Source organism: Chiloscyllium plagiosum, unplaced genomic scaffold (genome assembly GCF_037043375.1).
Source record: "Chiloscyllium plagiosum isolate Xiang-an unplaced genomic scaffold, Cpla_swu_hap1 HiC_scaffold_27, whole genome shotgun sequence".
Lineage (NCBI taxonomy): Eukaryota > Metazoa > Chordata > Chondrichthyes > Orectolobiformes > Hemiscylliidae > Chiloscyllium > Chiloscyllium plagiosum.
This window is the reverse complement of record NW_028270165.1, coordinates 29024480-29086838: the sequence shown is the minus strand read 5'-3', so window position 1 is coordinate 29086838 and position 62359 is coordinate 29024480. Positions and strand designations below refer to the sequence as shown.

Genomic DNA, 62359 nt, shown 5'->3' with positions numbered 1-62359 from the left:
ACCAGAGATAGCTGTAGGCTATGCCTTCAGTGCTGAGAACAACCACATTGGATATCAAAGCCTGAGAGAGCATAATTTGAGGACCTCAATTCTTTCTGTTGCACAACTTGTCTTTTCAACAAAGGTAACATTAGCCTGGACAATGTGGAATCTGTATGGGTGGAGCCGCAGAACACAAAAATCAATGGGAGTTCTGTACAGACCACTAACCAGTAGTTGTGAGGCTGGGGATGGTATCAAATGAGAAATTAGAGATGTGTGCAGTAAAAGTACAGTAGTTATTATGGGTGACTCCAATTTGCATAGTGATTGGACTAACCAAACTTGTGGCAACATGATGGAGCAGGATTTCATGGAATGAATAAGGAATGCTTTCCTCAATCAACATGTCGAGGAACCAACCAGAGAGCAGCCCAGCCTAAACTGGGGACTGTGAAATGAGAGAGGATTCATTAGCAACCTTCTGGTGTGAAATCCTTTCATGAAAAGTGACCATAATATGGTAGAGTTAGATTAGATCACCTACAAGTGTGGAAACAGGCCCTTTGGCCCAAAAAGTCCACACCAACCCTCCAAAGAGCAACCTACCCAGACCCATTTCCCTCTGACTAATGCACCTAACACTATGGGGCAATCCAGCCTGGCCAACTCACCTGACCTGCACATCTTTGGACCATGGGAAGAAACCAGAGCACCCCTACACAGACGTGCAGAGAATGTGCAAACTCTACACAGACAGTCACCAGAGGCTGGAATTGAACCTTGGACCCTGGTGCTGTAAGGCAGCAGTGCTAACCATTGAGCCACGATGCTGCCCCATTCATTAAGATGGTGAGTGACACAGTTAAATCTGAGACTGGGCTCCTGAACTTAAAGAAAGCTAACTTTGATGGTATGATGCATGCACTGGCCAGGATAAGTTGACCAAGGATACTTAAGGGATTAACGGCAGGTAGACATTCAAAGAGCACATGGATGAATTTCAACATCCATGTCAGGTGCAAGAGTAAAACAGGGAAGGTGGCTCAACCATAGCTAACATGGGAAATCAGGGATATTGTTAAAACCAAAGGGGAGACATTTAAATTGTCGAGAAAAAGCAGCAAACTTAAGGACTGGGAAAAATTTAAATTCGGTAGAGCCGGAGGAAGGGTTTAATTTGGAAGGGGAAAATAGAATATGAGGGTACGTTCGCGTAAAACATAAAAAAAAACTGACTGTAAAAGCTTCTTTCGGTAGGAGAACTGAAAAAGACTGGTGAGGGCAAATGTAGGTCCCTCAGAGAGGCAATCGGGTGAGTTCATAATGAACAACAAAGAGATAAACAAATACTTCGGATATGTCTTCATGAAGGAGGACACAAAAAAAATTCCCAGAAGAATGGTACGATGGCTCAGTGGTTAGCACTGCTTCCTCACAGTGCCAGGGACCCAGGTTCGATTCTAGCCTCACGTGACTGTCTGTGTGGAGTTTGCCCAATGTCTGTATGGGTTTCCTCCCACAGTCACAAAGATGTGCAGGTTAGGGTGAATTGGCTATGCTACATTGCCCACAGTGTTAGGAGTATTAGAGGGGAAATGAGTCTGGATGAGTTACTCTTTGGAGGGTCGATGTGGACTTGTTGGGCCTGTTTCCATACTGTAGCGAATCTAATCTAATTAAATGTTCGGGACAGAGGATCAAGCACAAAGAATGAACTGAAAGAAATCCTTATTCGTCAGGAAATAGTACTGGGGAAGCTGATGGGGTTAAAACCTGATAAGTCCCCAGGGACTGATGCTCTGCATCCGAGCGGCTGGAAGCAAGGACACCACAGACCAGCGGGGGTATGCCAGTGACCAGAGTGGGGATGCAAGCAACTAGCGATTGGAGCAGGGGGTAACAGCCTGGTGCAGGTGCATGTCGGCAGCAGATTAGCGTGGAACTTGGAGGTTCCCTGCACTGGTCTGCTGTGGACAGCTTTTGGAGACAGACTGTATTTGTTTGTCCGTTTGACTTTGTTTCATGTTTCTTCTGACCTATATTCATACTATGTATAGCTGCAACGTAACATGTTATCTCCATTTCTCTATTCTGTGAGAATTGTACCTATCGCGCAATAAACTTTTCACTGTACTAGTTTGAGTACGTGACAATAAAGCTAATGCAATTCGATTTAATTAGGAAAGTAGTCCTAGGTAGTGGTCGCATCGGTGATCATTTTCCAGCACCCTAGAGACTCTGGTAAAGTTCAAATGGAGGGTAGCTAATGTAATCCCACTTTTTAGAAAACAAGGGATTATCGGCCTGATAACCTGACATTGGTTGTGGGGAAAATGATGGGAGTCGGTTATTAAGTATGTAATAACAGAGCTTTGGAAAGCAGTTACAGAAATGTCAGATTCAGCATAGATGCACAAAAAGGAAACCGTGCTTGACAAATCGTCTGGAGTTTTTTGGGGATGTGACCAGTAGAGTCACAGAAGGAGGAGGATGAATTGATAGATGTTGCATATCTGAATTTTCAAATGGCTCAAGACTCCACACGAGCCTGCAGAGCAAAATTAAAGCTCATGGTATCGGAGGGCATGTGGATAGAGAACTGGATGGCAGACAGGAAGCAGATGGCATAAATGGGTCCTTTTCAGAGTGGCAGAGAGTGACAAGTGAGGTACTTCAGAGTTCAGTGCTGGGACCCCAGCTGTTCAGAATGTACATTAACAGTGTGGACAAAGGTATTGAATGCAAAATCTCCAAACTTGCAGATGACACTCGGCTGGGTGGTAGTGTGCGCTGTAGGGAGAATACTAAGACTGCAGGATGACTTGGATAGGTTGGATGAGTCAGCAAATACTTGGCAAATGGAATATAATGTGAATAGATGTGAGATTATCCCACTTTGGTGGCAAAAACAGGAAGGGAGATTATTATTCGAACACTGGCAGTTTAGGAAAAGGTGAGGTGCAACGAGACCTGGGTGTCATGGTGGAAGGTTGGCACGCAGGTTCAACAGGCAGTGAGGAACGCTAATGGCATGCAGGCCTTCGCAGTGAGAGGATTGAAGGAGAAGAGTAGAGATGTCTTGCTGTAGTCATACAGGGTCTTGACTATTGTGCACCGTTTTGGTCTCCTAGATGGAGGAAGAACATTCTTGCTATTGAGGGAGTCCAGACTGATTCCCAGGATGGCAGGTCTGACCGATGAAGAAACGCTGATCAACTGGGCTTGTGCTCACTGGAACTTAGAAGAATGAGGGGGGGGATCTCATAGAAACGTATAAAACTCTGATTGGACTGGACAGGCTAGATGCAAGAAGAATGTTCCCGCTGTTGGGCAAGTCCAGAACTAGGAGGTCACAGTCTACTAATCAGGAGTAAACCACTCTCAACAGAGATGAGGAAGAATTGCTTCAGTCAGAGTTGTGAACCTGTGGAATTCTCGACCACAGAAAGCTATTGGGACCAGTTTGTTAGATATAATCAAGAGGGAACTGGACATGGTCCTTGCAGCTAAAGGAATCAAAGGGCTTGGAGAGAAGGCAGGAGTGGGATACTGATCTCGCACGATCAACCATGATCTTATTGAATGGTGATGCAGACTGAAAGGGTTGGATGGCCTACTCCGGCACCTATTTTCTATGTAATTGTTATTGATTCATTTTTGTTCATGCAGAAACCATAATCAATGGAAAATTATGGCGGCAGCAAACGAGCCCCTACTTTCTTTTCGGAGGCAAGCACGGGTCCGAACAATCGGAATTAGCGGCTGCTACACTGACAGGGGCGACATTGGCGAGGTAGGCCCAATTGGCACCTCGAGTATCGGCAATATCGTCCTGAGCTGGGCTTGGCACAAGGACATGACGAAACACGAAGAGCGCACGCGAGAGAGAGAGAGCATGAGAGCGCGAACAATTAAAAAGATCAGCGAACATTGGAAGTTGGATGGTCAGCGATTTTGTAGGGTTAGGAGGGTCAGATGCCAGTCTGATGGAAAAGAACACTGAAAGGGCATGAAGGGAGAGAGCAGAGAAATTGGAGAATGATACAGGTTGAAAGTTCAACGAAAAACTTTAGAGGCAGTTTCGTCTGCTGAGCTCTGGAGGATAGGGGAGAGGCAACTCATCAGATGGTCACAATCTTCCTGACAAAGTCCATTAACTCCTCACTTGTGCTTGGTCCTGAGGATGGACGAGTAGGGGAAAGCCCTTCAACAAGGAGCTGGAGTGGACTATTTAGCCCCTGACCCTGCTCCAGCATTCAACACATCACAACCGATCGTTTCTCTCCTGCAGTATTCCCATTCCCCATTATGCCATTCATCTCCAAGAATACAGGCATTTGATTTGTGATTTGAATATCGTCAACGTTTGAGCCTCCGCAGTCCTCTGGGTAGAGGATTCCAAAAGCACCCTCGGATTAAAACTTTACCCTCGCCACTACTCTTAAATGGCCTCTCCCTCACTCTGAGACTCATGTCTCCTGGTTCAAGACTCAACAGCCGAGGGAGAAGTCCTAACTACATCCACCCTGTAAGAATCTTGTTTCAATGAGATTGCCCCCATTCTCCAAAGGTTATGATCACAACTGATGGGAAAACAAATTCGATCTCAGAGTGACACCCTGGCTTGATAGATCATACATTTTATTTTTGCAGTTTAGTTAGGATGGTGGTCGAACACTGAATATATTCACACGACACTGCCAATGTTCTTTCAACTAAACAACACAAGTTTATTACACAAAAGAAAAAAGGCTCTGGACTTATATGACAATATTGAAATACCAGAACATAAACAGCAACTTAAACCATTTTCCCAACAACATTCTTTACAAGTATCACTCCTATCCTTTTACTTAATCATTCATGGGTGAAGGGATGCACTTGGGCAGAACAAACAAGGGAATAAATGTTAAATGGTGGGATCCTGAGAAGCACCAAAAATCAGAGAAAAACCTTAGTGTGCATGTCCATTTGTCTCTTGAGGTCACAGAATGGGTAGGTATAAGTTTTTGGAAAGGCATATAGGATACTTGCCTTTAGTAGCATATTGCCTTTATTAAAAGCAGGTAGGTTATGCTGGAACTGTATAAAACAATTACCTTGCTACTGAGCGATCATAATTTTTAGTCAAGTTTAAACATGATATACTTAATTCTAGAATCTCAAATCTAAACAGTGGAAACTTAGAGAACACAGACATCAATAGGCCTCTCCCCATTGTGAACTCACTGATGTACAGAGCTGAGATGGCCGCCTGAAGTCAGACTCGCAGTGAGAGCACCTGAGTAGCATCTCATTGGTGTGTACATTGTTGATGGAGCATTAATTCCTCCGAACTTTTAAAGCACTTCCTGCATTCTGGGCATTTAAAAGGTCGCTCAGAGTGAACACGTTGATGGCGCATCAGATCCCAGGATCTCTTGTAGCACTTTCCACAATCTGTGCAATTAAAAGGTCTCTCCTCAGTGTGAACGCGCTGGTGCGTCATCAAGTGAATTTTCTGAGTGAATCCCTTCCCACATTCAGAGCAGGTGAACGGTCTCTCTCCAGTGTGAGTGCGCTCGTGCGCAGCGAGATGAGATGACCATCTGAACCCAGTCCCACAGTGAGAGCACCTGAATGGTCGATTATCTGTATGAATACGTTGATGTAACTTCAGTTCCCTGGAACTTTTATAATACTTGCCACAATCTGGACATTTGAAAGGTCTCTCCTCAGTGTGATCGCGCTGGTGTGCCTTGAGTTGGGATGACTCAATGAATTCCTTCCCACACACCTTGCAGGTGAATGGCCTCGGCCCAGAATGAACTCGCTGGTGTGTCAACAGGGTGGAGAACCGAACGAATACCTGCCCGCATTCAGAGCAGATAAACGACCTCTCCCCAGTGTGAAGACGCTGGTGTATCGTAAGTTGCGATGATCTCTTGAATCCAGTTCCACAATGAGAGCACATGAATGGTCTCTCGTCAGTGTGGACACGTTGATGCACCATCAGTTCCCTGGAACTTTTAAAGCTCTTCCCGCACTCTGAACATTTAAAAGGTCTCTCATCATTGTGAACACGTTGATGAGACTGCAGATGGCTTGAAGTTTTGAAGCACTTCCTGCAGTTCGGGCATTTATAAGGTCTCTCCTCAATGAGAACCTGCTGGGGTTCCTTGACATGATCTGACTGAGTGAGTTCACTCCCACATTCGGGAGTGGCTGGCCTTTCCTCGCTGTGAATGCGCTCATGTACAGTGAGTTGAGATGACCGCTTGAAGCCAGCCCCACAGTGAGAACAGCTGAACCGCCTCTCCTCAGTATGAACACATTGATGGGACGTCAGATCATTGCAACTTTTAAAGCACTTCCCACAGTCTGTACAATTAAAAGGCCTCTCCTCAGTGTGAACTCGCTGGTGTGTGAGCAGGGTAGATAGCTTAGTGAATCCTTTCTCACACTTGAAGCAGATGAACGGCCTCTCTCCTGTGTGACTACGTTGGTGAATTTTCAGCGCACCGCAGTGACTGAATCCTTTCTCACAGTCTGTGGATTTCCCCAGTTTCTCCCCAGTGGCACTGCATTTGTGGTTCTTAAGGCCGGTCGATTGGTTGAAGCCTTTTCTACATATAGAGCACGTGAACCTCTTCTCCCCACTGTGAATAGTACTTTTTTCTTCCATGTTTAAAATTTGCTGAGATTCAGGTTCTGATAACTTGGGTGACTCCATCGGATCACGATGCGATGTTTGGTTTCAATTTCCAGACTGCAAATTCTTCTCTTCTCATAGCCTGTTAAATTCATTTAAAATAGAAAAGAATGAGAGAGAAAACCACAAAAACAGGTTGTAAAATTGTACTGAGTGATTCTGGCAGGTTTTAGGGTCAGCATTTGGGAAAAACGAGCACAACAGCTACTAGACTGTCAGAGAAGCTCAACCAGGGTTAAATCGATATCTATCTGGAAAGGGAAACCTGCTACCTGGTCTGGGCCTACTCAAGACTGTGGGACCTGTATACAGCAGAGAGAAAAGAGAAACAGCTGCAAACAGAGAGAGGGAGAGAGAAACACGGGAGGAAGGAGAAGGAGGGGGCAAAGGATAAGGATTTTACATACAGTATCTGTAACTTGTCCAGAAATTTGACAGGGTCTCCCAAACACTCAATCTCCAAAGGAATTGGCCTTGCAGATCTAAGTGAAATCTATGCAGATCACTCCACGATTATCCTGACCCCCTCTGACATCCAGTAACGGAGCAAATGACTTTCTTCAACTAAATACTGTATTCGGAGAATGAAAGTCACAGTCTTCGGTCCGTTTGGAGCTCGATTCCCCAGCAGCCAATTCAATCTCTCCCCCGGCAACTGCAAGATGCTGAAACAGACTGTTTGAAATGGTACCCCTGGCCTGCAGCATCCGCACCGAAAGCACCCAGATGTTCAGAATCTCGGTGCCACATTTCACCCCAAACAGAGATCCAACCGACATCTGTACCACCTGGGTAACTCCACCGGTCTCAGCTTCTGAAACTGTCGCCATTCCATTCTTGACCCTAGACCTGTCGATCCCAACGCCTCCCACATTCAGCCTCCCTGCAATTGATTCTGGATTAGTGGTGCTGGAAGAGCACAACAGTTCAGGCAGCATCCAAGGAGCAGCGAAATCGACGTTTCTGCCTGAACTGCTGTGCTCTTCCAGCACCACTGATCCAGAATCTGGTTTCCAGCATCTGCAGTCATTGTTTTTAACCCTACTGCGAATCCTCTTGCAAGGATGTCTGCCTTGAAGAAGTTTTCCTCCTCTCTCTACAAGAATCTCAGGGACTCCCTCTCCCAGTGCAATTCTATGCTACTTTCTCCCCACCCCCTTCTAGCTTATCTCTCCACCCTTCAGGCTCTCTGCCTTTATTCCTGATGAAGGGCTTTTGCCCGAAACGTCGATTTCGCTGCTCCTTGGATGCTGCCTGAACTGTTGTGCTCTTCCAGCATCACTAATCCAGAATCTGGTTTCCAGCATCTGCAGTCAATGTTTTTACCTCCCTGTAATTGAGATCACCCACCCACTGCTGCCAGTCTGCTCACTTACACCGACTCTTGCTGAGTCATCCCGTGACATCACAACATTCCCACACAGGGTGGCCGCGCATGCTCACAACATTCCCACACAGGGTGGCCGCGCATGCTCACAACATTCCCAAACAGGATGACCGCGCATGCGCGCAGCTTAGCCACGCTCCCCGCCCGAGCCCTAAGCCCCGCCCATTCCCTGTTGGCTCGGCCACAATGGCGGACGAGGACCGCTGCCTCTTCCCCGGGAGCAAGCTCCGGAACAGCCAACGCGGGGCCCGCAGCTTCTTATTTGGGGGACTGCGGGCTACACGAGGCGCTTATGTAGCCGCCCCGCTCCTCTCTCCTCACCAAACCACCGTCTCCCGGCTCCACGCCTCCCCTTTCTCCCGCCGACCGCGGCCGCTGGTAGCAGCAGCTCCGAGGGTCCCACAGCTCTGATCGAAGTAACATTGCGCATGCCCCAGATACAATCGACACTGCGCCTGCGTGCCAGCCTCTCGTTGAGTGGACGCGGTCTGTTCAAGCCCGCAAGGCATCTTGGGTAATAGGACAAAGTTTAAAGATCACACAACAGCAGATTACAGTCCAACAGGTTCATTGGAAGCACTAGCTTTAAAAGTGCTGCTCCTTCAGCAGGTGGTTGTGGACAATACCGACACAGAATTTGTAGCCACAATTATGGTCTTATTCTCCACAACCAACTGTATCACATCTCCCTGACACTGGTCTCCTTTGGCTATGAATTCTGTCAGCATAACCTTCACAACCACCTGAAGGAGGAGAGGCGAAAGCTAGTGCTTCCTAATCAGCCTGTTGGATTATAACCTGGTGGTGTGATTTTTAAGTTTGTCCACCCCAGTCCCTCCAAATCTTGGTAACAGGATTGTCATGAGCATTCAGTTAAAGGGTCTTAAAACTAATCATCTTATAAATTTGTTAGAATATTTAAGTTAACATTATCTGCTTCTCCACTATTTCTTAAAGCCTCCCATCAATTTCTCATTGAGATTTAATGCTCTACTATCTTGTGAGAAGAGTTCGAGTTTGTGGAACTTTGCAGTTTCCCTTTCTGACTGGTCCTGAAGGGTTTGCTCTCAGTCCTGCAGCACCACCCCTCCCTCCCCCACCACAACTTGATTGGTTGGAGGGCCAGTCCTCCCGTTCTACCTCCTCTTCGTATTGGGTGATTGATGACAGGTTTCAGCCAAATACTGAGTGAGCGTACACTAGACTGCAGCTGATCACCAGCAGGTAGGCGACTGTGTTCTCCCGTGCCCAACATAAACACAGTTTCGGAATTGGCTTTTGCCCAAAACGTCCATTCTCCTGCTCCTCGGATGCTGCCTGACCTGCTATTCTTTCCCAGCGCCACACTCTCTACTCTAATCTCCAGCATCTGCAGTCCTCACTTTCGCACAGTTTCGGAATTGGCCACAGCCTGTGACCATGGAGGGAAGGATTGTGCCCAAAGATGGATTTGCAGACTTCAGACACATACCCTATAGACCATAAATCCTGTGCCGGGTAGCAGTGGTTTAAAGGGCTCAAGCCAACAAATGGAGGGGCAAATGTTGATTCAAACTGGGATCGTCCGCTCTGAATCTATCCATCACTGACAGGGTGATCCCTTCTGCAAACTCTCTTTGAAGGGCGTGAGGAGGGAAGGATTTCCAGAAACAAAACTCAAGCTAAACATGAATTAGAAGATTAGAATCCCTACAGTTGGCCCTTTGGTCCAACAAGTCCACTCTCACTCTCCGAAGAGTAGCCCACCCAGACCCATTTCCCTCTGACTAATGCACCTAAAACTATGGGCAATTTAGCATGGCCAATTCACCTGACCTGCACATCTTTGGACTGTGGGAGGAAACCAGAGTACACAGAGAAAACCCACACAGACACAGGGAGAATATGCAAACTCCACACAGACAGTCGCCAGAGGTTGGAATTGAACCCGGGTCCCTGGCATTGTGAGGCAACAGTGCTAACCACTGAGCCACCATGCCACCTGATGGTAGAGTCACTCAGCCCTGGATATCATCAACATGGCAATGCGAAAGGAGACATCCTTAATCTCAATGTGGCAAAAGATTTCAAACATGAGCATTGCTGGAAAAATACCAAGCCACCGACATGAGTGTTAGAGCTGACTGACTATAGAAAGAGCTTTAACCATTTTTACAATCTTAAAAGCAACACAGCAGACGGAAACTACTCGTGCTGTCTGCGTGGAAATAATTATCCATCCAAAAGAGTTTCAAGGGCACCCACACATGGGGAAAACTTAGAAATATGAGGATTGAGGTCAAGGTTTCAGATGCCCATCTTAGCTGGGAAAAAGCTGTTTACCTGCACACTCCATCATCCCACATGCTGACACACCAGCAAGCTTACATGGACAAGAGATCCTTTACATGTCCAAACTGCAGGGAGTTCTATAAAAGCTCTGAGGTACTGATGCTTCAGCAACACATTCACTCTGATGAAAGACCCTTTATGTGCTCTCAGTGTGGAACTAGGTTCAAGTGATTATTTGATCTCACTGCACCAGCATGTTCACACTGGGGAGAGGCTGTTCTCCTGTCTGTGGGAAGAGATTTACCACCCAATTCAACCTACACACACATCAGCATCTATACTCTGAACAAACGATACACATGCCCTGAGTGGGCAAAGGGACTCATTAAGTGAAATGATTCATTAATCTTCAGATACATTGGCAAATTCATTACAAGACTATAAGACATAGGAGTGGAAGTAAGGCCATTCGGCCCATCAAGTCCACTCCGCCATTCAATCATGGCTGATGGGCATTTCAACACCACTGACCCGCACTCGCCCTATATCCCTCAATTCCTTGCAAGGTTAAGAATTTATCAATTTCTGCCTTGAAGACATTTAACGTCCCGGCCTCCACTGTGCTCTGTGGCAATGAATTCCACAGGCCCACCACTCTCTGGCTGAAGAAATGTTTCCTCATTTCCGTTCTAAATGGACCCCCTCTAATTCTAAGGCTGTGCCCACGGTCCTAGTCTCCCTGCCTGACGGAAACAATTTCTCAGCATCCACCCTTTCTAAGCCATGCATTATTGTGTAAGTTTCTATTAGATGTCCCCCTCAACCTTCTAAACTCTAATGAATATAATCCCAGGATCCTCAGCTGTTCATCGTATGTTAAGCCGACCATTCCAGGGATCATCCGCGTGAATCTCCGCTGGAAACGCTCCAGTGCCAGTCTGTCCTTCCTCAGGTGTGAGGCCCAAAACTGGACACAGTATTCCAAACAGAGCCAAACTAGAGCTTTATGAGGTCTCAGTAGCACATCGCTGCTTTTACATTCCAACCCTCTTGAGATAACATTACATTTGCTTTCTTAACCACAGACCCAACCTGCAAGACAACCTTTAGAGAATCCTGGACTAGCACTTCCAGATCCCTTTGTACTTTGGCTTTATGAATTTTCTCACCGCTTAGAAAATAGTCTGTTCCTATATTCTTTTTTCCGAAGTGCAGGACCTCGCATTTGCTCACGTTGAATTTCATCAGCCATTTCCTGGACCACTCTCCTAAACTGTCTAAATCTTTCTGCAGCCTCCCCACTTCCTCAGTACTACCTGCCTGTCCACCTAACTTCGTATCATCAGCGAACTTCGCCAGAATGCCCCCAGTCTCTTCATCCAGATCATTAATATATAAAGTGAACAGCTGCAGCCCCAACACTGAACCCTGCGGGACACCACTTTGTCACCGGCTGCCATTCCGAAAAAGAACCTTTTATCCCAACTCTCTGCCTTCTGTCAGACAGCCAATCCTCAATCCATGCCAGTAGCTCACCTTGAACACCGTGGGCCCTCACCTTACTCAGCAGCGGGTTTCCCTGGTCTAACCAACTTGTTACCTCTTCAAAGAATTCTAACAGGTTTGTCAGGAACAACCTCCCCTTACTAAATCCATGCTGACTTGTTCTAATCTGACCCTGCACTTCCAAGAATTTAGAAATCTCATCCTTAACAATGGATTCTAGAATTTCACTTACAACCGAGGTTAGACTAATCGGCCTATAATTTTCCATCTTTTGTTTTGATCCTTTCTTTAACAAGGGGGTTACAACAGCGATTTTCCAATCATCTGGGACTTTCCCTGACTCCAGTGACTTTTGAAAGATTACAACCAATGCCTCCACTATTTCTTCAGCCACCTCCCACAGAACTCTAGGATGTAGCCCATCGAAGCCTGGAGATTTACCAATTTTTAGCTTTTCTAGCACTTTCTCTTTTGTAATGGCTACCATACTTAACTCTGCCCCTTCACTCTCCTTAATTGTTGGGATATTACTCATGTCTTCTAGTGTGAAGACTGACACAAACGTTCTTCAGCTATTTCCTTATCTCCCATCACAAGCCTTCCTGCATCAATTTGGAGTGGCCCAAATTCTATTTTTGCCTCTTGTTTATTTCTTATGTATTGAAAGAAACTTTTATTATCAATTCTAATATTACTGGCTTGCTTACCTTCATATTTGATCCTCTCCTTCCTTATTTCTCTCTTTCTTATCCTCTGTTTGTTTTTGTCGTCTTCCCAATCTTCTGATTTCCCAGTGCTCTTGGCCACTTTATTAGCTCTCTCTTTTTCTGTGATACATTTCCTGACTTCCTTTGTCAGCCATGGCTGTCTAATCCCACCCCCGGATAATCTTTCTTTTCTTTGGGAAGAACCTCTGTTACTGTGTCTTCAATTACACCCAAAAACTCCTGCCATTGTTGCTCTACTGTCTTCTCCACTAAGCATTGCTTCCAGCGACTTTCGTCAGTTCCTCTCTCATACCCCTGTAATTACCCTTATTTAACTGTAACACCATTACATCTGATGTTGCCTTCTCTCTTTCAAACTGCAGACTGAACTCTACCATATTATGGCCGCTGCCTCCTAAGTGTTCCCTTACTTTAAGCTCGTTTATAAAGTCTGGCTCATTACATAGCACTAAGTCCAGAATAGCCTGCTCCATCATAAGCTGTTCCGAAAAGCCATCCTGCAAGACTTGCATGAATTCCCTTTCTTTGGATCCACCGGCAACATTACTCACACAGTCCATTTGCATATTGAAGTCCTCCATGATCACCGTGACTGTGTCTTTCTGACATGCTCTATCTATTTCCTGGTACATCGTGTGGCCCTGGTCCTAGGAGGTCTGCACACAAGTCCCATTGTGATTTTTTTGCCTTCGAGGCTCCTCAACTCCACCCATCTGACCCTCTGTCATTTAGTGCCATAGATTAATTTCATTCTTAACTAACAAGGCAACCCTGCCCCCTCTGCCCACCTCCCTGTCTTTTCGATGTTGTAAATCCTTGGATGTTTAACTGCCAGTCCTGAACCCCCTGCAACCACGTCTCTGTGATGCCTACCACATCATAATCATTCACAATGATTTGTGCCGTTAATTCATCTGCTTTGCTCTGAATACTACGAGCATTCAGGTAAAGCACCTTAATGCTAATTTTCTTATCCTCATGATTTCCATCACCTCTAGTAGTATGTCCTCAGTTATCCTTCCTTTTTGTTTCATTCCTAGACTGCCTTGAACTGAAACCCTGCACACATGCTAACCTGCTGCTTATCTTTCTACCCGATTCCATACTCTCTGTTGCTCTCCCTTTCCCTTCCCACCGACTCACAAGTTTGAAGTCCTAGTGACCACCCTATTGATCCTTTTCACCAGAACGCTGGTTCCAGATCGGTTCAGGTGGAGGCCGTCCCATCGGTACAGATCTCCCCAGTTCCAAAACTGATGCCAATGTCCCATGAAATGGAATCCCTCCTTCCCACACCAATCTCTTAGCCACGTGTTTTCTTCCCTAATTCTCTGTTCCCTATGCCAATTAGCACGTGGCTCAGGCAGTAATCCAGAGATTGTGACCCTCGAGGACCTGTTCTTCGATTTTGTTCCTCGCGCTTGATAATCCCCAAACAAATCCTCCTTCCTAGCCTTGCCGATGTTGTTAGTGCCAACGTGGACCACAACTGGATCCTCTCCCTCCCGCTCCAATATCCTTTCGAGCCGGTCAGAGATGTCCTACATCCTGGCACTGGGCGGGCAACACACCATGAGGGACTCCCGATCCGGCTCACAAAGGATACTATCTGTCCCCTAATTATAGAATCCCCTACAACAACTACTTGTCTGTTTGCTCCCCTGTTGAATGCCTTCTGCACCATGGTCCCGTGGTCAGCTGGCTCATCCTCCCCACAGCCCTTTCCCTCATCCATACGGGGAGCAAGAATCTCATACCTGTTGGACAAGGTCAGGGGCTGAGGCTCCTCCACTCCTGAACTCAGAATCCCCCTACCTGCCTCACTTACAGTCACACCCTGTTGTTCCTGGTTGTGGTGTGAGGGCGTTCACCTGCTCGAACTGAAGGAAGGGATTCACTTGCTTGTTCCACTTGCTGAGTTACCAGCGAGTTCACAAATGACTACGTCAGCTTATTTTTTGTTAATCACAATCCAGACTGAACCATGTTCATTGGGCTCTCCTGCTAGTATTAATGAGGTTCAGCCCAATTTTACTGCCTAATATGCAGATGACAGTCAAACGAAATGTTTTGCTCTTTTTAGATACTGAACACAAGTTCATTACCTTTGGAGGGCTCTCTCCCCCTTCCCTTCCTCCTCCATTGCATGTCCACCAAAGATCACTATGTCAGGAGCTCATGCAGTTCCTTTATCACTAAAATGCAAACCATCAAATCAGCTCCCTCTTCTGCTTCCCTTTCCCTCACTGGGCCAGACTGTCTAAATTTCCTTGTCGGAGCCCTAAGCTTGGACCATTCTTCGGTGTTTCTCTGATCTCCCTTGATGGCCTCTCAGAGCTCACCATATCCACAAGTCTAACATCTGTGAGATCAAAACCACTCACTGAATTTTCAGCGGTCAGTATCCCATGCCGTAAATGGCGAAGTTTCCAGGAACAGTCACTCTCTCCTTTAAACTGCCATCATCACCAGTCTTTAAACAAAATCTGTTCAACTCTTCTTTGCAAACAACTGTCTCATCTCCAACCTCCCTTTTTGTTTCCTTGAGAAATGTTTCGCCTGTAAAATCTATGCACCTCCTTTCCAGAACTCCACGTCTGAATGCATCCAAGCAGTTTTCAGTCCCTGCCGCTGTACCCAAGCGTCTGTTATCAAAAGCACAAATTACATCCTCCGGGACGATTCAGCCAAAAGGCTGGCCACAGCATTACTCCCCCGTTCTGACAAACAGACATGTGGGACTCAAAATATTAGCAGTTTCTCTTTCCACACATGCTGAGTTTCTGCACCACTCTCTGCACTTCTTTCAGATTTCCAGCAGCCACAGTATTTTGCTTTCAATCATTCCAACATCTCGCCAGTGTCATCCAACCAAGTGGGCTGCTCTCTCCTGCTCCCATTCTTCTCTGCCTGATCGTAACACTGGCAATGTCTTCCCTTCCCCCTCAGTTTCCTCTGGTGTCCCTTCTTATTTGTTAACAGAACACAGGATGGACATAGGACAGATGTCAGAGGTAGTTTCTTTACTCAGAGAGTAGTAGGGGCATGGAACTTACTGCCTGCAACAGGATTGGACTCGCCAACTTTACGGGCACTTAAATGGTCATTGGATAAACATCTGGATGAAAATGATATAGTGTAGGATAGATGGGCTTCAGACTGGATTCACAGGGCAGCCCAACATCGAGGGCCGAAGGGCCTGGACTGAGCTGTTATGTTTTATGTTCTAACACAGAACTGCACAGCACAGGAATGGGCTCTTCAGCCCACGATGTTGTGCTGAACATGATGCCAAATTAAACTAATCCCTTCTGCCTGTATTGTCCATCTCCCTCCATTTCTTGCATATTTATGTGCTTATCTAAAAGTTCCTCGAGTTCAGCAGAGATTTAGAACATAGAAAAGTACAGCACGGGGTTCCAAGATGGCAGCGACCCAGCAAGTCTGAGTCTACAGTGCTCCTCCTAAGACTTGGGCAAAGTGGGTCACTCACCCCCAACATACTCACCAAATCATTTAAAATAGCTGTTTAATCTAATTAGTTGTTTAGTATTGAATTTAAACAATTTAATCTTCAGTAAATATGACTAAAGGGAAGGGAGCCCGCAGCTCTCAGCAAGCAGGAACCCCTCCCCCACCCTCTTCAGCTGCAGCAGAGGCGTCCGCAGCCGCCCCGGGGGATTTAGCTACGGTGGCGAGCCTCGTGGAAATCATCTCCAAACTGGATACGAAGATCGACGCTTTTATTGAAGAATCCCGAAGTCAATGGGACTCACTCTCGGCCGCGCTGCAAAAGCACGACCAAGACATTAAGGAAATCGAGCGCCGAGTCGGAGGGGCAGAGCTAAAGGCCGCAACCTCCGAGACTACAGCACAATCGGCCGTGGATCAGGTCCAGACTCTCGAACAGTGAGTCCGGACCTGAGAGAACCACACTGATGACCTCGATAATCGAGGTCGTCGAAAACATATTAATTTGCTGGGCCTTCCCGAACGGGAAGAAGGCGGCCAGCTTACAGCGTTTCTTGAACAGTGGCTGCCACAGCTTTTAAATCTGGAGGCTGGATCAGGCCAGGTAAGGGTGGAATGGGCAATATGCGGGCCTGGCTCGAACCAGCGTCGTCGCCCGGTCCTGTTCCGGCGGGAGACCTAGAAGGAGAGGCAGATACTCCTATAAGCCTCTAGAAATCTTGGAAAAAATCCCCAAGCCATGATCCATAAAGGTTCCAAGATCATGTTATTCCAAGACTTTTCCCTAGCTCTGGTCCGAAAGAGGAAGGCATTCGATGAGGCGAAGAAGTATTTAAGGGACTTAACTATTCAGTACTCCTTACGCTACCCAGCGACGCTACGCTTTAACCATGAAGGAACCGTGTATAACTTCGGATCGCCGGAAAAGGCTAAGGAATTTTTGGACCCTCTTACATAAATTGTAAGAGATAATTTGATGTTGGTTTGCCTTCCCCCCTTTTTCTTTTTTTAACCTTACTGTTTAATATTATCTTGGGGGGTGGGGAGAGAGATTTATTTATTTGTTCTGTACTTAACGATTTTCTCCCCCCCCCCTTGATTTTTTTATTATTCTCTCTCTCTCTCTCTCTCTCTTTCGGCTGGGGGGTCTAGTTAATGTTGGTGGGGGGAGGTGGTTACCTTATTCTATTTTACCTCTGTCTCTAGGAGCGGGGTTGTTTTCCCTTGTTATTTTGTATTATTATATTTAATTATTACTCGTTGAGGTTGTAATTTTATAGTTATATATGTTTATACATGGTATTAACATTACCAAATATATCCAGGTGTTGGTGTGGGTGGGGGTAGGGGTAGGGTGCTCACTGTTAACTCTAGCTCTGTAGTATATTTGAATTCACCTCATCCTATTGAGGAGCGCCTGGGTCAAGGGTGGGGCACTGGTTGGGAGAGGATAGGATGGACCTTTGGAAAGGAAGTGATACCCCCTGGGAACAAGGGGGAAAATCTCCATTTAAATACGTTTTATTTTTTTTTATTTAGAAATAGTTTTTTATTAAACTGTTGTGAGTGTATTAGAGCCTTTATTTTTGTGAATTTTATATGCTCTACGCTCGGGATGTTCTGGATAGGGTTCCCCCTCCCGAGGGGTCTCGGATTTGCCCGGACGATTATGGTTGATCAGTCGGGTAAGTGCTGCATCTGGAATGTCAAGGGGAGTAATTCGCCAGTCAAAAGGAAAAAAATATTATCAAATCTTAAGAAAGAAAGGGTTGATATAGCTCTCCTACAGGAGACACACCTGTTGGATAAAGAACACTTGGAATTGCGACAGGGTGGATTTGATCAGGCCTTTTTTTCTTCTTTTAGCTGAAAAAGCAGGGGAGTTGTTATTCTTATTCGGAAGAATTTCCCTTTCAAAATCCTAAATCAAATAAAAGACGAATCTGGACGATATATTCTGATTAAAGCCCTTATAAATGGAGAGGAATATGGGATTTTAAATTTGTATTGCCTCCTGGCACATCCTTTTAAATTTATAACGGAAGCCTTCTCAAAATTGATGGCTCTTGGTGCCAGTCATACAATTATAGGGGGAGACTGTAATTGTATTATGGATCCAGAAATAGATAGGATTCCCAAGAGTACTGCAGGAGTATCTCCCAGATCGAGACAATTGGTGGATCTGAATAAAGAGTTAGGATTAGTAGATGTATGGAGATGTCTTCATCCACAGGGCAGAGAGTTTTCTTTTTACTCCAATCCACATAAATGTCATACCAGAATTGATATGTGTTTTGCCCCCTTGATTTTTTTAAATTCCATATCATCCTGTAAAATAGGTAGTATAGCAACTTCTGACCACGCTGCTGTATATATGGAAATCAAGGCGAGGAACAATGGGACATCTCCTCGGCATTGGCGTATGGACCCCTTCCTGATGAAAGATAGTAAATTTGTAAAGTACTTCTCTCAAGAATTTAAAACTTTTTTAGAAATTAATTTAGGTACGGCTAGCAACCCATCAATGATGTGGGAGACCATCAAAGCTTACGCGCGAGGTTTGATCATCTCCTACTCAGCGACCCAGAAAAAATTAAAGGGAGAACAACAGCGTCTGCTCGAAGCTCACTTAAAAGCAGCTGAAACAGCATACGCTGATAGACCTTCTATTATCAAATTGTAAAGGATTACGGCTCTTAGGACAGCTCTAAACACTACGCTTACTCAAACGGCTAAGAGGGAAATATTATTTGCAAAACAAAGGTTATATGAATTTGGCGACAAACCAGGTAGATACTTAGCATTTCTTGCAAAAAAAAAGGCCCCTCAAACTATCATGTCTATCAAGGAAAGTACGGGTATTTTGACTCATGATCATAAAATGATTAACGCAATCTTTAGAACATTTTATTCTGATTTATATAAATCACAGGATTGTGAAGACAGGACTAGGGGTATGCAATCATTTTTTAAAAATTTGACCTTTCCGGGCCTAACTCCGGAACAGGTATCGGTCTTAAATGCTCCCCTAACAGTCCAAGAAATACTTGACGCAATCAGGCAACTTCAGAGCGGTAAGAAACCTGGCCCAGATGGTTTTCAAGCTGAATTCTATAAAGAATTTACAGGAATATTGGCTGGTCTACTTATGGACATGTATAACTATGCATATAGTCAGGGCTGTCTCCCGCCTTCACTGAAAGAGGCAAATATCTCTCTTATCCTTAAAAAAGGAAAGGACCCAGAAGATTGCGTGTCATACAGACCAATATCCTTGCTAAATGTAGATTTTAAAATCCTCTCTAAAACGTTAGCATTGAGACTAGAAAGGGTACTGCCACATATTATAAAGGAGGATTAGACGGGGTTTATTAAGGGCCGTGGATCATCCAATAATATTAGAAGGATTTTGAATATGATTCAAGCCTGCCATCAGGGAAAGATACCAGGAGTAGTAGTCTCATTAGACGCGGAAAAGGCATTTGATAGGGTTGAATGGTCATATTTGTTTTACACATTGGAAAGGTTTGGCGTTGGACAGGTGTTTACCAAATGGGTCTCAACACTGTATAGTGATCCCAAAGCAGTTGTGGTTACCAATGGATTAGGTTCGGATAGCTTCATTGTGGGTAGGGGCTGCCGTCAGGGATGTCCTCTCTCGCCATTGTTATTTACGCTAATAATTGAACCACTAGCAGAAGCTATACGAGCTGATCCTAATATAACGGCCCCAAGGATTGGTACAGGTAAACATAAAATTACCCTGTATGCAGATGATGTTCTTCTATTCCTCAGTAATCCTCTGATGTCCGTACCTCGCTTAATCCAAGTTATTAATACATTTAGTGCATTCTCAGGCTATAAAATTAATTTCTCAAAATCGGAGGTTATGCCAATGGGGGGCCTTGCTATGATACCCCACTTAGTGGACGGATCCCACTTTCCCTTTCGTTGGTCCCTGGAGGGTTTCTTATATTTTAGGCATTTTTATTACCCCAGTACTTGGTCAGTTGTATAAGGCTAACTTTGTGCATTTACTGGAAAGGATAAGGCAGGACCTCCAGCGATGGGGAGACCTTCCAATTTCCTGGCTGGGTAGAAGAGCACTAATTAAAATGAATGTCTTGCCCTGTCTCCTATACCCTATGAGAATGCTTCCGGTGATGCTGCCGAGGCTGGCACTACGTAGATTATATGGCTGGTTGGGTTCCTTTATCTGGAATCATAGACGGCCCCTCATTAAGCTGAAGAAGCTACAGTTCCCACAGGGAAGGGGAGGATTGGACTTCCCAGATTTTAGGGAATATCAGTTAAGTTCCCTATTAAGTTACATAGTTGATTACGGGTCAGACAAGACCCAATCAATCTGGCTGGACATCGAGGCTTCTCAAGTAAAATGCCCACTTATTAACCTTTTATTTTCAGACAAGAGGAAAATCATTACGGATTACTGTAAAAACCCTATAGTACAAACACAATTAAGGCTTGGAATAAAATGCGGCAAAATGAGGGCAACTCACATAAAACATCCCCCTATGCGCCGATAGTGGAAGCATGGGGATTTCAACTGGGGTTTACAGATGCCACTTTTAAACTCTGGAGATCCAGGGGTATCTCATGTTTAGGGGACCTATTTAAAGAAGGGGTCCTGATGTCTTTTGAACAGCTGCGTCAGAAATTCGGATTACCTAATGGAGGCCTCTTTCGATACTTCCAAATTCGAGACTATATCCAGAAGAAGACTACGTTATTAGATAGTCTTTATAAATCAGATAGAGAATGTAGAGTGCTACGACCAATGGGGGTATCTTCCGTCAGTACTATTTATCATTTACTACATGATGAAGTATCGGGAGATATGGACAATCTGCTTAAAACATGGGATCAGGATTTGGGACTAGAAATCTATAGAAACGTGGAATGACATTTGGGAAAACGCCAGAAGAATCACCATCTGCAACAGAACCCAGGCTATCCAGCTGAAGATACTTCATAGGGCCCATATAGCACCGGATCGATTGGCAAAATTTAAGGCAGGAGCATCTCCAATGTGTCCCAAATGTAAAATAGAGGTGGGCACTCTTGTACCTTGCCTATGGACCTGTCATAAGATCTGTAGATACTGGACTAAAGTAGCAAGTACCCTGACAGAAATTTTAGGAACGGAAATTAAAGTGGACCCTGTATCTCTCCTTTTGGGCTTTTCGAACTTACCCTCCCTGGATATGTACGGGAAGAGATTATTTTCTATTCTCTCTTTCTGTGCAAGGAAAAATATTTTGGTAAACTGGGTGGCTGAGGGCCCCCCGGACTTTCAAATTGGCACAGGTTAATTATGGAATGTATTCCCCTTGACTTCCTTACAAATATGGTGCACCAAAAGGCCGAATTATTTCATAAAATATGGCAGCCCTTCTTGAATTACATAAATACAGATATTTCGGCTAACCTAACAAGGGCTTTTATTTAATTGAGATTGCGAACCTGGCTAGTCCAGGGCCCCTTGGGAGAGGAATCCCGCATGAATACGGGTTTTGTTACATTTGATGTTAACACATTCCGAGCATGTATCTCACTACCCAATTTCTGTATTATCCGTTGTTTTTTTTTTTCTTTCTCTTAGTTGAATAATGTAAGAGACTTAATTATACACTCTGGTTAGTTGTAGGTTAGATTAGTAGTTAGTTGAGTTTTGTTTTTTTTCTCTCGGTATTTTTCTGTTGTTAAATTTTGGTTATTATTTATTTAAGATTTAATTGTATATCAATGTTCGTACTTGAGAGTTTTGCTTATTTTTATAAACTTGTAAAAATGTTAAATTTCCAATAAAAATATCTATAAAAAAAAAGAAAAGTACAGCACAGAACAGGCCTTTTGGCCCACGATATTGTGCCGAGATTTAATCCGAATGTCAAACATAATAACTTAACCTCCGCTCCCCTCAACTCACTGCTATCCATGTGCATGTCCAGCAGATGCTTAAATGTCCCCAATGACTCTGCTTCCACCACCACCGCTGGCAACGCATTCCATGCATTCACAACTCTCTGCAGAAAGAACCTACCTCTGCGGTCTCCTTTATACCTTCCTCCTAATATCTTCAAACTATGACCCCTCATACCAGTCGATCCTGCCCTGAGGAAAAGTCTCTGGCTATTGACTCCATCCATGCATCTCATTACCTTGTACACCTCTATCAGGTCTCCTCTCTTCCTCCTTCTCTCCAGAGAGAAAAGTCCGAGCTTATTCAACCTTTCTTCATAAGGCAAGCCCTCCAGTCCAGGCAGCAACCTGGTAAAACCTTCTTTGCACCCTCTCCAAAGCCTCCACATCTTTCCTATAGTAGGGTGACCAGAACCGGACACAATATTCCAAGTGTGGTCTCACCAGGGACTTGTAGAGCTGCAGCAAAACCTCGCGGCTCTTAAACTCAATCCCCCTGTTAATGAGAGCCAAAACATGCTTTCTTAACAACCCTATCCACTTGGGTGGCAACTTTGAGAGATCTATGTACTTGCACACCCAGATCCCTCTGTTTCTCCACACTGCCAAGAATCCTGTCTTTAATCCTATATTCAGCATTTGAGTTCGACCTTCCAAAATGCATCAGTTCGCATTTATCAAGGTCGAACTCCATCTGCCATTTCTCAGCCCAGCTCTGCATTTACTCGGACGTTGCTGAGAATGGAGGGTTTAAGTTATAGGGAGAGGCTGGACAGGCTGGGACTATTTTCACTGGAGGTTAAGAGGTGGCCTTATAGAGGCTTCTCAAGTCATGAGGGGCATGGACAAGGCAAATGGCAGATGTCTTCTCCATCAGATGGTGGATTCCGAGACTCGGGGGCAAATTTTCAAGATGAGAGGAGAAAGATTTTTTAAGACAGTGATTTTCTTTTTTACACAGAGTGGTTCGTGTGTGGAATGAACTTGAGAGGAAATGGCGGATGCGGGTGCAGTTACAACATTTAAAAGACGTTTAGAGAAGTACATGAATAAGAAAGGTTTGGAGGGATATAGCCCAAGCAGGCAGGTGGGACTAGTTTAGTTTGGGATTATATTCGGCATGGACCGGCTGGACCGTAGGGTCTGTATCTGTGCTGTATGACTCTTAAATGCCCCGATCGTATCTGCCTCCACCAACACCCAGGCAGCGCATTCCAGACTCCTATTACTGTGTAAAACGTCTTGCCCCTCACATCTCCTTTGAACTTCCCCCTCTCACCATAAATGGATGCCCCTCAGTATTAGGCATGTTATCCACCCACTCAGTAATGAGGGGTTTGGAAACAGTGTCAGCTCTTACATGTTTACTGACAGCTTCCAGCCTGGCCTCAGTGACCCTGGAAGTATCATAACTTTAAGATCACCATCGAGCTAAAGTAAAGGAAAAGGCCCTTTGGCCCATCGTATCTGTGCTGGTCATGAAAAAAAAACACCTAGCTGTTCTCATAATATCATGACAGAAATTCAGAACAGATTATTCTAGTTTCTGTGAAACATTATTTCTCCTTTCATTTCCTCAGATCTATAAATACCCTGTCTCAAACGCATGTCCTCATCTTCCCTCTTGCTCACTGTTCCATTTTCAGGTCTTCTACGAGATTCATTCAGCACAGTAAAGGCCCACTGCACCTACACAACTACCACGGAATGTACGCTCATCCCAATTTCCTGCACTTGTCCCTTACCTTTGAATGTTATGTTATTTGAAGTACTCATCCAAATTGTTTTTTTAATAAGGTTATAAGGTTAGCGCCTCTGCTTCTCAGTGCTTTGCAGGTTCCCACTGCAAGCGGGCATCAGACCGCCCTGCTTTTGACACGGGACTATGCCTACATCAGGAAACTATAAGAATTCATTTTGTGTTTTAAACAGCAGTCGCAGGTTTAAACCCACAGAACTCAGCAGCTGCCGGTCCGCCCACGTGACCGGGAGATAGGAGACAGAGGACAGATCAAATCCACACTAGACCAACACTACCCATGACTCATAGACCAAAACTCCGGAATTAATTAATATGGAAACCCATCTCCGAATCACATCAAGAGACTGACTGAAACACACCCATACCCACCGATACGGAACCATCCTGACACAAAGGAGAAGCATCCACCAGACAGGAACGGATAGACCAATACACACCAACACCCCAAGGGAACAAAGGGGGGTGCTAGCCCCCAGCCCTCAGAGAGAGACAAGCAGATAATACCCGGACCTGTTTACATAAACCAATTAGCACCCTATTGTGCGTGCCCTGCAACTCTCCTGGGACGGTAGGAAACAGTCTATTCGCACCTACTCCAGTGATGATGGGGAACTATCATCCCATTCATCCTCAAATTCCACACATCCTGACAACTAAAAGTATATAATATGTAGCTGCGCGCGGGAACAGGACAGCAGCTGAGATTCAGACCTTGGTTGGTCTCCGCCGGCGTTACTGTAACAATAAACGTTACCGATTGTTGAACCGCACTCTGGGCTCGGACTGATATCATTTCATCCGCGCTAACACCACCATCTGCCGAGTGAAAATGTATTTTCCCAAACCCCCTGGGAATCTCCTGCTCCTTACGGTATCATGATTTCTCCCTCAACCAAGGGAACACCTGCTCTCTATTCACCCTCACCATCTTATATCCCTCAATCGCCCCTCAGAATCCACACACGATCGTACACTTGAAGAATTCTAACCAATTTGTTAGACGTGACCTCCCTCTGACAAAGCCGAACTAAGTCACGCCTTGCCAAGTGGGCTTGAGTTCGCTTCTTCAGAATTTTCTCCAATAATTTTCCTACCACTGACATGAGACTCACCGGTCCATCTCTACCACCCCTTTTAAACAGTGCAACCACATTAACCATCCTCCAGGCCTCTGGCACTTCCCCTGTGGCTAAACAGAAATTAAAAATTTGTATCAGAGCTCCTGCAATTTCCTGCCTCGTCTCTACAGCAGCTTGGGATGCAATTACTCTGGGGACTTGGCAGTTCTTATGACCAACACAGCCTCCAATATCTCCCGATTTCCTATGTCAAACTGCGCAAGTTCCTCACAGTCCTTTTTCCTGAATTCCTTATCTACGTTGTTCTATTCTAGAGTGAAGACCGAAGAGAAGTCTTCATTCAACACCCTTCCAATATTCTGCGGCGTCACACAATTCTGAGGTGGCCCCTTTCATCCCTAACAGGCCCCATTCATTCCCTGTTTAACCTCTTCCCTTTAATAGGATTCTCCCTAATCCTGTTCGCAAGTCTTTTCTCATGCCCCTTTTTTGCTCTTAGAATTATAGAGATGTACAGCACGGAAACAGACACATCGGTCCAACTCATCCGTGATGACCAGATATCCCAACCTCATCTGATCCCATTTGCCAGCACTTGGCCCATATCCCTCTCAACCCTTCCTTTTCATATACCCATTTTAAAATGTTGTAAATGTCCCAGCCTACACCACTTACTCATATACGTACCACCCTCTGTGCGAAAAAGTTGCCCCTTAGGTCTCTTTTATATCTTTCCCCTCTCACCCTAAACCTATGCCCTCTAGTTCTGGACTCCCCGACCCCAGGGAAAAGACTTTGTCTATTTACCCTATCCATGCGCCTTATGGTTTTACAAACCTCTATAAGGTCACCCCTCAGCCTCAAACATTGCAGGGAAAACAGACCAAACCTATTCAGCTTCTCTCCGGCAACGTCCTTGTAAATCTTTTCTGAACCCTTTCAAGTTTCACAACATCTTTCCGATAGAATGGAGTCCAGAACTGCACGCAATATTCCAACAGTGGCCTAAACAATGTCCTGTACAGCCGCAACATGACCTCCTAACTCCGGTACTCAATACTCTGACCAATAAAGGAAAGCATACCAAACGCCTTCTTCACTATCCTATCTACCTGCGACTCACTTTCAAGGAGCTATGAACCTGCACTCCAAGGTCTCTTTGTTCAGTAACACCGCTATTCAGTGTATTCTAATTGCTTTCGTCAGTTCTTTCCTGCACTTCTTGTGTTCCTTTAGGGCCGCAGCTGAATAGGCTTGAGAAAAGCACTACTCTTCTTCTTTACCCAGTCCTGAACTATCCTAGACACCCAGGGTTCTCTGAACCTATTGCTACTGCATTTCCCTCGAAAGGGTAGACGTTGGAGCTGCATTCTCCCCAGTTCCTTTTTGAATGCCACCCGGTTGCTCAGCTACACACTTACCCGCAAGGAGCCACTCCCAGTCTACTGTGGGATATACTTTGAATTAAATCTGTGCTTCGACTAATCCAAAGCCATCTTTTGCAGGCCACCTTTTTCTTTGGCCAAAACATAATTGAACCGCAGTACGTTGTGATTGCTATCACTAAAACAGCGCTCCCCCACTGCAACATGGAACATGAGTCCAGCTTCTTCCCTCAGAATCACAGCCAGCAATATACCATCCCTTATTGGAGCTTCTACACATTGATACCAAAATGTCCCCAGATGCATTTTGAGAAATCCACCCTCATTACACCTTTAACACGATGGCTATTCAAAGTCATGTTGAGAAAGTTGAAATCCCCGAATACAATCACCTGATTATTACTCTCACACACTTGTGAGCTGCCTACATATTTGCACCTCTCTTTGACTCTTTGGGGGCATATAATACACTCCCACTAAACTCGCTGCTCCCTTATCATTCCTAAGTTATAGTGATAGAGATGTAGAGCACGGAAACAGACCCCTCGGTCCAACTCGTCCATGCCAACCAGATATCCGAACCTAATCTAGTCCCACTTGCCAACACTTGGCCCATACCCGTCTAAGCCCTTCTTATTCACATACCCATCCAGATGCCTTTTCAATGTTGTAATTGCACCAGCCTCCACCACTTCCTCTGGCAGCTCATTCCATACTCGCACCCGAAACCTATGCCCTCTGGTTCTGGCCTCACCTAATCCAGGGAAAAGACTTTGTCTATTTATCCTACTTGTGCCCATCATAATTTTATAAATCTCGATAAGGTCAGCCTCCAATGCTCCAGGGAAAACAGCGCCAAGCTGTTCAGCCTCTTGTTATAGCTCAAATCCTCCAGCCCCAGCAACATCCTTGTAAATCTTTTCTGAACTCTTTCAAGTTTCACAACATCCTTCCGACAGGAGGGAGACCAGAATTGCACGCAATATTCCAACAGTGGCCTAACCAATGTCCCGTATGTTCTCCCCACAAAGCCTTGTTTGATGACCACTCCAAGATATTGTCTCTCCTCACTGTAGTAACTGACTCCTTAATTAATAGTGCACACCACCATCCTATTTACAAACTCCTCTGTTTCCCCTAAAGATTCTTTACTGCAGAATGTTGCGTTGCCAGTCCAGCCCTTCCCTCAAAAATATGTTGTGATGGCAACAATATCACATGTCCATGTGTCAATTCATGGCATTAACTCATCAGTCTTACCTCATACACTCTCAGAGACACAGTTCACTGCATAGATATATCTTGTAAATGCATAATATTGCAGATACTGGAGACGAGGTTAGCTAACTGGGTGAAGGAAGCCACTTTGAGACTGAAATTTAACTGAAGAGAAATCCTGCGATTAACCAAATGTATAAACTCGTTAGGGGCTGCACGGTGGCTCAGTGGTTAGCACGGCTGCCTCACAACACAGAGACCCGGGTTCATTTCCCGCCTCAGGCAACTGTCGTGTGAAGTTTGCACATTCTCCCGATGTCTGCGTGGATTTCTCCGGGTGTGCAGGTTATTGCCCATAGTGTTAAGTGCACTAGTCAAAGGGAGATAGGTCTGGGTGGGTTGCTGTTTGGAGGGACGGTGTGGACGTGTTGGGCCGAATGGCCTGTTTCCACACTGTAGGGAATCTAATCTAATCTGATCTCTCATTCTTTCTGACAGAAACCACAGTATGGAATTTAAAACAGGCTCGCAGAGTTTGAAGTTCAACCCAGTCTTTTAATATAACTGCTGATTAATCATTAATTTTTCTGTTATAATTAATTGATGCTCACTGCTTATGTAATCACCTCTTTCTGATTGATTAGATTAGTTAAAGTGTGGAAACAGGCCCTTTGGTCTGACAAGTCCACACCGACCCTCCGAAGATTAGATTAGATTAGATTAGATTACAGTGTGGGAACAGGCCCTTCGGCCCAACAAGTCCACACCGACCCGCCGAAGCAAAACCCACCCATACCCCTACATTTACCCCTTACCTAACACTACAGGCAATTTAGTATGGCCAATTCACCTGACCCTGCACATCTTTGGATGGTGGGAGGAAACCGGAGCACCTGGAGGAAACCCACGCAGACACGGGGAGAACGTGCAAACTCCACACAGTCAGTCGCCTGAATCGGGAATTGAACCCAGGTCTCTGGCGCTGTGAGGCAGCAGTGCTAACCACTGTGCCACCGTGCCGCCCACAACAGAAGAGCAACCCACACAGACCCATTTCCCACACCTAACAGTATGGGCAGTTTAGCATGGCCAATTCACCTAACCTGCAAATTTTTGGACTGTGGGAGGAAACCGGAGCGCGAGAGCGAGAGACAGCGCGAGAGCGAGAGACAGCACGCGAAAGAGAAAGCGCGAGAGAGAGAGAGAGAGAGCGAGCGAGAGAGAGAGAGATCGCGCGCGCGGTCTCTCTCCCTCCCGCGCGCGGTCTCACTCACTCTCGCGTGGGCGAGAGACAGAGAGCGCGGGCGAGAGACAGAGAGCGCGGGCGAGAGACAGAGAGCGCGGGCGAGAGACAGAGAGCGCGGGCGAGAGACAGAGAGCGCGGGCGAGAGACAGAGAGCGCGGGCGAGAGACAGAGAGCGCGGGCGAGAGACAGAGAGCGCGGGCGAGAGACAGAGAGAGCGGGCGAGAGACAGAGAGAGCGGGCGAGAGACAGAGAGAGCGGGCGAGAGACAGAGAGAGCGGGCGAGAGACAGAGAGAGCGGGCGAGAGACAGAGAGAGCGGGCGAGAGACAGAGAGAGCGCGCGAGAGACAGAGAGAGCGCGCGAGAGACAGAGAGAGCGCGCGAGAGACAGAGAGAGAGCGCGAGAGATACAAATATCTCAACATCGATAGTCACAGGTGAGGTGCCGGACGACTGGAGGTTGGCAAACATGATGCTACTGTTTAAGAAGGGCGGTAAAGACAAGCCAGGGAACGATAGACCGGTGAGCCTGACCTCAGTAGTGGGCAAGTTGTTGGAGGGAATCCTGAGGGACAGGATGTACATGTACTTGGAAAGGCAAGGACTGATTCGGGACAGTCAACATGGCTTTGTGCGTGGGAAATCATGTCTCACAAACTTGATTGAGTTCTTTCAAGCAGTAGCAAAAAGGATTGATGAGGGTGGAGCAGTAGATGTGATCTATATGGACTTCAGTAAGGCGTTCGACAAGGTTCCCCATGGGAGACGGATTAGCAAGGTTATATCTCATGGAATACAAGGAGAACTAGCCATTTGGATACAGAACTGGCTCAAAGGTAGTGTTGTTTTTCAGACTGGAGGCCTGTGACCAGTGGAGTGCCACAAGGATCAGTGCTGGGCCCTCTACGTTTTGTCATTTACATAAATGATTTGGATGCGAGCATAAGAGGTACAGTTAATAAGTTTACAGATGGCACCAAAATTGGAGGTGTAATGGACAGCGAGGTGGGTTACCTCAGATTACAACAGGATCTGGACCAGATGGGCCAATAGGCGAAGAAGTGGCAGATGGAGTTTAATTCAGATAAATGCAAGGTGCTGCATTTTGGAAAAGCAAATCTTAGCAGGATTTATACACTTAATGGTAAGGTCCTAGGGAATGTTGCTGAACAAACAGACCTTGGAGTACAGGTTCATAACTCCTTCAAAGTGCAGTCGCAGGTAGATAGGATAGTGAAGAAGGCGTTTGGTATGCTTTCCATTATTGGTCAGAGTATTGAGTACAGGAGTTGGGAGGTCATATTGCGGCTGTACAGGGCATTGGTTAGGCCACTGTTGGAATATTGTGTGCAATTCTGGTCTCCTTCCTATCAGAAAGATGTTGTGAAACCTGAAAGGGTTCAGAAAAGATTTACAAGGATGTTGCCAGGGTTGGAGGATCTGAGCTATAGGGAGAGGCTGAACAGGCTGGAGCTGTTTTCCCTGGAGCGTCGGAGGCTGAGGAGTGACCTTATAGAGGTTTATAAAATTATGCGGGGCATGGATAGGATAAATAGACAAAGTCTTTTCCTTGGGGTCGGGGAGTCCAGAACTAGAGGGCATAGGTTTAGGGTGAGAGGGGAAAGATATAAAAGAGACCTAAGGGGAAACTGTTTCACGCAGAGGGTGGTACGTGTATGGAATGAGCTGCCAGAGGATGTGGTGGAGGCTGGTACAATTGCAACATTTAAGAGGCATTTGGATGGGTATATGAACAGGAGGGGTTTGGAGGGATATGGGCCGGGTACTGGCAGGTGAAACTAGATTGGGTTGGGATATCTGGTCAGCATGGACAGGTTGGACCGAAGGGTCTGTTTCCGTGCTGTACATCTCTATGACTCTCGGTGTACCCTAGAACTCTGTGGGAAGCTAGAGAAGTGATTGCTGGACCTCTTACTGAGATATTTGTATCATCGATAGTCACAGGTGAGGTGCTGGAAGGGTAAAGGTTGGCTATGTTATGCCACTATTTAAGAGGGGTGGTAAGGACAAGTTAGGGAACTATCGACCGGTGAGCCTGACGTCGGTGGTGGGCAAGTTGGAGGGAATCCGGAGGGATAGGACATACATGCATTGGGAAAGGCAAGGACTGATTCGGGATAGTCAACATGGCTTTGTGCATAGGAAATCATGTCTCACAAACTCAATTGAGTTTTTTGAAGAAGTAACAAAGAGGATTGATGAAGGCAGAGCGGTAGATGTGATCTATATGGACTTCAGTAAGGCGTTCGACAAGGTTCCCCATGGGAGACTGGTTAGCAAGGTTACATCTCATTGAATACAAAGTGAACTAGGCATCTGGATACAGAACTGGCTCAAAGGTAGAAGACAGAGGGTGGTGGTGGAGGGTTGTTTTTCAGACTGGAGGCCTGTGACCAGTGGAGTGACACATGGATTGGTGCTGGGTCCACTACTTTGTCATTTCTTTAAATGATTTGAACACAAGAGGTATAGTTAGTAAGTTTGCTGATGACACCAAAATTGGAGGTGTAGTGGACAGCGAAGAAAATTACCTATTACAACAGGATATTGATCAGATGGGCCAGTGGGAGCAGATGGTGTTTAATTTAGATAAGTGTGAGGTGCTGCATTTTGGGAAAGCAAATCTTAGCAGGACTTATACACTTAATGGTAAGGTCCTAGGGAGTGTTGCTGGACAAAAACTTTGGAATGCAGGTTCGTAGCTCTTTGAAAGTAGAGTCGCAGGTAGATAGGATCGTGAAGAAGGTGTTTAGTATGGTCTTTATTGGTCAAAGTTTCCTTTGTTGGTCAGAGTGCTGAGTATAGGAGGTGGGGGGTCGTGTTGCAGCTGTACAGGATATTGGTTTGGCCACCGTTGGAATATTGCATGCAATTCTTATCTCCTTCCTATCGGAAGGATGTTGTGAAACTTGAAAGGGCTCAGAAAAGATTTACAAGGATGTTGCCAGGGTTGGAGGGTTTGAGCTATAGGGAGAGATGGATTTGCTGGGGCTGTTTTCCCTGCAGCGTCGGAGACTGAGTAGTGACCTTCAAGAGGTTTATAAAATCATGAGGGGCATGGATAGGATAAATAGACAAAGCCTTTTCCCTGGGGTGGTGGAACTATAGGGCAGAGGTTTAGGGTGAGAGAGGAAAGATATAAAAGAGACCTAACTTTTTCATGCAGAGGGTGGTATGTGCGTGGAATGAGCTAGCAGAGAAAGTGGTGGAGGCTGGTACAATTGCAATATTTAAAGGCATTGAGATGGGTACATGAATAGGAAGGCTTTGGAGGGATATGGGACATGTGCTAGCAGGTGGGACTAGAATAGGTTGGGATATCTGGTCAGCATGGACGGGCTGGACTGAAGGGTCTGTTTCCAAGCTGTACATCTCTGACTCTATGATAGAGGATCTCATTGAAACTTACAAAATAGTGATAGGTCTGGAGACAGTGGTGTCTCTGGGCCTGTCAGTATTTTGTAAGTTTCAATGAGATGATGGTTCCACACGTATACGTAACCAGGACATCGGGCACAGCTTGAGATCGGAATCAAGATTAGAGTGGTGCTGGAAAGGGACAGCAGGTCAGGCAGCATCCGAGGAGCAGGAGAATCGACGTTTTGGGCAAAAGCTCTTCATCAGGAATCCTAATGAAGGGCTTTTGCCCGAAACATTGAATCTCCTGCTCCTCAGATGCTGCCTGACCTGCTGTGCTTTTCCAGCACCACTCTAATCTTGACTCTGATCTCCAGCATCTGCAGTCCTCACTTTCGCCACAACCTGAGATTGGATGACCCTTCAAAACTGAAACGATAAGCAATTCCTTCAGCCAAAGGATGGTGAATCCATGCAAATTTGAGGCGGCACAATGGCATAGTGGTTAGCACTGCTGCCTCACAGCGCCAGGGACCCGGGTTCAATTCCCGCCTCGGACAACTGTCTGTGTGGAGTTTGCACATCCTCCCCTTGTCTGTGTGGGTTTCCTCCGGGTGCTCCGGTTTCCTCCCACAATCCAAAAATGTGCAGGTTAGTTGAATTGGCCATGCTAAATTGCCAGTAGTGTTAGGTGAAGGGGTAAATGTAGGGGAATGGGTTTGGGCGGGTTGCTCTTCGGCGGGTCGGTGTGGACTTGTTGGGCCGAAAGGCCTGTTTCCACACTGTAAGTAATCTAATCTAATCTAAACTCAGTGCTCTCGAAGACTCTGGAGCCCATGACATTGAATGTATTTAAGACAGAGATAGGTAGGTTCTTCACTCGTAAGGCAATCAAAGGTTGCAGGGAGAAGGCAGGAGGATGGGGTTGAGAAAGGTATCAGCCATGATCAAATGTTGGAGCAGACTTGATGAGCTGAATGGCCTAACTTTGCACTTGCACCTTATGGCCTTATGATTTATTAATTGGCTCAGAGTACAAGACTATGAAGGTTATGACGAACTTATGGAGGAATGAATTAGACCTCAGCTGGAATAACGCATTCAGTTTGAAATGCCGCACTAAAGGAAGAATGTGAATGCACCAGACAGAGTGCAGAAAGGGTTTACAACAATTCTTCCAGGATGAAAATCTTCAGTTGAGGGCAAATCAGAGTACTTGGCTGTGTTTTCCCGGGAAAACAGACTAAGAGGACGTTTGTTACAACTTTTTGAAATCACGTCTGTAGAGTAGATAGGGAGAAACTGTTCTTGTTACTAAAAGTGTTTTCCAAAAGGGCAAACATAAAGCAAGCAAAGGTTTTCACACACAGTACAAGGAGCGAGTCAAACAGTCAGGGCAAGCAGGAACAAAGTAGGACTGATACATTTACTTCAATGCAAGAGGTCAACCGAGAAGGCAGATGGACATGGTTAGGAACATGGCATTGGGATATGATAGCAACTACAGAGACGTGGCTCAGAGATGGACAGAACTGGCAGCTTAATGTTCCAGGATACAAATGCTACAGGAAGGACAGAAAGGGAGGCAAGAGAGGAGGGGGAGTAGAGTTTTGGGCAAGGGATAACATTGTGGATGTACTGAGGGAGGATATTCCAGGAATACATCCAGGCAAGTTTTTTGGGTGGAACTGAGAAAGAAGAAAGGGATGATCACCTTATTGAGATTATGTTATAACCCCCGCTAATAGCCAGCGGGAAATTGAAAAACAAATTTGTAAGGGAATTTCAGCTTTCTGTCAGAATAATAGGATGGTTATGGTCGGGGATTTTAACTTTCCAAACATAGACTGGGACTGCCATAGTGTTAAGAGTTTAGATGGAGAAGAATTTATTAAGTGAGTATATGGAGGTACTTTACTAAAAAAGTTGCAAAACTAGACCTACTCTTGGGGAAAAAGGCATAGCAGGTGACTGAGGTATCCGTGGGGAAGCACTTTGGGGCCAGCGACCATAAATCTATTAGTTTTAAAATAGTGATGGGAAAGGATAGGTATGATCTAAAGGTTAAAGTTCTAAATTGGAGAAAGGCCAATTTTGATGGTATTAGGCAAGAAACTTCATAAGTTGACTGGGGGCAGATGTTCACAGGTAAAGGGACGGCTGGAAAATGGGAAGCCTTCAGAAATGAGATAACAAGAGTCCAAAGACAGTATATTCTTGTCAGGATGAAAGGCGAGGCTCATAGACGTAGGGAATGCTGGATAACTAGAGAAATTGATGTGTGTTGAAGAAAAAAAAGGAAGTAAATGTCAGGTATAGACAGAAAAGATTGAGTCAATTCTTGAAAGAGGATAAAGGCAGTTGGAGCATATTTTAAGAAGGAAATCAGGAGGGCAAAAAGAGGACATGAAATAACCTTGGCAAATAGGGTTAAGGAGAATCCAAAGGGATTTTATAAATATATTAAGGACAAACGGTTAACTAGGGAGAGAATAGGGCCCCTCAAAGATCAGCTAAGCGGCCTATGTGTGGAACCACAGAAGATGGGGGAAAATACTAAACAAGTATATTGCATCAGTATTTACTGTGGAGAAGGACATGGAAGACATACAATGTGGGGAAATTGATGGTGACACCTTCAAAAATGTCCATATTACAGAGGTGGTGGTGCTGTATGTCTAAAAATGCATAAAACTCCCCAGGATCAAATCAGGTGTACCAAAGAACTCTGTGGGAAGCTAGGAAACTGATTGCTCAGCCTCTTGCTGAGATATTTGTATCATCAATAGTCACAGGTGAGGTGCCAGAAGACTGGAGGTTGGCTAACGTGGTGCCACTATTTAAATAAGGCAGTAAGGAAAAGCCAGGGAACTAGAAATCAGTGAACCTGACATCGGTGGCGGGCAGGTTGTTGGAGGAAATCCTGAGGGACAGGATTTAAATGTACTTGAAAGTCAAGGACTGATGAGAGATAGTCAACATGGCTTTGTGCGTGGGGAACCATGGTTCACGGACTTGATGGAATTCTTTCAAGAAGTAACAAAGAGGATTGACGAGGGCAAAGCGGTGGACGTGGTCTATATGGACTTCAGTAAGGCATTCGACAAGGTCCTCATAGTAGACTGGTTAGCAAGGTTAGATGTCATGGAATACAGAACTGGCTCAAAGGTTGAAGACAGAGGGTGATGGTGGAGGGTTGCTTTTCAGACTGGAGGCCTGTGACCAGTGGAGTGCCACAAGGATCGGCGCTGGGTTCACTGTTTTCATCATTTGTATAAATGACTGGGATGTGAGCATAAGAGGTACAGTTAGTTAAGTCTGCAGATGTCACCAAAATTAGAGGTGTAGTGGACAGCGAAGGTTACCTTAGATTACAACGAGTACTTGATCAGATGGACAAATGGGCTGAGGAGTGGCAATTGGGGTTAACTTACATAAATGGAAGGTGCTGCATTTTGGAAAGGCAAATCAGTGCAGGATTTATACACTTAATGGGAAGGTCACAAGGAGTGTTGCTGAACAAAGAGACCCTGGAGTGCAGTCTCACTTTCTTGAAAGCAGAGTCACAGGTAGATAGGATAGTGAACAAGGTGCTTGGTATGATGAAGGAGCAGCGCTCTGAAACCTAGTACTTCCAAATAAACCCACTGGCCCTGGTGTTGAGTGATTATTAACTTGCCACTGTCCCTACATCCCATGGCACATGCTGAGCTGCTCCGCGCTGGCTCACGGGAAGCGACAGGACTGAGCATGCGCACTGGCTCCCAACGGCCGCCCAAACCGCCCCCACCAAGATGGCTCCCAACAGCCTCGCCGCCGAGAACGGAACCATCGCTCCACTCCGGTTCAAACGTCGCCTCGCCGACTCAAACCATTCCCAACGCGCTTATAAAACCTTCCGATCCGCCCTCCCACCTCTGCTCGCGCTTCCCCGCCAACCTGAGCGCGAAATCAGCCGCCATGAACTTCCGTCCGTCCGTCCGTCTGCTTCTCTCACGATGGAGCTGCCCGTCGGCACTGCGCATGCTCGGTGGCGGTCCCGGGTGATTGACTGGGATCCCGCACCAATAGGGAAGAGAGGGGCGGGCTGGCCGGGCGCATGAAGTTGGGCCCCTCCAGCCAATCGGAGTGAATAGGGGGCGTGGCTACCTCGCCGGCTGAAACCCCGCCTCCTTTCGTCAAACTGACTTGTCTCAATCTCAGGGAGTCCCTCACCCATTGTACTCTATGCTACTTTCTCCCCACCCCCACCCTCCTCTAGCTTATCTCTCCACACTTCAGGCTCCCTGCCTTTATTCCTGATGAAGGGCTTTTGCCCGAAACGTCGATTTTCCTGCTCCTCAGATGCTGCCTGAACTGCTGTGCTCTTCCAGCACCACTAATCCAGAATCCCTTTCTAAATAAACAGCTGCACTTGCACATTTCGGATCCTCTGGGATTTTGCACAATCTGAGGGGTTTTGTTTTTGGACAATTGCAACCGTTGCATCGTCTATCTCTGCAGAATACAAAAGTGTGAGCCATCAGGGCAGGGACTGATCTGCCTTTAGCCCCATTAGTTTACCTCATACTAATTTTCTAGACCCCCCCCCCCCCCCCTCATCTTTTGCAAACCATGGCTTGGAGGGCCCGGTGTTGGACTGGGGTGGACAAAGTTAAAAATCACACCACACCAGGTTATAGTCCGACAGGTTTATTTGGAAGCACTAGCTTTCGGAGCGCTGCTCCTTCATCAGGTGGTAATGGAGTAAACAGAATTTATAGCAAAAGTTTACAGTGTGATGCAACTGAAATCCCACAGAATGTAACTAAAAGCTACATTCTCAAGTCAACTTTAAGAACAGGTGCCATGTTGGCCCATATAATGCATTGAAGGTGTGAGGTTAAAACCTGACTGTCTGTGTTCCAGTGTTCAGACTGATACTATTTTTTAAAAAAAAGGGATTCACAGAATCTGATGTGAATTCATGCAGTTTTTAAGCAAAATCAAAAGTAATTCTGCAAGTACAAATTCATCCCACAGACTTATATGTGTGTGTGTGGAGGGGAGGTGTGAGTGTCTGTGAGAACGTGTGTATGTGTGTGAGTGTAAAGGGGTATACGTCTGTGAAAGTGAGTGGGTGTGAGTGTGGGGAGTGTGTGGATGTGTGAGTGTACGAGACAGAGCTTGTGTACGAGGAAGGGTCTGCATGAGTGTACAGGTCTGCAGGAGTGTGTGTGTGTATGGGAGATTGCAGAAACATCTGGTGTGCTGCAGGATAGTACGCATATATGGAGTAATTAGGAAGGAAATTTGGAGTATTGGCCTTTTTTGCAAGACCGTATATAAAAGTAGGCCAATACATTTATTTGAAAGCAATAGTTTTTGGAGCGCTGCTCCTTCAACAGGTGGTTCATCCGAAAGCTAGTGCTTCTAAATAAACCTGTTGGACTATAACCTGGTGTTGTGTGATTTTGAACTTTGCACATCCAGTCTAACACCAGCATCCCCAGGTTATAAAAGTAAGGACATCTTGCTGTCATGGTACTGGGTATTAATAGCCTTGATGGAGTGTCATCATGTATAATTTTGGTCTGTGTCGTTCACTTTACAGATACTTGGAATGAAGCGTTTTCTCAGAAGAAAAAAGACTCAATATTTATTCATAGAGTCATAGAGATGTACAGCACAGAAACAGACCTTTCGGTCCAACCCAACCATACCGACCAGATATCCCAACCCAATCTAGTCCAACCTGCCAGCACCCAGCCCATATCCCTCCAAACCCTTCCTATTCGTATACCCATTCAAATGTGTCTCAAATGTTGCAATTGTACCAGCCTCCACCACTTCCTCTGGCAGCTCATACCATACACGTACCACCCTCTGTGTGAAAAAGTTGCCCCTTAGTTCTCTTTTATATCTTTCCCCTCTCACCCTCCCCCACCCCAGGCAAAAGACTTTGCCTATTTATCCTATCCATGCCCCTCATACTCGTGTAAACCTCTATAAGGTCACCCCTCAGCATCCGATGCTCCAGGGAAAACAGCTCCAGCCTGTTCAGCCTCTCCCTGTAGCTCAGATCCTCCAACCCTGGCAACATCCTTGTAAATCTTTTCTGAACCCTTTCAAGTTTCACAACATCTTTCCGATAGGAAGGAGACCAGAATTGCAGGCAATATTCCAACAGCGGCCTAACCAATGTCCTGTACAGCCGCAACATGACCTCCCTACTCCTGTACTCAATACTCTGACCAATAAAGGAAAGCATACCAAACGCCTTCTTCACTATCCTATCTATCTGTGACTCCACTTTCAAGGAGCTATGAACCTGCACTCCAAGGTCTCTTTGTTCAGCAACACTCCCTAGGACCTTACCATTAAGTGTATAAGTCCTGCTAAGATTTGCTTTCCCAAAATGCAGCACCTTGCATTTATCTGAATTAAACTCCATCTGCCACTTCTCAGCCCATTGGCCCATCTGGTCCAGATCCTGTTGTAATCTGAGGTAACCCTCTTCGCTGTCCGTTACACCTCCAATTTTGGTGTCATCTGCAAACGTACTAACTATACCTCTTATGCTCGCATCCAAATCATTTATATAAATGACAAAAAGTAGTAGACCCAGCACCGATCCTTGTGGCACTCCACTGGTCACAGGCCTCCAGTCTGAAAAACAACCCTCCACCACCCTCTGTCTTCTACCTTTGAGCCAGTTCTGTATCCAGATGCCTAGTTCACCTTGTATTCAATGAGATGTAACCTTGCTAACCAGTCTCCCATGGGGAACCTTGACGAATGCCTTACTGAAGTCCATATAGATCACATCTACCGCTCTGCCCTCATCAATCTTCGTTGGGGTTGAAATGAATGAGAGTTGATCTTAACAGAACTGGCTCGAAGGGAGGAGACAGAGGGTGGTGGTTACTTTTCAAATGGTCAGAAATTTGTATAGTGCGGAAACAGACTGTTCAGTTCAACCCGTCCATGCCGCCCAGATATCCCAACCCAATCTAGTCCCACTTGCCAGCACTTGGCCCATATCCCTCCAAATCCTTCCTATTCATATACCCATCCAAATGCCTTTTAAATCTTGTCCCTCTCACCCTAAATCTATGCCCTCTAGGTCTGGACTCCCTGACCCCAGGGAAAAGACTCTGTCTATTTATCCTATCCATGCCCCTCATGATTTCATTAACCTTTATAAGGTCACTCCTCAGCCTCCGACACTCCAGGGAAAACAGCCCTACCCTATTCAGCCTCTCCCTATAGCACAAATCCTCCAAACCTGGCAACATCCTTGTAAATCTTTTCTGAACCCTTTCAAGTTTCACAACATCTTTCCGATAGGAAGGAGACCAAAATTGCACACAATATTCCAACAGTGGCCTAACCAATGCCCTGTACAGCCGCAACATGACCTCCCAACTCCTGTACTCAATACTCTGACCAAGAAAGGAAAGCACACCAAACGCCTTCTTCACTATCCTATCTACCTTCAATTCTACTTTCAAGGAGCTATGAACCTGCACTCCAAGGTCTCTCTGTTCAGCAACACTCCCTAGGACCTTATCATTAAGTGTATAAGTCCTACCAAAATTTGCTTTCCCAAAATGCAGCATCTCGCATTTATCTGAATTAAACTCCATCTGCCACTTCTCAGCCCATTGGCCCATCTGATCAAGATCCCGTTGTAATCTGAGGGAACCTTCTTCACTGTCCACTACACCTCCAATTTTGGTGTCATCTGCAAACTTACTAACTCGACCTCCTATGTTTTCAGGTCCAAATCATTTACATAAATGACGAAGAACAGTGGACCCAGCTTCAGAATGCGGTGCTGGAAAAGCACAGCTGGTCAGGCAGCATCCAAGGAGCAGGAGAGTCGACATGAACATGAAGAGCTTATGCTCGAAACGTCAACTACCCTTCTTTTGGTCCAATCTGGAACACCTCACACAATGGTTTACACTGAACTCCATCTGCCACAGTATTGCCCATTCATTTCTGGAGTGATCAAGGCCTACAACACGAGATGGTCTATCACAATCCCTTTGTCATTTTATGCTGTTGTATATATCATCTACAACATCCTGTGTCATCAGTGAATTTTAATATACGACTCTCTACGCCATTATCCAAATCGTTAATGAATGATATGAATAACTGAGGCCCTAAAACTGATCCACTGGTCACATCTTGTCAACTTCGTTACCTACCAATTTCAGTCACTTGCCTTTCAACCTATTTTGATTCAGTACGTGGATGTACCTACTAGAGAGAAGGTGCAAAACTTGACCTATTCCTGGGAATTAAGGTCGGGCAGGTGACTGAGGTATCAGTGGGGAAGCATTTTGGGGCCAGCGACCATAATTCTCCTAGTTTTAAAATAGTGATGGAAGAGGATTGACCGGATAGAAAAGTTGAAGTTCTAAATTGGAGAAAGGCCAATTTTGACGGTATTAGGCAAGAACTTTCAAAATCTGATTGGGGGCAGATGTGCGCAGGTAAAAGGACGGCTGGAAAATGGGAAGCCTTCCGAAATGAGATAACAAGAGTGCAGAGATAGTATATTCCTGTTGGGGTGAAAGGAAAGGTTGTTGGGGGTGAAAGGAAAGGTTGTTGGGGGTTGGGGGTAGGGAATGCTGGATAACTAAAGAAATTGAGGGTTTGGTTAAGAAAAAGATGGAAGCATATTTCAGGTACAGACAACAGAGATTGACTGAATCCTCAGAAGAGTATAAAGACAGTTACTTCAGAGGGAAATTACGAGGGCAAAAAGGGAACGTGAGATAGCTTTGACAAATAGCGTTAAGGAGAATTCAAATGAATTTTATTAATACATTAAGTACAGAAGGATAACTAGGGAGAGAATAGGGCCCTCAAAGATCAGCAAGGCCGCCTGTGTGTTCACCTGCAGGAATATTGGGGAGTATTTTACATCAGTATTCACTGTGGAGAAGGATATGGAAGACATAAAATGTGGGTAAATAAATAGCAACATCCTGAAAAATGTCCATATTACAGAGGAGGTAGTGCTGGATGGCTTAAACCGCACCAAGTCCCTGGGACCTGATCAGGTGTACCCTAGAACTCTGTGGGAAGCGAGGGAAGCGATTGCTGGGCCTCTTGCTGAGATATTTGGATCATCGATAGTCACAGGTGAGGTGCCGGAAGACTGGAGGTTGGGTAATGTAGTGCCATTGTTTAAGAGGGGTGGTAAGGACAAGCCAGGAAAATATAGACCAGTGAGCCTGACGTTGGTGGAGGGCATGTTGTTGAAGGGAATCCTGAGGGACAGGATTTACACATATTTGGAAAGGTAAGGACTGATTAGGGATAGTTAACATGGCTTTGTGCGTGGGAAATGATGTCTCCTGAAATCAATTGAGTTTTTTGAAGAAGTAACAAAGAGGATTGACGAGGGCAGAGCAGTAGATGTGATCTATATGGACATCAGTAAGGCGTTTGACAAGGTTCCCCATGGGAGACTGGTTAGCAAGATTAGATCTCATGGAATACAGGGAGAACTAGCCATTTGGATACAGAACTGGCTCAAAGATTGAAGACAGAGGTGGATGGTTGCTTTTCAGGCTGGAGGCCTATGACCAGTGGAGTGCCACAAAGATTGGTGCTGGCTTCCTCTACTTTTCGTCAGTTATATAAATGATTTGGATGCGAGCATAGGAGGTATAGTTAGTACGTTTGCAGATGGCACCAAAATTGGAGATGGAGTGAACAGCGAAGAAGGTTACCTCAGAGTACAATGGAATTTTGATCAGATGTGCCAATGGGCTGAGAAGTGGCAGATGGAGTTTAATTAAATAAATGCGAGGTGCTGCGTTCTGGAAAGGCAAATTAGGGCAGGACTTATACACTTAATGGTAAGGTCCTGGGGAATGTTGCTGAATAAAATGATCTGGGAGTGCAGGTTTGAAACTCCTTGAAAATGGAGTGCCTGGTCACAGAGTCGTAGAGGTGTACAGCATAGAAACAGACCCTTTCGTCCAACTCATCCATGCCAACCAGATATCCCAACCTAATCTAGTCCCCCATTTACCAGCACCTGGCCCATATCCCTTCCTATTCATATACCCATCTGCTGTAATTGTACCAACCTCCACCACTTTTTCTTGCAGCTCATTCCATATACGCACCACCCTGTGTGTGAAAGAGTTGCCCCTTAGGTCTCTTTTATATCTGAAATTATGTATTGAAAAATACCTGGATTGTTTGTAAAGTCTCTCATCTTTTCGAATGACCATGATGGTTTCAGTGGTGAAACAATCACTTGATAAAGGAGCAGCGCTCTGAAAGCTAGTGCTTTCAAATAAACCTGTTAGACTACCACCTAGTGTTGTGTGATTTTTAACTTTGTACATCCCAGTCCCACTCCACATCATAGAACGGTAGGGGAATAGGTCTGGGTGGGATACTCTTCGCAGGGTCAGTGTGGACTTGTTGGGCTGAAGGGCCTGTTTCCACACTGTCGGGATTCGATTGTATGATTCTAAAATATTCCTTTTAGAGATAGAGACAGATGTACCTGAATCAGCCTTTGCAATGTGCACATTCCCTAGATTCTCTCCATCTACCTTCAGTTACTACAAGTTAATAGTTATTCTCCTGCCCACCCAGTGATGAGAAGTAACACTAGAGAAACTTTGCTTTGCCCCTAGAGGTTACCCCAAGTGGATACACTCTCACTCTGAAAGCCCATGGTCAACTTCCGCATTATGACGTCAACGGTTCCGGGTGGAGCCTGTTTGAGGCAGCCAATCGGGACCGCGCGGCCGCGTTCCATGCAGGCCCCGCCCCCCCTCACCCACGTTGTTGCGCCCCACCGAGCACAAAGGTTTCCAGGGCGACCGGCCCAGGGCCAAGATGGCTTTCCCGTCAGCCGCTCCCCTCCTCATTGTGACGTTAACACTTCGGGCGGAGCCCTGACTGAGGCAGCCAATCGGGACCGCGTGCCCGTGTTCCGCCCAGGGCGAGTCCCCGCCCACCCTTCCAAATTGTTACACTCCGCCGAGCACAAAGGTTTCCAGGGCAACCGGCCCAGGGCCAGGACTCTCCCCTCCCCTCCCCCCCCAGACATTGTTAAAAAAAATCACACTCCACACCAGGTTATAGGTTTAATCGGAAGCACTAGCTTTCGGAGCAATGCTCCTTCATCAGGTGGATCCTAACACAGAAGTTATATCAAAAATTTACAGTGTCATGTCACTGAAATTCTACATTGAAAAATTGATTGTCTGTTAAGCCTTTCATCTGTTAGAATACAGTGATAGTTTCACTTCTTTCATGTGTAAATCACAAAACTTTTTTTTTAAAAGTTGCATCCTCAGGTTAGCTGTTAACAATGGTGATAGCTAGACAATATGTTGAAGGTTCTGGATTGGTGGTGCTGGAAGAGCACAGCAGTTCAGGCAGCATCCGAGGAGCTTCGAAATGGACGTTTCGGGCAAAAGCCCTTCATCAGGAATAAAGGCAGAGAGCCTGAAGGGTGGAGAGATAAGCGAGAGGGAGAGGGGGGTGGGGAGAAAGTAGCATAGAGTACAATGGGTGATCGGGGGAGGGGATGAAGGTGATAGGTCAGGGAGGAGAGGGGGGAGTGGATAGGTGGAAAAGGAGATAGGCAGGTAGGACAAGTCATGAGGACAGTGCTGAGCTGGAGGTTTGGAACTAGGGTGAGGTGGAGGAAGGGGAAATGAGGAAACTGTTGAAGTCCACATTGATGCCCTGGGGTTGAAGTGTTCCGAGGCGGAAGATGAGGCGTTCTTCCTCCAGGCGTCTGGTGGTGAGGGAGTAGCGGTGAAGGAGGTCCAGGACCTCCATGTCCTCGGCAGAGTGGGAGGGGGAGTTGAAATGTTGGGCCACGGGGCGGTGTGGTTCACTGGTGCGGGTGTCCCGGAGATGTTCCCTAAAGCGCTCTGCTCGGAGGCGCCCAGTCTCCCCAATGTAGAGGAGACCGCATCGGGAGCAACGGATACAATAAATGATATTAGTGGATGTGCAGGTAAAACTTTGATGGATGTGGAAGGCTCCTTTAGGGCCTTGGATAGAGGTGAGGGAGGAGGTGTGGGCACAGGTTTTACAGTTCCTGCGGTGGCAGGGGAAAGTGCCAGGATAGGAGGGTGGGTCGTAGGGGGCGTAGACCTGACCAGGTAGTCACGGAGGGAACGGTCTTTGCGGAAGGCAGAAAGGGGTGGGGAGGGAAATATATCCCTGGTGGTGGGGTCCTTTTAGAGGTGGCGGAAATGTCGGCGGATGATTTGGTTTATGCGGAGGTTTGTAGGGTGGAAGGTGAGCACCAAGGGCATTCTGTCCAAAACGCCCCCTGGCCCAACATTTCAACTCCCCCTCCCACTCTGCCGAGGACATGGAGGTCCTGGGCCTCCTTCACCGCCGCTCCCTCACCACCAGACGCCTGGAGGAAGAACGCCTCATCTTCCGCCTCGGAACACTTCAACCCCAGGGCATCAATGTGGACTTCAAAAGCTTCCTCATTTCCCCTTCCCCCACCTTATCCTAGTTTCAAACTTCCAGCCCACACTGTCCCCTTGACCTGTCCGGACTTGTCCGACCTGCCTAGCTCCTTTTCCACCCTCCTATCCACTCCACCCTCTCCTCCCTGACCTATCACCTTCATCTCCTCCCCCACTCACCAATTGTACTCTATGCTACTTTCTCCCCACCCCCACCCTCCTCGAGCTTATCTCTCCACACTTCAGACTCTCTGCCTTTATTCCTGTTAAAGGGCTTTTGCCCGAAACGTCGATTTTGCTGCTCATCGGATGCTGCCTAAACTGCTGTGCTCTTCCAGCACCACTGATCCAGAATCTGGTTTCCAGCATCTGCAGTCATTGTTTTTACCCCAGTGTTTTCTGTCTATGCCATGATGTTTCGATTGATTCTAATCTAAAAACTGAGATAACGGAGTTTTACATGAATTCATGCAGTTTTTGAGCAAAGTACAATGTAACCCTGCAAGTACAAATTCACCCCACAAAATATATGTGGGTCTTTGTCTGTCTGTGTGTGTGTGTCTGTCTGGGTTGGGGATTGTGAGTGTGAGAAAGTGTATGTGTGTGTGTAGTGAGTGCAGAGTGTCTTAAGTCTAAGAGGGGGTGCATGTGTGAGTGTGGGAGTGTATGTGCCTGTAAGGGTGTGTGTGGGTGTCTGTGCGCGCATCTGTGTCCGTGTGTGTCCGTGTGTGTCCGTGTGTGTGTGTATAGGAGTGCCTGTGTGTGTGTGTGTGTGTGTGTGTGTAGTGCAATGGTGGTCACCTGTAATGTGACATGAACCCAAGGTCCCGGTTGAGGCCCTCCCTATGGGTATTGAACTTAGCTATCAGTCTCTGCTCGGCCATGTTTCGCTGCTGCCTGTCCCGAAGTCCACCTTGGAGGATGGTCACCCGAAGGTCTGAGGTCAAATGTCCTGGACCACTGAAGTGTTCCCCAACTGGGAGGGAACACTCCTGTCTGTTGATTGGCATCTCCAAATTATGTCTCCAGACATTGTTACACACCACCGGGCACAAAGGTTTCCAGGATAACCGGCTGCCAGCCCAAGACCCGGGTGCCCCTCACCCCTCTCCAAACTCCTGCTGGTGCCTCCTGCAACCAACAAGAGACACACATGGAGCCCGATTGTTGTATTCTGCATACTCCGAGCGGACAGCGAGCCTGCAGTGGCTTTCAGCTGCTGGAGTGGAGGACGGGGTGTTCTGCAAAAAAATCCTGCTTTTATTTTTTTTCACTTCACCCTCACTGAATCACTTTTAATTCCCCTCCTCCAAGAAATACAGAGGGCGGCGTCCGCTTTATCGATTTAGGAACTCATCCTGCTCCTGATTCTGGTTTTGAAAAAGCTGAGCTACCTTGAGATTGCAATTTCAAAGGAGTCCCTGGGCTTTGCATATCAAAGATTTCACCAGTTTCCTCATTTCCCCTCCCCCCCCCCAGCCTGTCTCAGTCAAATCCATCGAATTCAGCACCGCCTTCCTAACCTGAGATCTTCTTCCCGACCTCTCCGCCCCCACCCCAGTCTGACCTATCACCCTCACCTTGACCTCTTTCCACCTATCACATTTCCGACGCCCCTCCCCCAAGTCCCTCCTCCCTACCTTTTATCTTAGCCTGCTGGACCAACTTTCCTCATTCCTGAAGAAGGGCTAATGCCCGAAACGTCGATTCTCCTGTTCCCTGGATGCTGCCTGACCTGCTGCGCTTTTCCAGCAACACATTTCCATATCAAAGAACAGCATATCCCATTATAAAAGATGAAGGTTTTAATATAAGGTTGTTTACTGTATTACATCTGCCTGACTCCTTTGGCGAAAAATTCTGTGAGGTAAAAACAATGACTGCAGATGCTGGAAACCAGATTCTGCATTAGAGTGGCGCTGGAAAAGCACAGCAGTTCAGGCAGCATCAGAGGCACAGGAAAATCGACATTTCGGGCAAAAGGGCTTTTCCTGCTCCTCAGATGCTGCCTGACCCTTTTCCTGAAGAAGGGCTTATGCCCGAAACGTCGATTCTCCTGCTCCTTGGATGCTGCCTGACCTGCTGCGCTTTTCCAGCAACACATTTTCAGCTCTGATCTCCAGCATCTGCAGTCCTCACTTTCTCCTCCATGTTGTGGAAATGTCAGGGTTGGACTGGGGTGGACAATCCATGATATCAAACTGAAATTGTGTGTGCACTGTTTCCTGATGAAAGGCTTTTGCCCGAAACGTCAATTTTCCTGCTCCTCAGATGCTGCCTGACCTGCTGTGCTTTTCCAGCACCACTCTAATCTAGAATATGGGGATATAGCAGGGTCATGGGACTCAGTGGATTGCTGCACAGAGTTAGTTAAAAATCACACAACACCAGGTTATAGTCCAACGGGTTTATTTGGAACTACTAGCTGCTGCCTCATCAGGTAGTTGTGGACCAGGACCATAAATCATGGAATTTACAGTGAAAGTTTACAGTGTCATGCAACTGATATGGTATATTGAGCAAACTTAGATTGTCGTTAAGTCTTTCATCTTTTAGAATGGTTACAGATTTCTGTTCATTAATTTGTAAAGAACTTCTTTCAAGTCACATTCTCGAGATAACTTAAGGGTTTATATATCTAAAAGTGACATCTTAGCTCAGACAATGCATTGAAGGTGTGAGGTTAGAGTCTGTCTGTATCCCAATTCCAATCTTGAGTCAGACTGGTTCTATTTCCAAAGTGGGACTTACAAAGTATTCCACGGATTGACTGCCTGCAGATTGTGCATTTTTTGAGCAAAGTAGTATGTACCTGGAAATATAATCCTGCAAAGACCCCAAGACATATGTGTCTGAGCGTGCATGAGGAAGGATGAAAGCAGAGTTAACTGTTCAAGCCCGTTGGCTCTTCATCAGAACTGACTGCAGCTAGGGAAAAAAATTGATATTTATGCTGAAGACCTGATTTTGGGGAGGGGGCAGGGTGGAAGAGGTGAGGGATAGAATAGAACTAGCTTCCTTGCCACCTACTCACATGAGCAACACTGAAAAGTTACTTACAGTGCCAGCTTACGATGCCAGCTTAGCTCCCAGGGTGCAGATGCTTAAGTCCAAATTCTGAGGGAAAAAGACCAAAAAATAAAGAAACTTTAAAATGCAGCAATAGATTTGAAAAGAGTTCAGAACAACAGACCTTCCAATCCAGCCTTCACCTCGAGGCCAGGATTTTGAGTCCACGCTGGGGCTGGGAGTCACACCAGGCCTCGCCAATGCTGCCTGGGGACGGAAGGTAAAACGATAAAGGAAAATAAGTAAAAAGAGGAAGGGAAAAAAAGGCAGGTGGAGCGGACAAGCTCCAGATCAGGGGTCCTCCTCTGCTGCCACCTTAGTAAATTTAGGTAGATGGTGGATGGAGCCCAGAGAGAGAGGTATGAAAGGGTTAGGTCAATGAGGGGATTATGCTTGGCACACCATGGTCAGGAGAGAAGCTGAATGTGAGACAGTGAGAGGTGAGGGAAGCGAAGAATGGGTGATCTGTGCTGAAAGCAAGCCATGCAATGTGATAAACACACTGCAGGCAAGGTCGCCCTGAGGCATGGTACGTTGGCGAGTCCGAGCAGAGGCTACGGCAACGGATGAATGGGCACCGCACAACAATCACCAGACAGGAGTGTTCCCTCCCAGTCGGAGATCACTTCAGCCGTCTGGGACATTCGGCCTCGGGCCTTCGGGTGACCATCCTCCAAGGCAGACTTCAGGACAGGCAACAATACAAAGTGGCCAAGCAGAGGCTGATAGCCATGCCTCAACCGGGACCTTGGGTTCATGTCACACTACAGGTGACCCCACTGCACTATACACTGTCTCTCTCACACACACACACACACACACCCTCTCACAGACTTATACCCCTTTACACTCACACCCACACACACACACACACCCTCTCACAGACTTATACCCCTTTACACTCACACCCACACACATACACACACTCTCTCACAGACACTCATATCCACCCCCACACATGCACGCGCGCACACGCACACGCATATAAGTTTGTGGGGTGAACTTGAACTTGCAGAATTATATTGTATTTTCATGTAAGATTCTGTAAATCCCTTTTTTAAAAATAGAATCAGTCTGAACATTGGGGCACAGACAACCTCAGCCAGGACAGCTCACACCTTCAATGCATTATCTGGGCAGACGTGGCACCTATTGTTAAAGTTCACTTGAGAATGTAACTTGAAACAAATGCTCTGGGATTGACCTATGAAACCAATGTGGTCATTCTAAAAGATGAGAGACTGAACAAACAATCCAGGTCTCTTTCAATATACAATTGCAGTTACATCACACTGCAAACTTTTGCTATAAATTCTGTGTCTTGCGGTCTCATATTCCACCTGATGAAAGAGCAGTGCTCCAAAAGTTGGTGCTCCCAAATAAACCTGCTGGACCCTAACCTGGTGCAGTGTGATTTTTAACTTTGTCCACCCCAGTCCAACACCAGCACCTCCAAATCATGTAATGGCTTCAGAATGGGTGCAAATGTGTTCGGTGTGCTTAAAGTGACCCGTAGCAAGACTGGGTCTGGGGTTGGGTAAATAACAGGGGAGGTGCGTCAGTATTGATTGCCAGAGATTGGAGGATCGTCAAGCAGATGCTGTTCTTTGAGCTGGTGTTGAGACTCACTGGAACACTGCAGCAGCCAGACTGCAAGCAAACTGTTGTAGTGAGAATGCAGAGGTGGACAGTTCTGGTCACCGCATTACAGGGGGGATGTGGAAGCTTTGCAAAGGGTGCAGAGGAGGCTTACCAGGATGTTGCCTGGTCTGGAGGGAAGGTCGTACGAGGAAAGGCTGAGGGACTTGAGGCTGTTTTCGTTAGAGAGAAGAAGGTTGAGAGGTGATTAAATAGAGACATATAAGATAATCAGAGGGTTAGACAGGGTGGACAGGGAGAGCCTTTTTCCTCGGATGGTGTTGGCTAGCATGAGGGGACAAAGCTTTAAACTGAGGGGTGATAAATATAGGGTCAAGAGTGTGGTGCTGGAAAAACACAGCAGGTCAGGCAGCAAGGAGCAGGAGAGTCGACATTTCAGGCAAAAGCCTTTCATTCCGGTTGACTCTCCTGCTCCTCAGATGCTGCCTGACCTGCTGTGCTTTTCCAGCACCACCCTCTCGACTCTGAACCCCAGCATCTGCAGTCCTCACTTTCTCCTGGGTGATAGATATAGGACAGATGTCAGAGGTAGTTTCTTCACCGAGAGAATACTAGGGGTGGGGAACGCCCTGCTTGCAACAGCAGTAGACTCGCCAACTTTAACGGCATTTAAATGGTCACTGGATAGACATAGTTAAAAATCACACAACACCAGGTTATAGTCCAACAGGTTTAATTGGAAGCACACTAGCTTTCAGAGCACTATCACCTGATGAAGGAGCAGCACTCCGAAAGCTAGTGCTTCCAGTTAAACCTGTTGGACTATAACCTGGTGTTGTGTGATTTTTAACTTTGTACACCCCAGTCCAACACCGGCATCTCCAAATCATTGGATAGACATATGGATGAGAATGGAATAATATAGGTTAGATGGGCTTCAGCTTGGTTTCACAGGTCAGCACAACATCGAGGGCCGAAGGGCCTGTCCTGCGCTGGAATGGTCTACGTTCGATGTGTGTTGAAATGGGACGCACCCTGGGGACCCTCTGGGTCACTTTCACAGACGGAAGATCGGCATTTTTGTTAAAGCGGTCACCCAGTCTGCATTTCATCTCCCCAATGTAGAGGAGACCACACTACGAACAGCAAATATACTAGACTGGGCTGAATGAAGTCCAGGCAGATGAATGCTTCACCTGGAAGGATTGTCTGGTTCACAGACAGGAAACAGCAGGTATAAATGGGTCTTTTTTGGATTGGAGGTGGTGACAAGTGGGCCCCAGCAATTCACAATATGTCAACGGTTTAGCTGAGGGAATCGAATAATGTTTCAAGTCATCATTAAATTGAAGGGTAATAGATATAGGGTCAAGAATGTGGTGCTGGAAAAGCACAGCAGGTCAGGCAGCATCCGAGGAGCAGGTGAATTGACGTTTCGGGCATAAGCCCTGCGTGCGGATTGTTTGCTCAGTCGCTCATCTTTTAGATTGACCATGTTGGTTTCAGTTCCTTCATACGTAAATCCCACAACTTGTTTTTTTAAGTTACATTCTCAAAGTGAACTTTAACAGTAGGTGCCATGTTGGCCCAGATAATGTATTGAAGGTGGGAGGTATTAGAGTCATAGAGATGTACAGACCCTTCAATCCAACCCGTCCATGCCGACCAGATATCCCAACCCAATCTAGTCCCACCTGCCAGCACCCGGCCCATATCCCTCCAAACCCTTCCTATTCATATACCCATCCAGATGCCTTATAAATGTTGCAATTGGCGTAGCCTCCACCACTTCCTCTGGCAGCTCATTCCATACATGTACCACCCTCTGCGTGAGAAAGGTGCACCTTAGGACCCTTTTATATCTTTCCCCTCTCACCCTAAATCTATGCCCTCTAGTTCTGGACATCCTGACTCCAGGGAAAAGACTTTGTCTATTTATCCTATCCATGCCCCTCATGATTTTATAATGTTGCTGATTTTTGAGGGGTGCTATTCTCTCCCTGGTTACTCTTTTGTCCTTGACTTATTTGTAAAAACACTTTCAATTCTGCATACTCTATTTACCAAAGCTACCTCATGTCTCCTTTTTGCCCTCCACTGCCTTTATACTCCTCTCAAGGTTCACTCAATCTGTCTGTACCTGACATACACTTCCTTTTTTTAGATTAGATTAGATTCTCTACAGTGTGGAAACAAGCCCTTCAGCCCAACAAGTGCACACCTCCCCTCCGAAGAGAAACCCACCCAGACCACTTCCCTACCCAATATTTACTCCTGACTAACGCACCTAACACTATGGGCAAGTTTGTGTGGCCAATTCACCTGACCTGCACATCTTTGGATTGTGGGAAGAAACCGGAGCACCTGGAGGAAACCCACGCAGACACGGGGAGAGTTGCAAACTCCATTCAGGCAGTCGGGAATCGAACCCAGGACCCTGGTACTGTGAGGCAGCAGTGCTAACCACTGAGCCACCGTGCCGCCCAAACCCTCAATTTCTTTAGACATCCAGCATTACCTATACCTGCCAGCCTTTCCTTTCACCCTGACAGGAATATATTTTCTCTGGACTCTCGATATCTCATTTCGGAAGGCTTCCCATTTTCCAGCCGTCCCTTTACCTGTGAACATCTGCCCCCAATCAGGTTTTTAAAGTTCTTGCCTAATACCGTCAAAATTAGCCTTCCTCCAATTTAAAACTTCAACTTATGAATCTGGCCTATCCTTTTCCATCGCTATTTTAAATCTAATGGAATTATGGTTGCAGGCCCCAAAGTGCTCCCCCACTGACACCTCAGTCACCTGCCCTGCCTTATTTCCCAAGAGTCGGTTACGTTTTCTCGACTGTCCAAAAGCTCTGAGGTTTTGACAAGTTCTCTCTTTTGAACTTGAACAGGAGTCACCACGTAAGTAAGCAAGTAGCCCCTTGGCTCTAAAACGTCTGTCCACAAGATATGAGTCAAATGTATTATGCAATACTCTTCACTTAACATGGAAGATTTCAGCTTCAATAACACTAAAGCAGCTTGCTACCAGCTGAGACAAAACAGCCCTTTGGATCGCCCAACATCATAAACATACACTTGCTTCACCACTGACGGCTGGTCGCAGCATAGTATATCATCGACCAAATATATACTCCACTCACTCACCAAGACTCATAGAGTCATACAGCACAGAAACAGAGCCTTTGGTCCAATTTGTCTGTGTCAACCAGACATCCCAATCTAACCTTATCGCATTTGCCAGCATTTGGCCCATACTCCCTCCAAAACCCTTCTTCTTTACAGAGGAACCGCGATTATCCGAACGAGATTGGGTGGGCACTGTTTCATTCGGATAATCGACTATTTGGATCATCGATTTGACCTTAAACAAGGGGAGGCCATGCTGGTCTAACGCTGTGTTCGACCGGAGAATTTGTTTAAGCCTGTAATTTTCACGAGTCTGTCATTTTCACGAACAAACTAGTCTATGCAGTCTGCAAATAACAGGTTCAACTGTGAAGGACTTACCAGCACAGACGTCGGAAATCCCGGCACTAAACGAGGTCCCGAACAGCTTCAACGATTGCAACAGGAGCTCAGTCTCGCGATCGAAAGACAGAAGCATCGCCTCAGGCGTGCGGTTATGTTCTCAGCCATTTCTTTCATGAACGGCTCACTAATGTGACGGGAGTACCCTGTAAAACCCCACCTCAGGGAAAAGACCTTGTCTATTTATCCTATCCATGCCCCTCATGACTTTATAAACCCCTATAAAGTCACCCCCTCAGCCTCCGACGCTCCGGGGAAAACGGCCCAAACCTATTCTTTGATACTCCAAAAGTGTGCAAGGTTGGGGTGGATTGGTTGTGCTAAGTTGCCCGTAGTGTTCAGGGATGTGATGGTTAGGTGCATTAGTCAGGGGTAAATGTAGGATAGTAAGGTAGGGGAATGGGTCTGGGTGGGGTACTCTTCGGAGGATCAGTGTGGACTTGTTGGGCTGAAGGGCCTATTTACACACTGTAGGAATTCTATTCTATAAATTACAGATCCGTTGCTCTCAATCTCCCCTAACTGGGTAATGTTGCTGTTAGAGTTTGTTACATTGATGCTGATTTCTGTTTCGTTTAATAGACTTGGAACTTGCGCAGAGACTTTGTCTGTTTAGTGTGTGCAACATCTTCAATAGCACTTGTCTTTAATTGACAGACACAGTGAGGGGCTTGAAGAAAAACTCAATTTATGGTCAGAACACCCGCTGTTCCGGGGGCACCCTGTTCAGATGCAATCTCTCGCAGTTGTTCAAATGGACTTAAAAACTAATTCGCTCCAGGGAAGTTGTCCCACAGTCAGAATTGTCATAGAAGATGGGAACAGGGTTCCCGAAACGGATCAAGACTTGTCAACTAAGGTGCTAGTTCATTTGGGAAGGTTCATAAAGTTGTCCCGAAATGTTGCAAATTTTTGGCATAAGGGAAGAACAGGTTATTGGGATGTTTGCAAGGGTCAAAGGTCAGACATTCAGGAGAACGGGTGGCACATTCTCCACCCACCCTTGCCTGTGTGGGTTTCCTCCGGGTGCTCCAGTTTTCTCCCTCAGTCCAAATATGTGCAGGTTAGCTGGATTGGACATGCCAAATTTCTAGGGATGTGTAGGTGTGAGAAACAAAGCTCACTCTCTTCAATAATTTCAGTCCGAGCCAAGATCTGAATCAGTAGTGTCATTTATTTTACTCTTGCAAGAGGGTGCGATGTCCACTGTCTACAAGGCAGGGACACACACACACACAATTCAACTAATACACGATATCTATGTAATTTAGTTCCTTTTTTTTTAATCCCATTGCTCCTCCCCGTTTACACTTCTCTAAGACCGGCACCCATTACTCCTGTTTATCTCTTGTCTGTGACAAAATGCTTATTTCTGGCCTCAAGGCCGTTTGACCACATCCCACTGTGGCCCATTGTTAGGTATATCCTTTCTTCACCATTATCTACTCCCTCCATGTGTGCTTTCCCCAACCATACTGATCCTTATGACCTTTTAATTGGGGTTTGTTCCTATATTTCTGTAAAAGTGGAAAACAGATGCTTATAACTACTGCTTGTGCAAGCATATCTGGCTTAACCTACATCCTCACAGCACCTTATCTATTTTTCTGTAGCATCTACCATTGTTTTGCTGTCACGTTTCATTCTTGCATACAATTTTAGCTAATACAAAAACAATTATGTATTTCCTCCACATAGTTTGCATTCTTGTTGGCTCAGCTCTTAGTTGAAGCAATTACACACTGGTGTGAGTTCATTTACCTTGCATAAGTAATTATAATTGCAGAAGTAACACTACTTTACCTATATCCCCACAGTAGGTTAGTGAAACGGAGGGCTTGGAGTGAGGGTGTGACTAGAATCTCTTTGGAAGGTAGGTGAGGACGTGATGGGCCGAACGACTTGCTTCCACATTGCAGGGAGAGTTGGAACTGGGAGTTTTGATTAGATTAGAATCCCCTACAGTGCGGAAACAGGCCCTTCGGCCCAACAAGTCCACACCGACCCTCCAAAGAGAAACACACCCAGACCCATTCCACTACATTTACCCCTTCACCTAACACTAAAGGCAATTTAGCACGGCCAGCTTACCTGACCTGCACATTTTTGGACTGTGGGAGGAAACCGGAGCACCTGGAGGAAACCCACATAGACACAGGGAGAGTTGCCTGAGGCGGGAATTGAACCCGGGCCTCTGGCGCTGTGAGGCAGCAGTACTAACCACTGTGCCACCATGTCACCCATTCTGGGAAGAGCTGCAGTTAGGAGAGAGCTGGGAATCGCAGGGGAGAGTTGGAGTGGGAGTCAGGGGCAGAATTGGCGTTGGGAGTCATGGGCAGAGAAAGTTAAGAGGTTGCTATGGATACTGGCCCCAGTCATTTTCCCTCTCCTCGCACCACACACTCAACTCTATTCTCCAGCATCCGCAGTCCTCACTTTTTGCCGAGTAAATTCGCAGATGACACTAAGGTCGGAGGAGTTGTGGATAGTGCCAAAGGATGTTGCAGCTGACAGAGTGACATAGGTAAGATGCAGGGCTGGGCTGAGAAGTGGCAAATGGAGTTTAATGTGGAAAAGTGTGAGGTGATTCACTTTGGAAGGAGTAACAGGAATGCAGAGTACTGGGCTAATGGTAAGGTTCTTGGTAGTGTAGGTTAGCAGAGAGATCTCAGTGTGCAGGTACACAGATCCTTGAAAGTTGCCACCCAGGCTGACAGGGTTGTTAAGAAGGTGTGTTAGAGTTTATTGGGAGAGGGATTGAGTTTCGGAGCCACGAGGTCATGTTGCAGCTGAAGAAAACTCTGGTGCGGATGCACTTGGAGTATTGTGTACAGTTCTGGTCACCGCATTATAGGAAGGATGTGGAAGCTTTGGAAAGGGTTCAGAGGAGATTTACTAGGATGTTGCCTGGGATGGAGGGAAGGTCTTATAAGCAAAGGCTGAGGGACTCAAGGCTGTTTTCATTAGAGAGAAGAAGGTTAAGAGGTGACTTAATATAGGCATATAAGATAATCAGAGGGTTAGATACAATGGACAGTGAGAGCCTTTTTCCTCAGATGGTGATGGCTAGCAGGAGGGGACATAGCTTTAAACTGAGGGGTGATAGATATAAGATAGGTGTCAGAGGTAGTTTCTTTACTCAGGCAGTAGTAGGGTGCGGAATGCACTGCCTGCAACAGTAGTAGACTCGCCAACTTTAAGGGTATTTACATGGTCATTGGATAAACATATGGATGAGAATGGAATAGTGTAGGATAAATGGGCTGCAGATTTCATAGGTCAGTGCAACATCGAGGGCCGAATGGCCTGTACTGCGCTGGAATGTTCTATATTCAGTGCCAGGGACCCGGGTTTGATTCCAGCCTTAGGGCGACTGTCTGAAGTGTAACCCACCCAGACCCATTCCCCTATACGTAACACTACGGGCAAATTAACATGGCCAATCCACCCTGACCTGCACATCTTTGGACTGTGGGAGGAAACCGGAGCACCCGGAGAAAACCCATGCAGACACAGGGAGAATGTGCAAACTCCACACAGACAGTTGCCCCGAGGCGGGAATCGAACCTGGGTCCCTGTTGCTGTGAGGCTTTGCGGTTAACGATAGACACTGGGCTGCAGTTGACTGAATTTATATCCGAACGTCCTGAACCTCAGGAGGTTTGGGCCGTTAGTCTCCAGAAACAGCAACGTGACAATGATCAGGTAACATCTGTTTTGCAAGAGACTGTTTGTGGAGGAGGGGCTGGGAGTGGGGAGATTTCTAAGCTCACAGACCCACAGCTGAAAAGCAGTTAAACAAAACTCTCTGAAGGAACAATTCCCTGGCGTGTAACTGTGAGCTGTGTGGGGACTACCTCTGATTTCGTTCTCCTTTCAAACCGGGTTATATTTAGACAGCTTTGCTTGTTTGATTTTCGTGTGATTTATTCCTTAACAAGCTTCCATTTTATTGTTGAAACCAAATCTTCAGCCTTGCATATTTATTGGTCAGTGAAAAACCACCATGTTTAATAAAATGAGAAATGATCTATCACGGGCATCGTTTTCACACAGAGGGTGGTACGTGTAGGAAGTGAGCTGCCAGAGGAAGTGGTGGAGGCTGGTACAATTACAATGTTTAAAGGGCATCTGGATGGGGATATGAATAGGAAGGGTTTGGGAAACTTAAAAGGGTTCAGAAAAGAGGCTGAATAGGCTGGGGCTGTTTTCCCTGGAGTGTCGGAGGCTGAGGGGTGACCTTATAGAGGTTTATAAAATCATGAGGGGCATGGATAGGATAAATGTACAAGGTCATTTCCCTGGGATGGGGGAACTACACAACTAGAAGGCATAGGTGAAGGGTGAGAGGGGAAAGATTTAAAAGAGACCTAAAGGGCAACGTTTTCCCACAGAGGGTGGTATGTGCATGAAATGAGCTGCCAGAGGAAGTGGTGGAGGCTGGTACAATTGCAACATTTAAGAGGCATCTGGGTCGATATATGAATAGGAAGGGATTAAGAGGGATATGGGCCGGGTGCTGGCAGGTGGGACTAGATTGGGTTGGGATATCTGGTCGGCGTGGACGGGTTGGACTGAAGGGTCTGTTTCCGTGCTGTACATCTCTACGACTCTAAGTGCAAAACACTCAAGTTACAGCGTAACAGAAGAATAATAAATCATAAATGATCAGACTTCTTTCGCAGCAGTTCGAAGTCGTGCAAAGAATTTCAGATGGGAAAGAGTCCGATCATATTGTGCTAAAGAGCCTGATGCCTCAGGAGGGAGAAACTGTTGCACAGTCTGGCCGTGAGAGACCGAAGGGTCTGTTTCCACGCTGTACATCCCTATGACCCGAAGCCAGATTTAATATGGTCCAGTGGAAACATCATTGGGATCAGAAGGGCTTACACCTGAAACGTCGATTCTCCTGCTCCCCCCCGATGCTGCCTGACCCGCTGCGCTTTTCCAGCCCTGCACTCTCTCCACTCTGACTCTCCAGAATCTGCAGTCCATGCTTCTTCCCATTATAACACCACACCCTGAGCGATCATTACTGATTTGAGAGGGCGATTCCTGGATAATTCCACCCCCCCCCCCCACCCCTCCTGCTCCTTCCTATCCCGGCCTCTGGTTTGTATCGAAACATCGAAGATAGGAGAGGTGCAGACCATTCAGTCTGCTCCGCTGTCCAGTTCAAAATCCTCATCCTGCTTTCTTCCCAGACCGCTTAGTACCTTGATCTTGAAGAGCAGCCCAGTGGCTCAGTGGTTAGCACTGCTGCCTTACAGCGCCAGGGTCCTAGGTTCAATCCCAGCCTCGGGGCGACTGTCTGTGTGGCGTTTGCACATTCTCCCCGTGTCTGCGTGGGTTTCCTCCCACAGTCCAAAGATGTGCAAGTTAGGGTGAATTAGCCAAGCTACATTGCCCATAGTGTTAGGTGCTTTAGTCAGAGGGAAATGGGTCTGGGTGGGTTACTCTTCGGAGGGTCGGTGTGGACTGGTTGGGCTGAAGAGCCTGTTTCCACACTGTAGGGAATCTAATCTAAACTACGTCTAAGTCTTGCTTTGGCCTCACGATTTTCTGTTCCAATGATATTGCTGTGTGACTGGGTGGGCGTAGACAGGGGTGATATAATGGCCCCAAATCCCGCAGGATGTTCCCTCAGCATCCTGCAGTGCCCTCGGCCCCTCCTTGAACACAAAAGGCATGCGTTTGAGTGACCGGAGACAGCTCAGAGTCCCCCACGTTGTAAAATATTCCTTCATGAGGAACGGGTGCCGCTGGGCGAGACGATCATGTCTTCCCCGTGGGCTGGCTGCCTTTGAGAAGATGGTGATCAGCTCCTTTCCTGAAACGGCCATGGTCTATATGGTGCAGGCAGACCCACAATGCTGTTCGGGAGGCGGTTGCTGGATCTTAACCCAGAAGGCACGGTGATACATTTCCAAGTCTGGATAGTGAGTACCCTCGCGAGTTATGAGAAGATTTGTAGCTCAGGTTGAGGTTTTGGAATGTGAGTTTGCTCGCTGAGCTGGAAGGCTCATTTTCAGACGTTTCGTCACCCTACTAGGCAACATCTTCAGTGGGCCTCCGGTTGAAGCACTGGTGTTGTGACCCACTTTTTATTTATGTAGAAAGGTTTCCTAGAGTGATAGAATCCCTACAGTATGCAAATAGGCCCTTCAGCCCGACAAGTCCACATCACCTGACTACCACCTGATGAAGGAGCGTCGCTCCGAAAGCTAGTGCTTCCAATTAAACCTGTTGGACTATAACCTGGTGTTATGTGATTTTTAACTTTGTACATCAACCCTCCGCAGAGTAACCCAGCTAGACCCATTCCCCTATGCTCTACATTTACCCCTGACTAATGTACCTAACCTACACGTCCCTGAACACTATGGGCAATTTAGCGTGGCCAAACCACCCTAAGCTGCGCATCTTTGGACTGTGGGATAAACCGGAGCAAACCCACGCAGACACGGGGAGAGTGTGCAAACTCCACACAGACAGTCACCCGAGGTTGGAATTGAACCCGGGTCCCTGGTGCTGTGAGGCAGCAGTGCTAACCACTGAGCCACCGTGCTGCCCACTTTAGATTACCTACAGTGTGGAAACAGGCCCTTGAGCCCAACAAGTCCACACCAATCCTCTGAAGAGTAACCCACCCAGACTAATTTCCTGACATTTACCCCAGATGAATGCACCTAACCCTACGGGCAATTTAGCTTGGCCAATTCACCCTGACCTGCACATCTTTGGACTGTGGGAGGAAACCGGAGCACCCGGAGGAAACCCACACAGACACGGGGAGAATGTGCTAACTACTGAGCTGCCATGCCACCGGTTGGTGATGTCATTTCCAATGTTGATGTCATTTCCGGTGTTGGTGATGTCGTTTCCTGGTCTTTTTCTCAGAGGGTGACTGTTAGGACAAGGGATAAACCCTTCTGCTAGTTTAACCCAGCCACACAGAAAAGAATCACCCGTTAAAATTCGACAGGCTAAGAACTATCCCAAAGGTCACTATTTAAAGTAAAAACGACACCTTTATTCTTTAAGTCCAACAGAGAATATTAAAACCAACAACTATTTACAACTCCTTTCTCTTCAACCTATCTTGTACCTCCCCCCTCTATAATACTAGTCCGATAAAACAATCTAGCTTAAGATTAAAAAAAATTACAACTTCAAAACCAGTCAGCTTTGCCGAGTCTCCTTTGTAGATTCTCTCGAGGTTGGTTTCGATGTTCTGCCGTGCAAAGTCCTTCTCCAGAGAAGTACCTCTCAGAGAGCTCTGAAACCAGCGGCCTACATTTGTTGGTCTTTTGGCAGCTCTCCCTCGATTGTTCAAAAATGTCCCCAAAGCATCAGATCATTTCATTGGTTTTAATGTGAACAAAATACTAAATGCAAACGTGATTGGATTTTGGCATCTTGGGGCATAACTTAAACTGATTGGCCGAACTTGAATTTGTTTTTAGTTTCCTGGCAACCCAGCTGCTGCTAGCTGGTTCCCAACTGTTACATTCTTACCTTGTTGAGGACTCTCTGTGCTTTGTCAGTTCTTGCTAGATTTTCAAGTCTCTGAAAGGTATAGTACCCCGACAACTTCATAATAGTGGGAGATGGGGTCCAAGTCGATGTGTTTGCTGATAGAGTTCCGGTTGGAACACCAGGCCTCCAGGAATTCTCTTGCGTGTCTCTGTTTGGCTTGTCCAAGGATGGATGTGTTGTCCCAGTCGAAGTGGAGTCCTTCCTCATCTGTAGGTAAGGATACCAGTGAGATTATCTTTTTGTGGCCAGTAGATGTTCATGTATCCTGGTGGTTAGTGACTCCTTGTAGGTGGTGGTGTCCCACCAATGAACATGACCTCTCCCATGCCCCTAGCTCATAATGAAAACCGTTAATTGCCCTCTCAAAAGGCCTAGCAGGTGACTGAGTTGCATCAGTGGCCACAAAGTCACAAGGAAATGACAGAAAGTGGGCTGCAGCTGTTCAAGAAGGGACCTCACTACCAGGGCAACTAGAGATGGGTGAAAAATGTTGGCCCAGCCAGCAATGTCTACATCCCATCAGGGAATACAAAGTTGTCAGTATCCAACCAATATAAGACAGAGTAAATTTTTCCCTACGCCCACAACCTCAATATACAACGGTGAATGTTATCTGCATCGCTAGAAACCCAGACCCTGAGAAAAAAGAGAACATTATCCCATCCGTACTACCCCAGACCCTAATAAAAAAGTGAACATTATCCCCATCCCTACTAGCACAGACTCTGGGAAAAAAGTGGAAATTATCCTCATTCTTCCTCCACCAGACCCTTTTAAAATGTGGAAAATATCCTCATCCCAATAACCCCAGATCCTGGGAAAAAAGTGAATATGATCTCCATTCCTATTACCCAGGCCCTGTGAAGAATGTGGACATTATCCCCATCCCTATCAACCCAGGCCCTCGGAAAAAAGTGAACATTATTCCCATCACCACTACACCAGGCCCTGGGAAAAATGTGAACATTATCCCCATCCCTACTACCCCACACCCCGAGAAAAATGTGAACATTATTCCCATCAGCACTACACCAGGCCCTGGGAAAAATGTGAACATTATCACCATCCCTAATATCCCAGACTCTGGGATAAAAGTGAACATTATTCCCATCGCCACTACACCAGACCCTGGGATAAAAAGTGGACATTATCCCCATCCCTACGACCCCAGACCCTGGGAAAACAAAAGTGAACATCATCCCCACTCCTGCCACCCACGATCTTAACGGAGAACAGTATCTCCCTGGAATGAGCGTTGTTCTGATGGACTCAGACTTTGACAGTGTAAACATTCCTGACCTGATTCCGGATTTAAGACCTTCCGAGATCAGACTCAACTTTTCTCCAACTCAGATCACGTGAGGAACTGTGCCAACGCGATGCAGGGTCACGTGATCACACTGAGCCAACCGTTGCATTTTCGAAGGGATCTCTGGTAGCCGGGTTGGTCTGACGTGAGAATGCTGCAGAACGTGGCACGGCAGAGAGGAGGAGGAAGCGACCAACTCCGCAACTGGGAGATAGAGGGCAGCCTGAGGAGCAGAAGGGCTCAGGGCAGTTATAGGGTGAACCGCAAGAGACGTTCCATTGGGGCTTTCACTTCTGCGTCTCCTTCCTCCATCGTCCCTCTCTTGTCTGTCAGTGCAAGGCTGAACTCTATGAGGAAGGGTTTGAGGACTCTGGGACGATACTGGATGGACTTTCGAAGGATGAGGGGAGAATCCGAATGAAACTGACCGAACGCTGAACGGCCTGGACAGAGTGGGACATTAGGAAGATGTTTCCATTGGCAGGAGAGATTAGATTACTTACAGTGTGGAAACAGGCCCTTCGGCCCAATGACACCGACCCTCCGAAGAGTAACCCACCCAGACCCATTTCCCTCTGACTAATCCACCTAACACTCTGGGCAATTTAGCACGGCCAAGTCACCTAACCTGGACATTTTTTGGACAGTGGGAGGAAACCGGAGCACCCGGAGGAAACCCACACAGACACAGGGAGAATGTGCAAACTCCACACAGACAGTCGCCTGAGGTGGGAATTGAACCCAAGTCCCTGGCACTTTGAGACAGCAGTGCTAACCACTATGCCACCATGCTGC

At 46.4% G+C, this 62359-nt stretch overlaps 1 protein-coding gene across 4 annotated transcripts; it reads right to left on the bottom strand.

Moving 5' to 3' along the window:
• Positions 1 to 4688: 4688 nt before the first annotated feature.
• Positions 4689 to 36056, bottom strand: LOC122543463 (uncharacterized). 4 transcript variants are annotated; one of them, XM_043682173.2, is made up of 2 exons: positions 35985 to 36056; positions 4689 to 6755 (listed from the first exon to the last, which is right to left on the bottom strand). In XM_043682173.2, exon 2 carries the CDS (start codon positions 6692 to 6694, stop codon positions 5276 to 5278), a length of 1419 nt encoding a protein of 472 aa, XP_043538108.1. In that variant the 5' UTR covers positions 6695 to 6755; positions 35985 to 36056; the 3' UTR covers positions 4689 to 5275. The 4 variants fall into 4 exon arrangements, with proteins under 4 accessions (XP_043538108.1, XP_087830331.1, XP_043538109.1 ...); XM_087974205.1 differs by lacking the exon at positions 35985 to 36056 and adding an exon at positions 35961 to 35975; XM_043682174.2 differs by lacking the exon at positions 35985 to 36056 and adding an exon at positions 8382 to 8475.
• Positions 36057 to 62359: the final 26303 nt, after the last annotated feature.

Bases quoted from the DNA above. Each gene is read 5' to 3' on its own strand.
- LOC122543463 (XM_043682173.2), bottom strand. From the start codon at position 6,694: ATGGAGTCACCCAAGTTATCAGAACCTGAATCTCAGCAAATTTTAAAC.